This window comes from Anopheles bellator, chromosome 2, assembly GCF_943735745.2.
Source record: "Anopheles bellator chromosome 2, idAnoBellAS_SP24_06.2, whole genome shotgun sequence".
Classification (NCBI taxonomy): Eukaryota; Metazoa; Arthropoda; class Insecta; order Diptera; family Culicidae; genus Anopheles; species Anopheles bellator.
Window position 1 is genome coordinate 53,239,806 of NC_071286.1, and position 69,585 is coordinate 53,309,390.

The following is a 69,585-nucleotide window of genomic DNA, read 5'->3' on the forward strand; positions in this document are numbered from 1 at the left end:
CTTCCCGGGAACCCGGGAACCGGTTGTCATTGGCACCGCGACGGCTCCCAATGCTAGCCCTCCGGGTCGTCGGGAAGGCCGGAACCGGAACTTTGATCCGGAAAACACGGGCCGGGAGCGGGCGATGAAACTGTGACCGAGCCGGCGTGGCATTTGGCTGGGCCTTTTTTTCGCGCCATCAGCTCGTGCGTTCTGTGTGCACTCCAATTTCAGTTCGCTTTGAAATGTGAACCGTGAAATTTCACCAACAACGGTTTCGGGTTCTCCGTGCTCCGTGTGCGCCGTCGTCGGTGGGCAAGATGTGGTACCGACGGGGAATGGGCCGAGTCTAGTTCCGAGAGCACATATTGAACCGCTCGGACCAGAAGAGGAGGATGCACCGAAGAGGATGGCCGGAATGCGGAATGGTTATCTTAGCAATGGTCGGTATCGATCAAAAAGCCGGTCGGCTCTCCCGAGGACTTCCTCCCGGCTCCCGGGGAGGGATTTTGGTTCGAAAAGATTTAAAGGATTAAAGGCAGGTAGCTACCGTCCGAGCTCCGAGAAGGGAACGGATTACGGGCAGTGATTCATAAAATCAGATTTAGTAAACATGGCTCCGAAGAGCCGCGTTTGTGCAACGGTTTGGCCCTGACAAAAATGATTCTCCATCGGGCGAATGAAGATGCTTCAACCGTAACCCGGGTCGGGATAGATTATACGCTAGAGTTGCCTGCCTTTCGGTACAATGTTGGTAAACAGCAGGTTTTTGTCCGAAGGTGCCTTCCGAAGTTGATCGTAGCCCAAAGCTCTAACTCGGGTTGTGAGCCTTTGCAACGGTTCGTTACCCGTCGGTTGATGAGCAAGGCGCCACACTACTTTGCAATGCAAAATAAAAATCAGCAAATCTGTTCCTAAGCATCAGCAAAACAACTTTAACCAATAGAAATAACGTTTCATTTGATGCACAAGCACAACAAGCCGCAGTCGTTGTCAGACCCGGCGTTTGCCAGAAAGGGGCGTACAGCATGCCTTTGAATGTGGCCGATAAAAGCATATGCTGCCCTCTCACAGTGCTGCCCAAAGACAACGCTTATGGTTTTGGGAAAAATATAATAAACAACTCTGTGCGTCTGTTTACTACTTTCGCGTGATAGTAAAAGCGCCTTTACCGCGTCCAGGCCATGGCAGGCAAACATACAAATTAGAAACATGCAACAAACATGCACCCGATTGTTGAAGAAACAGCGGCCTGTTTTTGCATCATTGTGCAACTCGCAGCACTAGGTCAACGTAAGGGCGTAACGCAGCTCAACAAGGCAAACAAGACCTAAAAAGTCACAAACCAAAACATGGGCGCCGAATTGTGGGTGGATGCGCACGCCCCACGACACGTTTGGCAAAACATAACCCATTTTTTTCCACCAAACGAAACGTCGAACGAATTTATCGTATGGTCATGGCACTAAACGGGTGCTTATCCAATCGGAGCGGTCGTACGGAGAAAACGGATGTTTCGATCGGTTGGTAGCACGTAACACGGGGCAGATAACGCTGATAATGCTCACACTTGGCGCAAACGAGGGGGTCGCTCGGAGGAAGAAGCCTTTCTTGCGGCGCACAAAGGCACCGCGCCGGCACCGAAAGGCTTCCCGCGTGTGGGGCTCAGTGACGATTCATGCGACAAATCAGCCAAATCCGTTTACGTGCCCGATGTTTGTGGCCTAGTAATCGCCCCCGATTTTTCACACCTTCTGCGCGAGTTGCACAATGAGATTTGGAGAAACATTTTCATTACCCTTCGGTGTCAAGTGAAAACGGTCAGAACAGCGGCTTTGCAGAAATTATGATACAGAGGTCCAAATTCTGAGAGAGAGAGTATTTTTCACACCTTCGATTATTCGTTCATTTTCGCCAATTCGCTTTCTGTACACCTGAATGCGCCATCTGGACAGTCACTGGACTCGCCTCTTCACTCAGCATAATTAGCACACTGATACCGGATCGGAAGAGTAAAATAAAGTGAGGCCAAAATAAATCACCTTTTATCACCGGGCAAAGTAGTTAAACTTTTGTACACTGATTCGCGACTTGTTCCCGGCTGCCTTCGAGTGCGTTCTTCGCTAGGACACTAGACTTCGCGGCCTCATCACACACTACCGGAACATCCGGGTTGGTTCTAGGAACGGTTTGCACAGCCACAGCCACGCGTTCAGTGGATCCTTCCAGCCGACATTCGCCCATAAATCACTCATAACACGATCCGCCAAAACCAAAAGTCCGCCGAGACACACTCGCAACGCGCAACCCAGAAAGGGGCCAGTCAGACGGAACAGAGCGACGACGACGATCCTCTCGGGCGGAGAGTTAAGTTTCAACTATTTCTGGTTACGATCCGGTTTTTACGACTTGCCCCGGGTCTGGCCATCGTCATCGTGTTCGTGTTCGTCACAGCCCGACGACGAAAGGGTCGCGCTGTGTTCGTGAACGCAGCTGTGGTTCGCTCGGCCCGGAAAAAGGAAAAATGCACGCACCGCCGAAGTGTGGCCTATGCTCTTTTATGCTCGCGTCCGATGCTCACTTTTTCGCGCACGGAGACCGCTTGGCTGGCCGTGTATTGTGCTTTTTGTTTGCAAGCCGTTTTGTTGCACGCTGTGCGATCGGTCTTGAACCGTCGTTGAGTCCGGGGCTGATGGCCGATGCTGCGGATGCTGTATTCCCCTTCTAGCATTACGCTCAATCACGGCCCACCTTCTCGGCGTTCGATGTTGAGTTCGTTCAAAAGCGCATTTAAATTCAATTCGGTGCATTCGTCCCACGGTGGGCACAAACGGAACGGATGTATTATCCTTGCGGTGGATAGCGGGAATTGAGATAAATTAGAGTTCGGTAAGAGGCTGGTGTCGGGACGATGCTGGGGAGAGTGTTGTACATTTTATGATCTAATTTGGGACATTCGTAAGATGGGACAGTCACTTTAAGTTCCATCTAAATATTAACTTCATTCGACACTCCGAACGTTATCGTGTAGTGTTTGTTGATTCCTGTCTTTCCCAAACAACGCTTCCATTCCTTGGAACGGATTGAAGCAATCGGAACACACACCGAATGCAAACAGTCCTCAATACTTTTACTCGCATCAAGCAAAGTATGGTTCCCGTCACGTTCTTTCATCACGCTGCGTGTTTTCTCAATGAACGGTTGGCCAGAAGCGAGACACTCTGTCTCGGGCACCCAAGATTTACAACTTAATTGAACTTTTCCGAACTCCTTTTGCACATCGGCCTCACGGCCTTATTAACTGGGGGGCAGCAATGGATGCCAAGAATAACAAAAACCGCACAAAGTTGCTCGCCAAAGTGGAGTTTGTTGTCAGCAATCGCCACGATCCTCGGCCAACTGTTGCACTTTCCGGGCCAAGTGCTCCTGCTGCTCCTGCTCTTTTCAATTACTGCAAATACGTAAACAAAGACCGTCGATCACGTACTTCCACTCACTGGCCTGGCCGCCATTGACTCAATCGTATCGACCGCGAGAATTGCGTGAATGGATCCCGCCACAGACCAGAAGAACTCCTCCACCCAGTGATTCTCGCTTTTTTTTGAGAAAATGTTTTGATTACATATTTTTTCTCGGTCGCTATTTCGCGAAGGCATTGCAGCTGCATGCACTTCAACGGCAAACTATCGAGCATAGAATGGAGATTGATTTTTCTCGGGAATTGAATTTGCAAAACAAACAAACAAACAAACCCGATGCTCATGTCATCCGTTGCCACCGTTACGAGAAAGCATAATTCCAAACAAATCGTAAAATCATACAGAAGCAATCTGCGTTTAAAATGCATGCCAACATACGCCAGAAACAACATCGGAAAGGAATTTAATGGAAGGGAATTATTTAAGTTGAAAAATATTTGAACGGCCACGCCAAATCGGCATGATTGGTTTTTATATTACGTTGTTCTTCCCGGAAGTCAACCAAGAATAATGATTCAAGAGTTAAAATGCACAAAAAAGAGAGCTATTTTAATTTAGCTCTTCCAAGCAACCTTCTCTGGCAACGTTTGAGATGGCCCCTCGGAGCAATGTGCCTTGTAATGTGTTTTATTTGTTGAAGATGTTTTATCTTTTTTTTTCGGCCTTTCCGCAATTCCGGCGCCATTTACGATCTGCTGAAAACAGAGTTTTCCGTTTCGTCCGTTTTCCACATCCGTTTTCCACATGGACGGACGGACCCAATGGAGCGAGGATTATCCGCTCGCCGACTTTCCAATCACGTACATTACTGGGTCATCCAGCAAATTACTGGGTCAGAGGTCTATCAGCACCCTAGCGCCCTCTATCAGTGAGTGTGCATATCATTTATTATCGCTATAATTATTGTTTTTCGAAATGGCGAATTTGATTTTCTTTTTAAGTTTACAGTTCCGGAGAACAGTAAATTTAAAAATAACACCAAATTATACTAAATACAACACTTTTTAACATACTTTGCTCCATACTAAAAGCACTCTTCGATCCGGAGCAATCGATAGCAAGTTCGAGCAGTTAAAATGTCATAGGCTAATGTGAACAATGCAATGACATATTGACATATTGCATACGCCGCTAAAACTTTACCAAATCGTAGGTCGTACGTATCTGTTGTACAGTCTTATTTGTTTTGTGGTCCATTCTAATCATGGTTTAACTTCACGCCACCTATTAGGTTCCGAGCAAGCCCTGTTTCGTGCTCCGAAGACCAAGAAGGATGCACTGATCGGGCGAAGCTTAAAACACGGTTGCGCATGCTGGAGGAGGAAGGCAAAGCTGCAAAAGTTCCATGAAGCCGAAAATGGAACAAGTAGCTTGGATTATCCTAGGGATGGTCTAAGATCCGCTGCAACAAACAGAGCCGTTTGTTTGTTACCTACACAGGACAGAAGCGGTCCGAAAGGAGCTGAGAATCCAGAATCCATCCAGTAGCTTAAGTCGATATATTCTAGTCGGCATATTCTACTACGGGTTACTAGGAACCCCAAGCATATTTTAGTATCAGGAGCTTGAATTGAAACTTACGATTTTTTGACCCAACAAAAACGATGGATTTTGTTTAACAAAGTTTGTTAATATTGGCTACTACTAGCCACTACTTTCTGCCATCTTTCAGGTTTTTACTCGATTCCGTGTCAATAGAACTTCTTATTTTATTTTCATTTCAATCAATTTGATATCTTAGAAATATTAAATAGCTTCAATCCCAACATGGAATATCTCTGTACCTTCATGTAAAAAGCATTTTTGTATAGCAAAGATAAAAAAAATCGTTGAAAAAAAAATCCGTGAGGCTGCGAAGTTCTTGTGGTAGTGGTAGTGTAATGCGTTCGGCCGGCTGGCCACGCCTACTTTTTATCGTGGCGTCGAATCTGCTCCTTTCACGCACACACGTGCAGCCGTATGCTGCTTTATAATCAATTATTTTGTTATTATTATTATTATTATTATTATTATATTATTTTGTCCTGATGCCGTTTTTTTATTTTGCCGTTTTGCATTCTCCTCTATGCACTTTGTACTGAATCGCTTAAGGATGCTCTATTTAGTCTCTTTGTCTTGAGAGTACAACAATTTGATTTGCATTTTAAATTGAGCAATTATTTTCTTATTGTTTGCCATCTCACCAAATTGTGAAGAATTTTCCGGTTTGATGTTTAAGAGATACCACATTTAAAAAGTGGCTGCTATAGAAAACTGTTGGCCAACAACTGTCCCTGTAGAGCATCGTTAAACTGGTTGTTGCAATTGGCCCATCGTTGAAGCACGTAATAATATTGATAGTAAATTTTTAACTGTCGAACGAAAGTTTAACTAGATGTAGATTGTGGCTCGTAAGGGTAACAGGCAAGTAGAGAAGAAATAATGTGTTTTATGCGAAGATTATTTCACTACGTCCCATTACGTGCAATAAACAAGTCGTTTATTCGGAGCTTGACAGCCCTTAATGGGAACAAATGAAAAATGCAGCAGTTAATAGAACTTTGGCAAACATTCTAAGGATGGCATGTGAAATCGGCACAGACATATTTTGCCGCCTGATGTAGTTTGTAATCAGAAATGTAAAGTTTGCAAAAATGGTTACTACATCGCAAAAGGCAAAATATAAAATCAAATAAAGTGAGGCTCACATCAATCACTAGCGACAACGATTCTCAATATGCCACTTTTCGAAACATTTACTTTATTTAAGTAAGACATTATATGGTATTCAGTATAAATAAATAAAAACATCAAAAACAAAAACACGCTGTAAGCAAATTCGTCTTAGGAATCCTTCCCGTTCTGTTTGTCCTTTCCCTTTTTTACTGCGTCGCTCAAACTCAACCCGTCCGTCCAAGAGGCATAGGGATCAAAGATGAAATGTACGCTTGGCATGACGTCGGCACATCAAAAAAGTGAGCCCACGGTGTGCGGAGATCTTTAGAAAAAACAGAAGCACATGTACTTGCCGGTTTGAGGTTTTCAATTTTTTACTGACGGTTTTCTGTTTTAATTTAACGACGAGGATCGCGGACGGTGGACCCACACAAAAAACCGGCCTGGAGATGCTGCTGTTTGTCTAACGGTACTTTTCCGTATTGTTTTTATGCTAAATTTGAAGGTTGGTTGTATTTATTGCATTTATGAAGCAGTGAAAGGCTTCGAAGCAGCTACAACCAAGCATACAGCTTTGAAAAGAACTTGTGAAACCTCTGGGTTAACAGCATTGCACAACTGGCAGGTTTTCAGACAGTCTTTATAAAGATCTTCATACTGTTACGGCAATATACGTTGAGATGGCACGCGAAGAGAACAGGGCGACTTGGTGCCGTATTCCGTGAAGAAGGAATGAAGATGGAGAAAGGTCGATGGAAACGAAGCCACTAGTCGTTAGAAAATTATCAACTGTCAAAAGTGACAGACGAGAATAAGATACATGGAGCGTTTCTTCATAATTATGACAAGCGCTGGCTTCCATACTTACCGTCGTTTACGTGGTGCTACCGCCCTTGCCGAGCAATCACAGCATGCCACAAGCATAAACGAGCTGCTCTCGGAAGTAACGAAGCATCGGATCTGCCACTGCTGCTTGTCTGCTGTCTGCAGAGTCCCGATACGGACGAAAGGGTAGCAAGACTTTAAACAGTAGCTGATGGAAGCGACTGCCGACTGGCAGTAGTCAGCACGAAGCTATGGCTCTCCGTTGGCGCCTCAATCAGATCGAACGGAACGCGATCATATCTTGGGCTGTCCGATATGTAGTCGGCGCTCAGAGCAACGAACAGAGGTCTTATTCGTTCGGCATCAGGTACTGAATGAACATTCCGTGCGTGCATACCTCGAGTCTGTCTCGATTTCTTCGAACCGTCTAGGATCGGAGGACAGGATGTATTGCTTCGGTTGAGGCGTTACATTAGGCGATCAACTAGGTGTCAGCAACACGCATGCCGGAGAACGATAGGCTACCAAAGGGAGAGGTTTTACCGATCACTTTGACGCTTAACCTGATACTGGAATTTGGAGCTTTTACGATGATTTATTTGTCCGAAATGTCTTTCTAAAATACAAATATGCCCAAATGACCATTCTTTTGAATGGCCTCGATGGTCAATGAATCGGATAAAACATATATTATACAAGCAGGACACTGCAGCGAACGTGAAACGTGATAGAGGAGGCAAAAGAGCACAACACAATCATTCCGGGTTTCGTGGAAAAAAATCAATCAACCAAAAACGCGGTACGGTCCCTCGTGCACCACCGTGGTATCGATCTCGGTTTTGGGCGCATAAATAATAATTGTTTTCCTGAGAAAAAAAAAAACGGAACCCTGCACCACGCGATCATCGATCTTACACTCAAATGAACAATGAGGCAGGACGATGCTCGACCGCAGGCGGCAGTGTAAACGGATATTTTATTTCAAATTCGAACGTTTCGCGCTCCTGACCCCTATCCAAGGGCTCCTGACGGGAGAGGTTTCGTACACAAAAAATAGTAAAAGGTCGTCCGTTTGGATGATGGCAAAATTAGAGGATTACGGGGCAAAAAAAAACAAGCTATCCCAAAATAGTACGAACCGAGAAATGATAAGCGGTGGCAACATATGGCAAGCAAACGGTGTTGGGCGGCCACAAACTGGCATTCGAGCGAATCCTTCCGTTACCCGTAACCGGTAGCTCCGAACCCATCGAAACTGGATCGCAACCTAATCAATACTAGCAATCATGTTCATCCTTTGCGCCGTCCGAAACTATCCGTTAGCTGTCGAAAGGTTCCCAAATTCGACCAGCCACTGCGTAAGACCTGCGGTTTAATAGAATTATCGATCTGACGGACCACCGTTGATTTCGGTTTTTTATTTAACGCTTCGCATGCACTGCATTACGTCACAGACTGGCCGATACCCTTTTCCCCCGGAAAGAAACCCCAGTTCTTGGCGATTGGTCGAAAAAATGATCCCTTTCGGGTGAGGACTAAGTTTTAATCAATATAAAAAAAACTAGGAAAATATGTATCAAATAACCAATTTCATTAATGGCTTTGAACTTCGGGGATGAAGGGTTTCGATAATTGTAAGGTCAATCGAAACAAACAACGCTCGGAGCGCGGATCCGTCGCGTATTTGGGGTGTGGTTCGAAAAACGATGCTCGGTACTCAGGTACAGGCGCAGGTTCCGTGTGTTTGGAAGCATCTTGGGAAAATATCGTAAATTTGTCTTCACTAATTACGGACCTATGTTTCGGAAGGGCGAACGGGGATCAAATGTGTGCGAAGAAATTGGGCCCAAAAAATTAATGAAGGGTGAACTTGGTAGTGAACGGTTTTTGAGAAACAATTTTTCCGAAAAAAGTTCACCCTTTTCTTAAGGTGTTACGTCTTGTTAAAAAAATTCCATCTGATGTTCGGGGTAAAAGGTCACACCTTGAAGATGCCAAATGAACACACCTTTTGAAGTGACCCTTACACACGCTCGATATTAATCACGGTTCAAGGGTCTCGACCTTATGATCCCACATTTTGAGAAAAAAACGTGAGGATTCAGTTTTTCCAAAATCGTGAGAAATTTTGCACATAGACTGCAGAAAGTGTGAATTTTATTCTTGTTAACTTTGAAGAGCGAACATAAATCAATATTAATGAAACCATAGAACGAGCTATTTTTGAAACTTATCTTAAAAGAAAATTAATGAACTGCTCAGCCATCCGACCCCTGGCAATTGCAAGTCAACTTAAGCGCAATCCTTCGTGTTCGTGTTCGTGTGACTAATAATAATAAATTGTGAATCACTTTGTTCTGCAAATTTTATACTGCTTTTATACAACGCCGAAAGCGGTTATCTCATGGAGCATCGGTTTGACTCGTTAAAACAAATAAACTGAAGCTAACAAGCGTACTGTAAGCTACTTCTGTTAATAAAAATAAAAATTTATATAAAAAACACTTGAAGCAGAGTAGGGAATGAATTGGGAACTTCAACAGCCAACCCTTTCGTTGCAGTTACACTTTCCATCCGCCGGCCCAATTAAGGTACGCCGCTAGGCTGCATAAAAATTTGGCTCGATTCCAAAAAAATCAGCCCAAAAAGGGTTATGAATGGGTGCAGTGCTATTATTTAATCAACAGTAAGCTTTACGATATTTATCGCCATTTTTTGTGTTTTTCTCGTGGAAATTTTGGAAAGTTTCCGTGAGAAAGTGACTCGGTGTGAACGGAAAGATCTTGGAAAACTATTGTCATTTCATTTTGGAGACGGAGATTTAAAGGTGCCACGAGAATCCGTTAACACTTAAAAAAGTTGTGGAAAGCCCTTATTTTGCACAGGGCATGTAGGAATAGCACCGCGGAATTAGGATCAGTTTGAATAAAAGGAATTGAACTCGTTGGGTCACCAGCTAAACCAATGATGTAATTCATTTAGCACAATAAACCGTAAGTCCATTGAATCCGGTTGTGGAAAAACGGCGAAGGGTCCGGAAAACATATGTTTTTACAGACAAACTAAAGCCCTCCAGTCGTTCGGTGTGTGATAAGATATTAAAGGCCGGGTGCCGCGTGCTGCTGTCGGGACATGAGAGGCACTTTCGCCGCGGCTCTTTACACCGTTGGCCGGGAGCGTCGCACGGGATATTAACATCATCCGACAGGCACGCAGAAGTTAAGTTGTTATAGCAACACCCCCTTAAATCATGCTGGCAGCTACCACCGAAGCCGTGATGCCATCGCAACGAAATTATGCTCACGTGCGGGTGGTGGCCGGGATTTTTCCGAATCCCCTCAAGATGCGCCCCTCAATCCGCGGTGCTGGTCCTCGATCCCTTCTCGCTACGCAGCATCTGAAGCCGCGCTCGCCAATTTGACACTGGCCCCCGAGCATCAACCCTACTCGGGCGGGCGTCGGAGTGGCAGAACCCACATCATAAAACAGATAACGATGGGAAAAGTCGCGCAGCCACGTGCCCAACCCTCCGCCCCAGGCTTCGGCCAGGCAGGCTTCTCGCGCGGGTCTGTAGGAAAATCCTGTTAAGCTTGTTGTTATTGTATATAATTAAGTTTGCCTATTTTTTGTGTGCGCCGGCCTCGATCGCAAAGCAGAGCAACTTGGGATTCTCCCCGATCTTCTGAGCAGGTTCGCGGCCCGGCGGGCGGTGCGGAGCCGGTACCATCGACCACGACCACGGTGTACGGTAATTGCACACAGAAATAGTAAATTATGTTGCCGTGCGGGAGTCATGTTCCCTGGGCTGAAATTACGGGTGTATTTTCGTGACGTGCTGCTGGCTGCGCAATGTGTGTGGTATGATTATATTTTCATGCAAAGTTATTATCCCGCCAAGATGAGGTTTAATCAAAAACTTTGCATTTGTTTAGAATTTAACATTTATATTTACTGTTTATAAATAGAAGTGCTTGTGCTAAGTGTTCTTATCTTAGAATGATCAGACGAGTACTGCCGATTTTATGAATTGAATTAAACTATCACTTTCATTACCAGTTTTTTGCCTAATGAACATTTTCTGTTAAATTACTGGAAAGGATAAGAAAAACTAATTACATACATTTCTCACTGCCGCTGCACACGCTGTGGTCAGTCGGTCATTATCGTGCGCACGTCGTGGAAGGACTTTCGGAGTAATTTCTGCACAAAACGTACCGAGCACACCCTACTGGCCACTGATAGTCCTTTGCTCTCTCCCTGTCCCTAAGGCCGTAGCAACTCGGTAAAGTGGCCAAATAATTTAATCATATCATTTGTGGATTTTGATACGTGGCTTCCTGATCTTATAAATCATCAGCTTGCCGGCGTGGCGTGGCGTGTGCGTAGCGCGGGTGCCCGTTTGCCGTTACCCTTCCCGTAGGCCCGTAACAATCATTCATGTCGTCCTGACGGGCACGGAAAAAAAGGAGGGTCCAGTGTCCTCGCGTAGACCGCCGGCACCGTGCGGAGGGTTGCACTTCCAGGAGCGAGGGGTTTTTACGAGGACCCCCCCGATAACGATGGTGCCGACTGATAATTCCCTGTGGGCCAAATTAACACCGAAAATTGAATGAATATTTCATACATCCGATACGGTGTCATGTTGCTGGCCGACGAAACGATCCATCCGGGGCCAGGGGGTCCGATTACTTCGACAAGTGTTTTATTATCCTTTTTTTTGTCGTTCAATTCTTCCGGGCCCGGGGTTTCTTCCACCGTAACGAAATGTCTTGTTAGATTTTTATCCCCTCGCGGTTTTCTCACTTATTATTATCCAATTTGGCGGCAACAGGCCACTGTTATTGACTGGTTTCATTAGGGCACACACTCAGAGAAAACAGTTTTACGGACTTACATTTAAATTTAATGAATGTCAAAAATGGGTATGTTCTTCGACGGAAATGCATGCAAGAAAGAGAAAAGGCCACCAACAATTTACATCTTTTGCGTTAATTTACAAGTAGACTGATAGAATGGGCAGTAGAGTTTTGAAGTTCCAGATCCTCGTTTGTTGCCTTCCTCACGAAAGTTCCGCACCTGACGAATCCTTCTAAGTTGAGCGTTTCTCACGTTGCTTTCACCGAGGAGGCTCCCACACGAATCTGGTGCCTGAAGTCGAGTGGCGAGCCGTGTTTACGTAACGGCTCAGAAAAGCCACCCGAGATAAGAAGAATCGATACCAATTTCTCCAGGCGCTTCTCTGGTCCCATCAAACGCCGGCCCACCGGCTAAGACGATCTAAGCCGGTGTCCAGAAAAGATTGAGCCGTAAGAGGTGAAGGCACGATGAGACAAACCAGAACCGGAGTTGCAGCGGAGCGGGTCCTGGATTCTCCCGCCCCCGGCTAACGGATGTTAATGAAATTTCCTAGAATGTGGACCGAAAAAATAATCGATTTCAACGATGCATGACAGAATCTGGCTTCCGAATTCGGTCGGACCCAAGGGCCCAAGTAAGGTGATCTTAAAGAAAACCGAGCTCAGCCACCGGCGGGCCAGCGAGCCAGCGTGGTGGCCAGCTTGCCTCCACAGAGCTCGGTTGCATCAAACGGTTCAAAGGGACCCGGGAACGGGAAGCCAAACTGAAAGGAAACCGTCGAAAGGAATCAACGCTGACGGGTGGCTCCCATCCATCCGGTGGTGAAGCCCATTTTTGGTAGGCTCTGTTTTGCGGTCAAGCTGTCGGGCCTCGGGCCCTGGCCCTGAATCGTCGGGTGGCCCTAGATCGTGACGATGTGGTCTAACCAAGCGCAAGGATATGCGGCAATGTGTCGGTGGCCATAGACGCACGGTGGTTCGGGGCCTTTTTCTTCTTTAGCTTGATTGACGTGAACATTGTGACGAGTCTTGGTTCGGGTTTTGGTGCTACATCTTCACCTCCGGGGCAGCAGCGAGAAACTTTCTAGACGTACTTGACGCTTATGCAGAGTCTAATCTCGAGGAGCTCGAGGTAGTCAAAATACTTTTGAATAATGTACCAGTGAAAAGTTTGGATTATTTTGTATTATTTTCCGCTGTCATAAATTTTATAGTTTTTCGATTTTTTTTCATAATGAGCATAACATTATACAAGGTGCGTTTCACGGAAAACAGGACTTTTTAAAAATGAAGTTAAAAACAAATGTTTTTGGGCTAATTCTTTTTTATTTATTCAAAATAATCTCCCTCGGATACAATACACTTTTTTGCGCGGTCTAAAAGCATTTCAAATGAGTGTTTTATGTCCTTCAGAGGGATCTCTTTGAGGACGTCGGTACACGCCTTTTGGATGGCATTTACGTCCGTATATCGCTGGCCTTTCATGGGCAAATGCATTTTTCCGAAGAGGTAGAAGTCGCAAGGTGCCAAATCCGGCGAATACGGGGAGTGATTGATATTTAAAATGTGATTTTTAGTCAAAAATTCGTCAAAAAGAGTCAAAAGAATTCGGAGCAATTTTTGGTCGTCAGTCAACTTGTGCGGAACAAACCTTGCACACACCTTCCGGAAGCTCAGTTTTTCCGTCAAAATGCGATAAATTGATGGTTTGGAGATGCCCAATTCCATTTCCATAAATGAGAGTAAGTGAAAGTGAAGATTTTGGCTGATATTTGACAAAGTCACGCACAATTTCGTTGGATTCTGGCGTGATCACGGTAAATTCCGGGCCTGGATGATCGTCGTCATTTAAGTCCTCCCGACCGTTTTTGAATCGGTTAAACCAGGCATGCACTCTGCTACGGGATAAACAATCAGCACCATACACTTGGTTCATCAATTGAAACGTTTCGGTAAAAGTTTTACCAAGTTTAAAGCAACACTTAATATTGGCTCTTTGTTCGATGCTCATTTTTGTACCGATGACACAAAGATACTGTCACTTAAAACGCAATAACTCGACTTCCAATGGATGAAATGTCATCAAATTTTTACTGGAAGTTGGGAAAGGATGTGCTTACCAACACACATTCTCACCAAGAGATAGCGCTGCCCGAAATGTCCCGATTGAAAAAGTCCTGTTTTCCGTGAAACGCACCTTGTATTCTAGAGCTTAAGTTTTATTTGGAGGCTGACATTTTCCTTTTGCCCAACAAAATGCACGGCTCTGCTTGTCCACGGTGGTTCGCCTCCACGTAAGAAGCCCTCGGTAGAGGGTCCAAAAAATCACCGCAAACCACAGCCACAAACACACGGTTCCGCGTTAAGCGAAGGATGTCGCACGCGGTGGAAGGACTCAGCATAAGCATAATAAACAATAAGCGCATTGTTTTTTAATACTTTTCCGCCCTGAACGGGCGGCCAAACACGTTGGCCAGCGCGCTCGCAGCCGGCATAATCCGAAACATATTTGGATGCCGTACTTTTCGCATCATTCCGGTATTTCGGGTGCCGATGAGGCACCTTACCGGAGGGACGGCCAGCACGCCGGCCAGGAGCGGTACATGTGGCCGGGGCCAGAAGGGACCAGCATAAGCCGGCAGGCGAATAATTGGAAAGCCACAAAAACGAAAACAAAAATCAAAGCCCTCCCGGTCCGGGCTCCACGCTTCGGTTAAGACTCGCCCGGCTTCTGCTGCTGCTGTGTTTTGGCTTTTAAAGTCCCTCGTGAATGGTAATGGTACGTAAACATTGCGAGACACCATTATCAAACTACTGCTGCCCCCTAATGCGCCCACGGACTGAGCGCGATCCTTCCGAGACCCGGCCGTCCGAAGCACACTCCTGCCACAGAATCGGCCTACGCCTCTAAGTATCTTCATTTGCGGGCATTTGAAAGGTTTCATTGTCGATCGCGCGCCCCTCTCAGACTGTTTCGGTTTTCGGTGCAACCTTGAAAGTGTTCTATCGCACACATATGCTGCGCTGCGTTTGGCTGGCTGCCTCCCAGATCCCTGGTAAGTTGGTACTTATGAAAAGTTGTTCTATTGCTTATAATGGGTGCACCGTTGTGTTGCTTCTTAAATTTCAACGCCACATGGTACGCGCGGCGTAGAGTGGCCCGGGACCGTGCACATTTGCATTGACCGGGCGGCAATGGGCTGAGCAGGACTGAGAACAGCCAGACCCAACGCCATTAGAAGCTCAGCAAGCTCAACCCCCCAAGCATGCTCGATTCGGTTCGAAAAAATAAAAGTAGCAACAGCACATAGCCAGGACGAAGCCATCGCTGGTACAAACCTTTAGGCGATTTCCGGAGGAATTATTGGAATTTAAAGATTTAAAGACAGAAACTAAGCTGGCATTACGAACTGCCGGTTGACTGTTTCTTGGGGCAGTTTTCACAGCAGCTCAGGAGATCCAATTAAGAAACTGTAACAAACAAGTCAAACTTTTTAAATGCTGTGCTAAAAGTTTGCCAGCATGGTTTCCAGTTTCCAGATCAATTAGGATGTTGGACTAAGTTTTCAATATACAGCGTGTCCAATTTAAGGTTTTTTCCATTTGGTTACAAAAAAACGCCGAATATTTTTCGATCCCTAAATATTTATTTCAAAGATTAATCGAATCTGTGTATAAAATGAAGTTTAGATTGCAGAAAATTGGGAAATATGAAAAACGTATTTCCAAAATGGTAGGTCTTCAACTCAAACAGTTCGATATCTGAAAACCTCATTTCATTGAAGCTCATTTCCTTGCAATTTGCTCTGCGGTGAAAGATAAATTGACGACCTCAAGATCCAAATTCAAATTGCTATTGTCGAGCTAGGATCAGAGAAATGGAAAATGTGCTTAAAAATAGGTCGACCGAACGAGCCAAGCCAGCCGTTTTGGACCTTTGACCAAAATGCTTTTCTTAAAAAAAATTAAAGAAATAAACCTTTCAAATAAATGTTTAAGCATCCAAAAATATTTAGCACTTTTTCGTAACCAAATGGAAAAAAACCTTACACCTTATGATTGTTGCAAAGCACGTTGACCAGCAAAAGGGGAAGCCAATCGTGCGTTTTGTCGTGCCCTTTCGATGCAAATATGTTTTTACTAATTAATTATCGCTCCAACGGACGATGAAGCAGTACGAAAACGTACCGAGTCCGTTACGTCATAATTCACTTCCACAAACGGCTCTCGTCTCAAATCTCCGTCGTCTCCGGCATTCCTTCGGCCCGATGTGCCCGAGAGAGGGCTTCATTATCGGTGTGATTCGATCGAATATCTCATAAACAATTTGATCGCCCTCTGCCCAGGGACGCCCATCCAGTGGGAACATAAAAACACACCACGGGAGGTGCCCAACCGGGAGGTGTGCCATGGGCCACCACCGACTAAATAGATGTTTGGTCCAAAATTTGCGTTAAGTTATTTTCTAATGCGCGCCACGAATTCCGGCGAACGAAAAACGGGGCTCCGCGGTGCGGGTCGTCCGGAGTGTGTACCATAAAAATTTGTCACGAAAGCCTTAATCGCGCTGGTCAGCTGCTTTGTCTTTCGGGGGCCGTTCCCGAGGGGTTCTGCGTTCCGAGAGCCTTTTTGGGGTGTTGAAGACAGAAACCGAACGTCTTCTCCCGGTGCCCCCGAGGGGGAAGCTATCTGTGGCTAGTAACTATGTAAATTATCAGTTCCTCGCGCCACTATCTGTGTGCATTCATCTGATCTATAAATTAAACATCTCCCCGGTGGGTTCTGGTCAACCGTTTCGGTTCACCATTCGCTTCCACATCGATCGCTCATGTCGCGGGCCCCGTGCAGGACTTCGTTTGATGCGTCGAGCGAGATAAGGAAATCGAAATTCGTACGGCTTCGAACGGCCCGGGGCGAGGAAACAACCCGAAAACGAAGCAAGAACGGGACCCACTTTGTACGACGGGGACTGCAGCGCTTCGGCAGAACCCTCTTCGGTGGTCCCATCGGCCCAAGAAGTTCGCAGAAGTTTGTACCTTACTTTCGGGGGGACCACGAGATAAAGCCACGCAGCAACGTACTACGCACAACAGGTTGTAGCAGCTTCTTAGGACCTCAGCCCGGGCGACCAGTTGGGCGAATGTGAATTTCGGAAAACAGGTTCCAAACGGCGCGGACGGCAGAGTTGTAACCGTGTGTATCACTTGACGCCAAGCAAATAAGAAAGGGCGATTGAACAGTGGGAGGATGCAGTTTAATGGACGGCAACAAAAGTTACAATTTGTTGAACTGTAGAACTAGTACGACCAATCAGATGCCAACCGTTCCCTTTTCGAGTTATGATTTTATTTTCCAAAATATGCCCGTTTATTGCCCGGTTCAACCGGTCGAGCCTATTGTGCCATCGGAAAGTGCTCCTTGAGCTCGCTCCACGACAGGATGAGTTGCGCCGTGTGTGCACTTTATGGAAGGTGAAAATGTTTAGCCAACGCTAATTGGAACTGACAGCAGCCCAATCATGTGTAAATTAATTGGCTTGGCGCATATCTGATTGGAGTGATTTTTTTTTCTGTTCGGTTTTTGCTGTTTTTTTTTGGGTTTGGGTCCACACAAAACACGACAATCTGACGTTGGCCGGCCGTTCGGACGTTAGTCCTGTTCTAGTCTGCCTGCGCGGCCAGGACGAAGCCCTGTCAATTGAGTTCGCAAAGGGGTTCACAAATTCATCGGAACCCAGCATCGGCCGGGCGGGCAGACGTTGCCACACATCTTTGCCGACAGAGCGCCAACGGTACGGTGCGGTAATATGTCAACCCTCGGAACAGTCTGATGGCTCGCGAGCGCTTCTCAGAACACTTCAAACGGCCCGTGCACTGACACTGACCATACTTATTTGGCTAACATTTGACGATCCAGTTGATAGTTCGCAGATCCTGCACTAAGCAATGAGGTCCACAAAAAAACAACGACCCGATCCGTAACGATTCTAAGAACCATCCGCGGTTCCACTCATGCCGATGTCTTGGGTAACTTTTATTTTACGCTCCAGACGCGGCCATAATGTCGATGGCTCCGTCCACGTCCACCTACCGGCCGTTTCGGATCGTAAAACAAATCATAGGCGGTTTTTTGGCGATCCGCAGAAATGATCCCGATTGGTGAAGGTGGCGCGAATCGAAAGGGTGAGAAACTTTCTCACCGTCACGGTGACATTTTCACGCGATCGAAAACGACCGAAACGCGATCTAAGGCCACGGAGAGATCGCTGCTGCTGCTACTCACAGACACGCCTTCGCCTTCGCCTTCATGAGTCATCAATCTAATTCAATAATGAGACATCCCATAAAATAAATTTAATAATAAATTTAAATATTTTACCAATTTCATTTCGTTTTGTTTATGTTTCGTCGCGGCCGTGCAGCCTCCGTGGACATGGCGGGGCAACCGGATTCCGTGTGTGGGGCGTTCGCGGTTCACACCCGTGATCGTTGATCGTCACCTCGTTGATACATCGGTTGACCGTGCCTTCCACAGAATTCCGTGGCACCGGTTCTAAACATGGTTGTTTTATACGATCGAGGGCTAATCAAAATCAACGGAATGAGTGTCGAAAATACAGAAACCCCCTCCTAGCCCGACCGAACTCTAATAAACTCCAGCGTCCGGCCGGAGGCCGGAGACCGGATCGATCGAAGTGGAAGTGGAAAGGTGTCGATGGTTAATTTCTCGATCGGTATCATCCGGCCCCAGGCAGGCCGCTCCGGGCATGGAAATGGCAGCATAAAATGGGAGGAGAAAAAAGTGATGATTTTATACCCCAAGTCCCCAAGACCACCAGAAGAGCAAGGCCATCATCGGCGAGGGCACCGCCGTGTGTCGCGCGGACTGCGTTCGTATGTTTCGTTTCTCGGTCGTCGAGAAAAGGCTCAAGAGGAACGCAAGAGGACCAAAAAATGTGCTGTGTTTTATTTTATAACTATTAACGGTGGGGCTTCCCTTGCGACGACGAATGGGGCAGATCTTGACGATGATATTCCGTGTTTTATTGTGCTGTGTGCCGTGTCGTGATTTAAAACAGAAGTTCTTCGGTCGGCTTTACAAATAATAGGACGATCAGATCGAATTAGCTGGAGGCGAAGTTTCCAACTTAGCAGCACTTTACACAAAATGGGTTCTGCCCATTTGTTCGCCACAAAACAAAGCCACTTAGTGAATATGATGGGTGGACTTTAATAAAAAGTGATACTCAAGAGGAGAGCTAATTAAAATCACATAAAATGCCTGGGCCATAAATAAAGCATTGACATAACGTTAAACTTCATAGGCGATAGTTGCAGAATGCACATTTTCGATCATATATTAACCAACCAAAAAGCTGTCAAATTTTATTCTTGGCATGAATTTAACAATTCTTCTCCAGTTAAAAGGAACATAAAGCAATAATAAATTATAAGTGTAATGTTCGCGATCGAATAAAAAATAAACAAACCTAGAAAACTTCATAGAGTTCTACTACTGTAAGGATTCATTTTGAAATGTTGAAAACTATACAATAAGTTCAACAACCATCATCAACGTTGTCTGTAGATGATCTATTTCCTTTTGATATAAAATGCGCAATCATTGCAGCTCGTGGCTAGAAAAGGACGCTGACGCCGCGTATGCAGCATTGTTATAGAAAGCTCAAGTGTACTCCTTCAAAATAATGTTCAACACCTTGTCCCAGGATCTGCCGAACTCATCGTCAACAACAGGGGCTGCATTCTGCGTCCGTGTTATTCCTGCTAAACGGTAAACTTGATACCTTTGAAGCAAAACAATGTAAAGCGACGGAGAGAAGTTCAATTAAAGTATGCTGTGCACGCGTCTCCTGCTGATTGTGCTCCTGCCAGAGGATAGAATGGATGAGAGGTCGTTACCATGGCGTCGCCCCACTGATACCCTTGCACGAACCGTGCACCGTTGATGGGTAGCAAAAATCAATGCCACACTGGCGGCCATCTTTGTTTGCCGTCGTCCTGACGCAGGGACGAACGGGCTCGAGAGATGACAGTTTCACGGCGCAACATGCCGTTTGTTGTTTTATCATTTAGTCCAGCAGACACACGGTCCGCATTTACTTTCACAGAACGGGGCACCCGATTGGCAGGAATCACATGCGGTCCGATAAACAGATGGATACCATATAGTTCGTCCTATCGATCATTCGGTATCCCGGAGCGACCCGGTCCCGATGGAAACTGGCACTGGAGAAGTCCGTTTTCCCGCAAGGGGATGATGCACCACTCAAGCCACAAATCGATGTGGCCCATTATTGTGGCTTTTGTTTGCTCACATGTCCTCTGCGCGTGCTCTGCATCCCCCGAACGAACTCGAAACTTGGCCAGTAATAAGCAGTGTCAGGACTCCTTCGTGCTGCTAACTGCGGGGATTTCACGCATTTCAAATCTCACAAAGGGTTGGCTCTGGGATGGGATGATTTCGCTTAGATTGAACCTGAGAGGCCTTCCGACATCCAGAGGGCTTGTGTAAAATATATTCCAACGCTACATAATTTCCTATCAACTCCTGTTCATTATTGTATCATCAGTTTTAATGTTTAATTTTTGCGCTACTGCGAAACAAGTTACACAATTTTCGTATATGCTTTTCAATTGATATTATATGCAGTTCATAGAGTAGGTACCACAAGGCAGAATATTCACATTCGAGCTGTTTGAAATTCCGACTAATCATGCGATTCTTGATTCTGTTTTTTGTGGAATGACTTAAACCAACTCCGAAATTATTTTAAAACTTCGGAGACAGAAATTGTACGAACATATACAAATATACAATAGACAAATTAAACAATAAAGAATAGACGCTAATTTGCCATCGATTGCTTCATTTTATCAAAACATTAAACGGGCCACGTTTGCTCAGCTTTCTCGTTTCCATTGATGACGAATTCCATTGCTAAGTGCCAAGAGTTCCCACAAAAAATCCTACAGATCTCTCTCCATTTTGTAGGATCGAAGTTTCTGGAATCGTCAACCTTTCGGGACCAATGCCAAAGATGTCCCTGTTCGCGCTACCTGTTCGTGCCGTTTTGTTGCCGGAAACGGTTGTCACCTGGAATTTCGGTGCAACGTTCCATTATGCATTTCTCTCCGCTCTGCCTGCCGGCTTTGGAGGATACCCGAGGACGGCCCATTTGGCAGCGATTCTCCGGGCACAGATTAGGTGCGGATTAGCAAACTGGAGCAAGGACATGCCGTCCGTCCGTTCTGTTGTGCACTTTTTGTGCACCATTTTCCCACCGTTCAAAAATGGGATGCGGCACAACGCGCAAGATGGTCCAAAGGATCGTCCCATCAACTATCGATCGGAACAATCTTCAGCGAAGCAGATCTCTTCCTAGAATCTCGGTGTGCTCGAGGGAAAGAATGGGAGCAAAATCGGCTGCCGGAACAAAGCCTCTTCAAGTCCTGGCTTCAATCACAGACACACAACAGGAAACGGACATCTGCCTGCGGCTGTACCTTCAACTCCGGACACGAACGTGTGGGGCGCTTGGTGTGTTTTAAAATGGCGAGAAGCCAAGGCAACAAGAGCGAAAACCGGCCGCCACTTTTCAAGTCCAATATTTGTTTAGGGCGACCCAAGTCAGGAAGGTGGCCCCGAGTGTAGTGAAGAGCCACTTCACTGTCAAGCCACTCCACAGGCTGAAAGAATCAATTAGAATTGAGTGTGCCCTAACAAGATATTAGCTCGTGTCGTGAGGCGCATAAAAGTTATACACTTACTAGGGGTGTCAAAATCCTTATCACCACAGTAAGTATCCATCAAGCTTCAAACGAGACGGGACCCGTTTTGGAGTGCCTTCTTCGTAATTTTTAAATTATATTATTAGGAAAGTCATTATTTTTTAAAGCAGCCTATTGTTTTTTTTTTAAATTTTTAAAGCAGCCTATAGCAAACGACTTATTGAATATTTCACCGTGGAATCATTATTTTCACATTCATTTGACAACATTATATTAATTATATGTATGTCGTTTTAACACTTATTTAGATTGTTTACTCGCATATTTTAATGCTAAAGCACAGTCCATTTGTTAGCAAATGCAAAACAAAAATTAGAAATGTTGTTAAAACATTTAATCAAAATATACTATTCTGTGAAATTAACAAAATAGTATGTGAAGTGAGCAGAGAGACATTTATCATTTTAAAAATAAACTCGAATGAAGTAGATTAGCGAGCATCCGGTCGTGGACACCATTTCACGGACACTGTGTTCGCATAAGGTGAAAGCAGAAAAAATTCCCACCATAAACGGAGCCTCCATGCTTCAGTTCAGCGGTGACGGCCTGTCTCGTCTTGACGTTTAGCTTTTATGCTGCTTCACCGGCGTCCCCAACTGCATCACGATGCACGCGGTGTGGGGGCCACGGTACATCCTGTTGGCGCCCTAACCCGGAGGACCCGGAAAGCTCGACCGCACACCGCTTGGAAATGGCTACGATCGAGAGCATCCCCGTGAGTGGGAAAGAGCAATAGAGATTTGTGAAACAATAACATCGATCGAACCCATGGTTCTCGGCAGGGACCTCGGGAGGGGCAATGAAAAAACTTCACTCAACCGTAGCATCGACGTTGTACGGATTCGTTTGTTTGCGGTGCCCGGCACAACATGAGCATCGGTTCTATTAACAATGGCCGGCAGCAGGCAGGCAGTGGGCGAACATAAAAAAGCAAAATAAAAAGCAGTCCGAATAGCATAAAACTCCGGGACAGGAAATCCACTGCCCCTGGCCGAAACATGTCCCTGTCTTCCCGTACGAGTCGAGTGGTTCAATATGTGTGACATGGCACACATCATGAATCCGGCCGGGTTCAGGTCTCAGGCGCTGATCTCGGTGTGGCTTCAGGGGCCGATGTTTGACTACCGACGGGCCCCGTTCAGGGCCGAGGCCAAGACCGAGGAATGGGGCCACACGAATCCAATCATAAAAAAATGACGGGGTTTCTTCGCCGGGATCAACCGGGAGCCTTGGCTCGGCCTGTGAAATGCAGCCAGCATAAGGTCTGCGCTAGGGAGGCTTCATTCATTCATTCACGCACTACGGTAGCGAAGGACTGCATCAAAATGCATCTCCGACACGGGGCCTATCGGGGCCACATGGCCCCTGCACGCACCCATCTATGAGAAATTTTAATTTCTATGACTTCTCAATGAAATTTCTGCTTCGGCGATGCGGTTGTGGTCGATGTGGACATCCCTTTGCTTCTATATTTCATTGAAACGTTTGTCGGCTATGAAAATTAGTAATAAAGTGACGTTAGAAAATAGGTTATTAATTTAAATTTTCGTCACTGTTTGTTGGATTAACAGCTTTCTGTAGAAGTTTCTTAGCTGTTGAATCTTTCGATCGTAATGGCCGCTAATTATGATGGGCAACAATCAAGAACGAGTGTTATAGGATGGAAAAATAATAAGAACTGACCACAAGCTTCTTTTATTGTTCGAACGTTCGGTACCCTCGAATGAAGGAGACAACCTTAAATGATCAACAAAACGTTGGCAGGCGATCGGTGCTCATATCGCGTTACAGTATAAATTTCGATTGACGAAAATATGATCGTCAGGATCATATCAAATCATCCAATCGGGCGAGGTCGCGAGCGCCGCACCAGACACTAGGTGCGTAATCATAGGTGGAACTCCAACTCCACCGACAGAAAAAATAAACTAGTTTGTTGCGAAATTTGGACTGGATGCTGAGGAATGATCAACGACAGCACCAAACGCTGAAACGACTCTTGTACCACTGAAAACAACGGCTAATTTATTGTGTCCATCGGCGGTATGAAATGAAATGGAGCACCATAAAAACGAGGTCCAAAGTGAGACAAAAAGCGCAAAAACACATCCAAACCAACTCCGACCCACGGCGAACGAGGTGACTACAAAACGAGACCAAATCACTTGTCACAAGTGTGTTGGCACGAGTTTCGGGGAATTTATCGGTTGTGTAATGGAAGGAAAAGGTGTTTTAAATTTTGTCACGTTCCTCCCGCAACGCCCAAACTGCCCCCCCCGCACAGGCAACATGCGTTATGCTTTATGTTATGGTCACACCGCGAGGGTCACCCAATTCCACCGGCGCGAGCACACGAGCCGACCGAGTACCGGACCGGAGTGTAAACTGATTTAAATTTAATAGTTTAATTAGTAACACGATAAGGAGATGATCTTTCCGAGATTCCGTTCCGTTTCGGTTCGGTTTCGGTGGGGCCACGGGCCACGGCTGAGCCCTTTCCAGATCAAGATCGACACCACGGCACACCGGCCGACGGCGATGGTGACGGCGTGCGCTCATGTCTCTGTCACGACGACGCGGCACGCCGGCCGCCGCGGTTTCGTGGCCAAATCCGAAGAAATCGAAACCCAAACCAGGATCAGCTTTCACTTCGCACGCCGCCCCCTCCACGCCGGCCGGTTGTTACCGCACACGTTGTCGCCGGCAATCATTTTTGGCCCCGTTTGTTGGGCGAGTGTTTCGCTTGATCGCTACAATTGTCCGACCGACACCGGTGTCCGCGGCCGCGGATGGGAGTACATTTCTGTGGAAAAAGCTTTCCTCGGGTATGTCGGGATTCCATGGAATTCCATGAATTCGATCGATCGGTGCGTAATGCGTATTATTCGGGAGCCTAAAGGTTTGTGGCACTCCCGAACTGTGTGGTTTGCATGTGATTAGAAAGGTCAAACGATGACGAAAGCCGGCAGGGTAAGACCGTGTAAGGGTGCTTAACTTGAATTACTTGAGGTATGTGAGTGTTCGTAAAAAAATGATTTGATAGATTAAATCGTCTTTAGCGAACCTATCCTAACAAACGCAGTTTCGGAACGTTAGGCTTATTGCGCTCGGAAATATATTTTAAGAACTTGAAATGGTTCATTTAATGAAGAATATGGACATGACATGACAAATCATGCTTGAAAAGTGTTTTTCATTAAATGATTACGTCATATCAGTTGTGGAAGCGTATTTTGAAGACCTTCCAGATTATCACTCGAGGGATGGAATTCTTAAATTGGAGTATCGTTGGATCAAGGGCATTGATGTCCAGGGAGACCATACTGAATAATAAAGTGTATTTCAAAGCAGGAAAAATTGTTTTTCGTATCGACCATAAAAACTTAGTGAACAGTGTATTCTAACTTAACCTTTAACTGTAAACTTAGTGTATTCTACATAAAGGGTCACTCTGTTTGATGCCTCAATGGATATTTTGTTTTTTATTTCTGTTTTTAGAAATCCGTATGATAACTCTGCAATATGTTTGTTACAATGTAATACTCCACCAACGTCTCTCTAATTCTCTTTGCTGGTTATCAAAGTAAAGCCCACGACTAACATGCACAGTTACGCAACAACGTCTACGCGCCCTATTTAGAACCCCCATATCAGTCCTTCACTTAAGAAGTAAAAATGTAATGGAGGAAAATAATTACGTGAGAATGATTACAGCAATTACAACGGCGGACGTCGCGGCGACGCCGAGATCTCCACCAGCTAGACTTATGATGTGCCCTCGTCATCCGCACTCTACAAACGAGCCGGTCGTCGCCGTCGAAGGGCCAAGCGCTTCTTGCATCGCGCCTCGCTGCGGAGTCCAGGACCCAAGAAGTGTTTACAGTACGCAAGATAAACAAATCCGATAAATGTGATAATTAATTACAGTCACCCACCGGCAGCGACGGGTTTGCATAAATGCTCCGCATCGGCCGGACTTTTCGCATCATCAACTTGGCCCGCGCCGCTCGTTGCATGATCTCACGTTTTCGTCTCGGACGAGTTGAGATCCTCCAGCCGATGGTCACCGGGCGATAAGGAACCGTAGAAAGCCACCAAAGCCTGGCAGAAACTTTTCCTCCCTGAGATATGCACCCCACCCGGATCCTGGAACGCCACAGAGTCAGTTCCGAGCTTAACCACCGGCGCTCCGGCAAAGCGCGCGTCCGGCTGGGGTGTCGAGTTACCGGTGTCCAGGTTTTCCACGATGCACTCCTCCTGCTGGCGGGCGGCATTTTTCTATTTGAACTGTCTCTTTTTGTCCGCTCTCTGTATCCTTCTTTCGTCTTGACTTACCGAATCGCGGCCGTGGCGTGCGGAAAACCGAATTTAGTGACAGCGGCGGGCGCTTCTGAAGGTTGGCGGCGCACGGAAATGCGGTCCGGACGCTCGGGTCCATCTTTAATCGCGATGGTGAAGCCACGCCAACAAATGCGCCCCACGCGAGGGGCGAAGTGGCAGGACGAAGTGGAGCGCAGATGATTAATGGCACTAATTTAAGCAATTCTTCGCACAATTACTGCACCGAGCGCCTATTAGTTTGGGTAGCGCTGGCGCGGCGGCGGGTGATCCACACGTTCTCTCGACCATTGCGGCTTTGCGTGGACACTGTTTTACACCAGCGAACAGTTGCCTTCGGTGTTGGTGGCTGGTGATTGCATTTTAAATTGTAATTAAAACGCTCCTATGGAAAAACCGGTCAACCCTTTCTGGTGACTCAAGTGCTAGAGAGGACCGGCCAAGCTAATAGGAGCGCTGCGGACCAATCGGTAGCGCTGAAACAGTGTCCGGAATTAATTAAATGGCTACTCCAACAATTGGAGGTTTCAGGTTTTTCGCCTCAAATGTGCAAATGTACGATCAAACGATGCGGTCGGTAGTGTACAATTGGCTATTATTACTTTTACCGTGTTTAATTGACTCCTAGGAAGTGGGAATCCGTACGTAGAACGGGGCTTTTCAAGTATTCATGATTAAATTAATTTATGCTTTCGGGTTTTAATGACCCGACACTAGAAGCTCCCCTACGTTAGGGACCGGAAGGACTGCCTAGCAAACAGTACTTTGTCGCCCGCGTTCAAGGACATACTGTGATGAAAATGGTCTGAAAAAGAAGACCACAGCTCTTGATCGTCATTTCAATTTGGGCAACTAACGAAGAACTCGGCCCTGCAGACTGAATCAAGATTAAGCGATTCGGCAAGATCACCTGTAGCGAGTCGCATTGTAAATTAAATGTTGGCAATTATTCTTGTGGTCACTGAAGAGAATAGGCCAAGTGGAAAGCTCAAGTACCTAGATTTGTTTTTCAATCTTGAAGAACTGGGTCGTATTTATTAGTTCAACTTGTTAATTCTATCGACGCGACAAATTTAAATCTTAAGTGGAACTAAACCAGGATCAGTGGCATTTCCTGTACCCGGGCGAACACCTTATCACGGGCTTGCTCGGTTGTTGGATGTTGATGCCGTCGTTTGTTGCTAATGGTTTTATGTTAATGTTGCTATTTTTGAGTTGTGTGATAGTGTTCCTCTGTTCTGTTGTTGGTTTATCAATGATCGATTCTTTATGATCCAATGTGGAACTAGTCACTTAAATACTTAACCTATCCCATTAAATAGTTTCGTTTACACAGCCTCAATCAGATAGGCCTATGTTCAGAGAAATGGTCTAGGTAGCGTGAACGCTAGGTATTAATAATATATTTGTAAGAGATTGAAGACGATTTAAACGTATTATTTGGACCTAGTTCAGTGGTATGATAGAAGAAATGTATTATTAATGGAACTATCTGCAACCATCGTTGGGTAGTTATGTTCATGAAGGTCTATAAAAGAAGCAGAGCCAATCTTACTTTTACGTTACTTACGCTGAACTCCTTTATTTTTATTGGTCTGCTTATGTCGCTTGTCATATTAATCGATACCATTTTCAACGAGAAAGTCAAATAAAAACATCCCCGAATTAAAAGTCAAATTAAGAAGGCTATCAATAACGTATCGCCCGCGGAGTTCGGGAAGGGCATCATACACCGTTTGGCTCGACCGAAATTAGCGAAGTGCATGTAGCAGCATCCGTTTTGCATGTGCATATCACCATCATCGTAGTCATCATCACCGGAGTGGTATCCGATTGCATCCCGGCTGTCGGCGTGTGTGCGGGAAGGGGGGTTTAATTTTGAATAAATTACGAAACGCATGACCGGGAGCGCCACGATGACATCATTTAATGAAAATTCCCCAAACATACTTACATATCCCCAGCCAGGGAGCAACGGGGAATGGAACGCGTAAAGCTTACAATTTGACACCATAATCCATCGTGGACGTGTGAAAAGCGTAGCGGTAGCGGTATTATCCATCCTGGCCGTCCTGCTGCTCTGGGGAGCATTTCCTTCCCGGAGGACAGAACAGAAGCGGGAAGCACACTTTAAATCCCGCTCCTCTCGATGACCTGACGCTCTGCCGTTAATTATCTTGTGTGTCTCCTGGCGCATCCTGGCCATGGCCGGTCCGCTTATACAAACACCACCAGATCGGCAGAGGGTTCCGGCTTCATAAATCGTCCTGCGAGCACCAACACCAACGAATGCTGCGGCGGAAGCTGCGCCGAAACCAGTCCGCCGATTGGCCTGGATGCGTTCGAATCGGGATCTCGTCTGTTTCGCTCTTTCCGGTTTTTCCGGTCCGGGAGAGCAGTACAAGCTATAAGCTCCTCCTCCTGCGGCCAGCGATGATCCGGGACTCCGTTCGGCAGCGAAGATGCTGCGAAGATGTCATTCGCGCGCCCCGAAGTCCTGAAGTTGGCCGGAGATGAATCCTCTGATCCGCTGGAATCAGCGACACAGGACCAAAACCGGCACGGCAGACCATTCACTGTGCCACGATAGACGGAGAAAGTCCGACACCACAATTCCTGCCGATCAACCAGTCGGAACAACGGCCGCACAGTGCGCCAGTATCTCGTTTCTCCGCCGGGACGGATGTCTTTCGGAGCCGAGGTGCACCGAAGCGGCAAGAATCTACGGTGGCCAACGCATTCGCAAGGGAAGCCACTGAAGTGCCTCCTAACCTCATATACTTAGGTTGCTTAGCCCGGTGCACGCAAGTAACGGCGATTAATGGCCAACGCCAGGCTTAGAAAGGGCCGTCAGACGGGGTTGCAACAGCGCAGCAATAGGCCATTCAGCAAAATCGCCCATTCGACCACCGTGGGTGAGGCTGTGAGGGGTCGTGGGCTTGAGGAAAAGTGCACGCAAAGTCGCAATGAATGGACGAAAAGCACTTGATCTTGGCTGTGAGGTGCCACGGGTGCAACCGAGCATGTCATTTGTGGGTCTTAGCTTTCTGATGGGCATAGTAATGTTTGAGTTTTTAAAGGAGTTTGGAATTGTTTGAAGTTCATATAAATTGGAATTGTTTGAAGTTCATATAACTTGCAAAAATCACTAGGCTAAAGATTTCATAGATTTAATTTATTTTTACCGTAGTAATGTCAGAGCTGAAATGAAAATCATTAAAAGTTCTTAATCATTAGCATTAAATTTCATAGTCTTGGTAAGGAGGAAATTTCATAGTAAGGAGTCCAAACTAGTTCAATATGGTACGTTTATTCTGATTCGATTATTCTGTTGATCATTTAGGAAGAAATATGTTATTTTTTTGATCAACTTCACAATTTCATTATTGGTGACTGAGACCTGAGACCGGTGAAAGTTTCTAATTTAACGAATAATCAAAGATGTTGAAGAAACATAAAAAAATAATTTCATAGTTTCAGCAAAACGGTTATAATGAGTATAATTTCACAATTACATTTATTGGTGCATTAGATTTCAAACGGATCTGAAAGCTACGGAACCACGGTATGGAAATTAACCATGTTACATGTTAAAGTAAAAAAAACCGTGCAAATATCTATCGACGTGGAAAGATAAATGAACAGTACGTGACGGCAACACGAGAAGCCATTCATTCTATTTCAACACCAGCCACAATGAGGTTTTGGGATGCGAAGCGTCAACCGAGGACGTTCCACAGAATAGGTTCCGCCGCTAGGTGAAAATGCGCACTCGGCTCCTGGGTAGGGGTGTGCCACCGTTTTCCCCCGGTTGGAAACTTCACACCGTGCACTCGCTCGTGACCCACGTCGTCTAGTGCACGGATCCGGCATTTGGTTGGAGGTTTGGAAAATGTCATACCTTTCAACAGGGCCTGACGAGTCGGCCGTCGCACAGTCGACGGCAACCGCAGGCGACAAGATATGTTCCGAGCTGCTCCGCTTCAGGATCTCCCTCAGCCCAGGGCCATCCGCCGTAGATCCGCCGGTCTCCGCAGTGAACCGACCGCATCCGTCAGCGGTTTCCAAGTTTCCGGACGCTCGACCAACCGAGGCCATCAAACATGTTTCTCGCATCAGCCTCCGAAGGGGTTGTCGGTCGCGTTTTGCGATGATGATGAGAATATGCGCCAGCCGCCGACCGTCGCCGGAGCACGGCCCGGCGAGGGCATGGAAATGATTGAAAGACGAACGCATCGATCGATGTTGACGTTACAGTGTCAATAGTGAACTGCCTCTATTTGTTGGGAGCATCGGCGACACCTGATCGGCTGGCCGTGGCTCCACCGAAAGTGGACTGTGGCAGTCCCCGAGCACTGTCGAGCATTCAGAATTTATCTGTATCAACGCTGGCGTCAGTTCGAATCCGGACAGTGCATCAACTTGAGTGCAAAACTTTAATACGGCTCTATCCGGTTTAATAAATATAAAATAAAACACTGCAAATAAAGGCATCCACACATTTCTCAGGATATTTTATCTAATGCTATCGATAGCAGAGCCACTGGCACTGGTCTCGGTCACGGTCTGTGTCCGACACTACGCAAATCCTCCCATTAGCAAAGTTATGTGTGGAACTGTATCCCCCACCCGGCGGGGCCAGGGGAGGTTCCCGTTGCCAACATATGTTTATGATGACCGGGTCGCGAGCATAAAATGCCGGCCGCAGATCGGGGAGCGATAAGCCACGCGAGCGCGTCCGTGTTCCCGAACGGCTGAATCGACAAGTTTAATCGAGTAGCGAGACGGACCTCCGTCCGTGGCATAACTTAAATTCTATTGAGTATAATTAGTTTGTTTTGGATCCGGTTACAGTCAAACAACACTTTCATGCCTCGCCGAAGACAATGGACGGTGGCGGCGGGCACCCAGGGATCGGCTTCGTTCCTTATTTTGCTGATGCACATTTAATACGTGCACCTCTCCACGAGAGCCCGTTCCGTGGCATGGACACTTTGCCCGGGGGATGTTTAAGAAACCGAGTGCATCTCGCGTACTGCTGCGTGTGTAGGATTAGATTACTGGCGTATGTTTGGCTATTTCGCTGTTCCTACTGCTTCCAGTTCCAGGAAAATTTTGTAGACTGGGAAGAATGCGTTACACTTGCTGAATGCTGGAATAGCCTTTGCCGTCACAAATTCCCTAACCAGTATTCCGATCAAACTGTGAGTATAATTGATATAATTCTGATTTTATAAAGACAATTGTTGCTATTGGAAGGAAATATTTTGATTACAGAAAATAGACGAACACAAAATGTATAGCCGTATTATTTTCAATCCAAAAACAATTAATTATCATCGAGTTTCCATCATTCAACTTTTGTTTAACCCTCGTACAATCAAATGCTTCATTATGTTGCAATTGTTTTGAAGTTCATATTTTGGAGAAATCTTTCATATCATGTACATTTTCTTTAGATTTTCTAAATAGAGGTAAGTATTAAACTAGGCCAAACAACGTATGTGCTTTTGAATGAAATATAGAACGAAATATAGTGGTTTCTCTTTACTCTTCATCGTAAACTTAATCATTTGAGCTGAAAGAATTTCATTGTTGATTTTCTTTTACTCTTCATAAAATCACGTGCGATCCGTAAGTGTTTATGTTTTCTTCTAATCGTAACGATTCAACCTTTTAAACACATTATAAATCCTATGTCCTGCTGATCTCTTCGCTATACTAAAACACTATATACTATAGTATAAACACAGTGGTGTTTGTCACAGAGTACGACATTTCTTCCTCGTTGCAGACATCTTCGATGGAACGTCTCGTGTTCCGCTTTCGATTTTAAGTTATTCGTTCGCTTACCATCACATTCTAGCAACCGCAACTGTTTTCGAATTTTTTAAATGTTGATCACATTTGTTCCTAAAAAGTGAAGCCCTGCCAATTGCATACTAATTGGACGACTTAACAGTACAAAAAGATAAGCCACCGAACCACGATGGGTAGGGTCCGCGAACAGGACGACGAACAACCGGAGCAGATCGAAAAACCAACAAAACAAACGATAACAATCAAATCAGATCATATAGCCATAATTCACATCGCCACTTTCCCACATGGTGGGCCCGTCTCGGCCCGACTCCTGGCGCGGAAGAACAGCAGCGGATCGTCGCGTTCCCCGGACGCAGTATAGGTTCTAACGAAAATTTATGTCACAACATGAGCAGCATAATTGTGGTGAATAAATAACCGAGCGCTTCGAAAACGGCTCCCCAAGGAGAATGGGCTGATGTTCCCTCGGTTGCCGGCGCTATCCGGCCTCTCCCATTCCTGTTCTGCCCGGGTTTGCCGGGAAGCTCTCGTTCTTACGCTCCCACCACCGCCTTCGGAGGCCTGCACCTCTGAATCACCCCCAGCGCAACACTAGAATAGAGCTAGAATTTTAGATTCGTCGTACGCGAGAAATGGATAATTTTCTTCGACGCGTCCGATCGATTCCGAATAGCTGTGTGGTCAGCGAGGAATTTAGTCGAGGGAACCAGATCACTCGTCCACAGCAGACTCGGCGAACCGGGGCATCCCCCCGTGTCGCTTATCCGCTCAGCATGTGCCACCGACGACGGAATATTTATGTAGGTCTCGCGCACGACGCAGATCAACCGGCGAAGAAGCTCGTAATGTTGCGTTCCTCATTTTGTTTCAAATGGCTCTTCGCGGCTGGGAAACGACAGAGAGCTGCAATTGGCCGTGGGGCGACCGAAACCCGTCTCTGCGCATTCGGAAACAAATCGAAGCGTGTACGCGTCCGTTGTAAACTGTCAAATTCGCTGTAGAAACAATTGCACGATCGGGAACAACACTTCACGGCGCGCTGGACCGCTGGACGGTTACTTCCATGTACTTTCTCACCGTGGCCGCCGTGGCACTGCTATGTAATTTGTACTTTTGCGTGCACTTTAACGCGTGTGTAAGGATAGCTATCAACGGCCAAATCTGCTAGGGGAGGGCGATGCTTACCGTGGACGGAGAGCATAAATAAGTCCAAGTCCAGATCGTTTGGCCCTGAGACACTTGAACTCAACTGTAACCCTTATGCAGCTATCGAAGAGCAGCTAACGAGCTTATTAATTTATATTTAGCAATTTGTTAAAGCAAAAAGTTAAACAAATTGAAAAATTAATGTATGATTTGAAGAAGTTCTGACAGAGTGCTGGAATAATTTTATTGCCACCTCGTTGCAGGACTTACGAAGATCTGTTTTTGGGAAAAGTTTTTAATTTCTATTCATTTAATTTTATATCCAACAGATCTACTGGACCTTTATATAAAATTTACTTACTTTTCTGTCAACTACAACCACCGATCCTGCAGCAGGGACTCACTCTTGTGAAGCTATCGATGAAAGCGCACCATCTCAAACATCTCATGACATGAGCTGCCCACCGGAGCCTGGCAAGTCATGTACGTTGCTCTACATTGAGATCGTAAAAAAGGCGTACAGTTCGCTGTTGCAGCGTATCCTCCATTTCTAGCATCGATTAAAGAAGATTAAATAATAATCAGAATAATATTGAAACATCCTCTCATTTTTACTTAAAAGTACCACCACTAAGTTTTTTAAAGCAAATCTACTCATCATCAGCACCAGAAGGGTTCACTCGTCGTTCGCGTGGAACAGCCGACATTTACAGTTCACTCGCGTACATGAACCATGGCTCGAACAAATCGCGAAAAGTGGTGCGTTTAATTCTCCTGCAGGCCGCCGCCGGTAATCGCACCGCGCTGGACCACGCTGGATTTAGTCCACACAAACACTCTCTGTCAGCCGTCGATACCGGGTGCCATAAATCGGCGATAAGCCCGGCGCGATAAGGAACGGAAAATAAAATAAAATTCACACCAGCCGATGCGCTGGAACTGCTTTCCCTGGCTGTTGATGCTGCTGTTATGCTCTCTTTTAACGACACCTTTAACGGTTTCGAATTTCGGGTGACCCGTGAGAAGTGCGAAGCGAAGTGCGGAACCGAATGTTGACGGATTTTTAAACCCCACCCCCAATTAGTACTATCGGAATTGTTTCGCGAATCAAGATTAAGGGTTTAGCATTCGTTATCGATTCTTGCGGCGCTGCGCTCTGGCGCTCGGTATCGGTCGGTATCATGCGCGAAAAAACCTGCCACCATCGCACGGGAAGGGGACCCCTCGAAGACGACGGAGGGACGGGTGAATAAACATAATGGAAAAGTATGAGCGTCTCGGTGCGTCCGTTGCGCGTCGGTAATACAAGATGTAAACATGATTTTATCGTACCCAGCTGCCAAACGGTCTCTCCGGTCCTCCTCGCGGGGAGACCACCTTCACGCCAGCAGTCAGTGGTCAGCGAGCGCGAGAGCCAAAACGGCTGCCCTTTTCAATCCGATCCACTCGGACCCGCTCGGACCCGATGGGCGCATCTGTATTTACTTTTGGCGAACGGCGATGTGTAAGCGATCCACCAGGCGGAGATAAATGAATCGTAACCGAACTGACAGAGTCGTAAATTGCTTAACACTTTCATTTAATACCCACTGACTCGTCCTTTTACGGTCGCAGACGGCTGCGACGGAGCAGCAATAACAATAAAAAATGGCAACCCCACCAACTAGGAGTCGTCGATCGTTTTTTAAATAACGCCACTAACGCAGAAATACGCGTCTAAGGCGTGCGTGATATACGGGCACGTTGCCGCGCATCCTGCCAGCTGTTTGCGCCGTTCATCGTTAATCGATAATGGCTCCCCAAAGGATACCACCGTGACGCCGATCAGGGGGAACGGTGAGGAGTTGTTTTTTTCGTAACAGCTTCCCCCAAAAAAACGCAGACATTCGGTTCGGACCAGAATACCGCTCGCAGGCCTAGCACGTGGCACACGGTGTAACATAACGCCTCACAAGGAACCGGCGCCCGTATCGCCATAGTAACGGCGCCTACCAAACAATGTCCCAAAGTCGCTGGTGACGTTAGTTGTTGTGAGTTTGCTTGGTGGCCCTGGAGCCCTTCCGATTAAAGTGCTTCTGAGCGAACCGAATACTGGCGAGATGAGTAACGCTTCGATCCTGTTTAATCTCTCCAAAAACGAGCTCTTCAAGCTGACGGACAACTACAAGACGCTGCACCGAAAGCTGAAAGTGAATCATCGCGTCGAAAGGTAGGAAACCCGATAGTAGTGGGCGACCTGTGTGTGGTTGGCGGGCCTGGGTCTCTGAACGTGCGCATTTGTTTTCGCTTCCACAGCAACAAGGCCGAGATCACGCCGGAGGTCCTGAAAACGGCCAACGTGTTCGTGCTCGCCGGGCCACAGGAAAAGTTCACCGAATCGGAATTCCAGCATCTGAAGGTAAGGGGGCAGTTCGGTTTGTGACCAGTGTCCGAGTTCCGGTTTTAATTATTCACCTCCCCGCCCCGAGCAGGACTACATCACTGACGGTGGCCGACTGGTGCTACTTCTCGGCGAAGGCGGCGAGGTACAGTTCAACACCAATGTAAACTTCTTGCTGGAAGACTACGGAATGACGATAAATAATGGTAGTGTGGCCTGCAGATACTTACCTCGGAAGAGACTTTAATTGCCCACTTCCTTTGCGCCAGATGTCGTCGTTCGTCCACAGTATTACAAGTATTTTCACCCCAAGGAAGCGCTCATCAGCGGCGGGATTGGGTGCGACTCCATGAACAGTCTGCTGCTGGAGGCCAGCAAAAGCATCCTTTCGTCTTTCGATTTCATGGACGATAAGTACAAAGTTGAGGTACGCCACGCCGTGTTGTCGTACGATGGTGGGTAATTAATCAACGCATCGTGGTTTATGCTTTGACCACTTCCAGTTCGTGTATCCGTTCGGCGCCACGATGAACATTATCAGCCCGTCGAGTGTGTTGCTCACTACTGGGCCGGTAGTGTATCCGTTTAACCGCCCGCTGGCTGGGTACTTTCAGAACGAAAACAACGGAAAGCTGATCGCCATCGGGTCCGGGCACATGTTTCAGGATAAGTATATATCCAACGAGGTGAACACTAGCCTGTGGGACACTCTGCTCGCCATGATCCTGCAGGATGAGTTCAAATTCAAGGCGTCCGACTTCAACGATTTGGAGGTAAGAGGCGCTGAGTGAAAGGATGCGCGAGGACACTGCAATTATTTGTCGTGATCGTTGATAAGCGATGCATCCTTTATTTCTCTTTCACTCTTCGCGGTGCTACTAGATAAATGACTACGCCGTCATACCCGATACGATCTATCTGGCCGAGCAGCCGAAGATTTGCTTAATGGATTCGCTCGATTACGACATCCCGGCGGACTTTAAGAAGCTATTCGATATGTCGCTTTACTCGATCAGCAACGATCTGCTGCGTGATGTTATCAGCACGTACGAGAAGCTGGATGTGCAATATGAACCGTTGAAGATAATCAAACCGCAGTTTGAGATTCCATTACCACCGCTGCAGCTTGCGGTTAGTCCATCGGATGTCACTTTCAAGATTGTGCGATAAATAATGCCAGTGTCTGCGCGTGCTCATTTATCTGCAGGTTTTCCAGCCGATTTTCAGCGACCTTCCGGCCCCACCGCTGGAGCTTTTCGATCTCGATGAGGCCTTCAGCTCGGAGAAGGTCCAAATCGCGCAGCTGACGAACAAGTGTCTCTCGCCGGCACTGGAAGGCCAGTCCCCGATCGACGAGAAGGAACTGGGATACTTCATTCAGGAGTGTGGCCGCATTCTCAAAGTGTGCCAGGAAGAGCAGAAGATGTCGGCGAAGGAAATCTTGAACTCGATCAGTGTGAAAATAGCACATTACAAAAAGTTGGACAAGGACTGAAAAGATTGATGGGGCAATAAAGGTGCATTAAAACGATCAGAATTCCGGAATTTGAAACAATTTTCCTGTTGCCCCCAAAAGTATGCAATCGGGTATGCACTAAGCCTAGACACGAACCATCGGTGATGAGCCCGGTGAAATTTGTACGTCTTATTCCAACGTATTTCCATTTCACAATTTTAATTTCTCTTTGAATCGGTTTATGATTTTTCTAATCTATTCGATAGTATTTCAATTGCTAATTACTTGTTCCTAAATTGCCACGAAAAAAAATACTATTAATAAGTTAAATTTTTCGTTAAAGATTAGACTTCCTACCCCACATTCACTGCTTCCTACCCCTCGCAAATCAGTGCGCGAGAAACGTCATCGGCATTCGTTCTCTTCACGTCAAACTTGCCATCGATCAGTTCGAGTTTTCGTGTGTGAGAAGTGCAATCCGAAAGGGGTGAAAACGCGAAATTACTCTCCATTTTCGTCCGGTACCTAGCGACCACATCAATGGCATCGTTGTGCGGAAGAATGGTCCTGGCCGCGGCCAAGCGAAATGTGACCTACACATCGGTGCGATTCTGCAAAAGTAAGTTTAAGGCCTCTTGTTGCACAACACCTTTTCGCGTGCGTCTGGCCGCTGCTCGCAGAACGACAGAGACGGAGCGATCCTTTCCTGCAGCGTGCGAGCGAGATACGAGCGGCTGTCGGAATCATCTGAGATACTGCGCGCTTACGTAATTTTGACCGACAAAAATCCGCATCCTAGCGGTCAGGATGCACCGAAATGGCTTTCTAGAGGATGCTTCACGTCGGTACACGCCCATCGAGGACGGCTGACGGAGAAAGTGGTGCCGAATTCGGTGCCCTAGGCCGCAAAAGTCCACCTTTCAACGCGACACCCCGGATTCTGGAACGGAGGGTGTTTTCGTTTCGGGCTCCGGCACTTATCATCTGACATTTGTTTGTTTTCGACGGTTCTTTGCAGTGATGAACGATCCGCTAGAACATGCCACCGGTATCGAGAAGCGTGAGCTGTTGGCCAAGGCGGCCGGCAACCCGGATCCTTTCGACATGCGTGTGTTCAAGCGTGGCCCGGGCACCAAGGATACTCCCAACCTGATTCCGTCAGCTTTCGATGCACGTTTAGTCGGTTGTGTTTGTAAGTATCTCGCGGATCAAGCCAATGACCGTAAAGTAACACATTTTCCCATGCCCCTTCCAGGCGAGGAAGACCAAACCTATGTTCAGTGGATGTGGCTGTACCAGGTAAAGCTTTAAAATCGGCTTTAATGCAAGCTAAACATGCCCTCCTTAACTTCTTTTGCATTCTTTTAGGGACAACCGAAGCGCTGTGAGTGCGGACATTGGTTCAAACTGGTAGAGAAGGCTCCCGTCTAAAGCAGAGGAACGCACCCTTTGCCACCGCTGTAGAAATGAAAAGCAAAACCGATTAATATTTAAAAACTGGAAACGCATTAACAAATAAAGATCCAGGTCGTTGAAATACACACCCAACGAGCGAAGGGTATTTGCAATGGTGAATGAAATAGACAAACACAAAAAAAGTGACCATATCTTCGGAAAATCGTTAAACGAATCATGCACCCTGCCCACCCGGAGCGTGATCCTTGCCCCTTGCTCACATGGCGTTGATAGGTTTTTTTTAACCAAAAATCATCTTTTCTTCCTTCGTTTCTCGGCAGCCGCAAACGGAGCCACTTGCTTTGCTGCACGATCCTCTGCGGCAAATTTAAGTTAGCAAAAACGAATTAGAGTTAGCGAATAAAATCTAATTTTACCCAAATGATCATCCTGTTACTTCCATTTCATATGTTTACGGTGATGGTAACAACTGTTGGGACATCACAACGCGCACAACTGAACTTTCGCAACCCGTGATTCGTGATCATAGTTTCATTACAAACCAACGCAATGGAAACAATCGTAGATCAACGAAGCAGAGTCCGTTTAGTTTAGTAACCCTTTATTCCAAAGGAAACCGCAAAATCAAACAAATGTCGTTGGCCCTCGAAATGTTTTTAAAGATATCTGAATTGAAATGTTTTTTCTTAGCCGTACGGTTGGGCAAGGATATGCGTTCCATCGCAGACCAGCTCTCGAATGTCGATCGGTTAGTATAAACCGGTTGGCACTTCTAGTTATCGTTTGTTTCCGAAGGGAGTCACAACAGTGTTTACCTTTTTCCACCGTCGATGAGCTAGCTCTTGGGGCTTGGGAGGTTTTCTCAATTATAAAGTGCAAATCCCCACATTGGTGATTAAACGAGCTTGTTGGAAAAGTGTCCTCGGAAAGGAATGCACCCGTTCTTGGTGTAGAAAGGGGAAAGTCGAAACGGCGATCGATTACGTCGCTGTTTGGACACGCTCTGATTAGTAAGGGGCTATTGGCTTCAATCGAATGGCGGACGGCCCCCCTCAGTTGGGAAGGGGTGTGTTGTAAGGCCCACCCATTTCTAATTAGCGTCCCTTCGACGTCGTTTCAGTTTCGCTCACCATGGACTCCGCGCCGGACCGGAGCTTCGTGACGGAGTACTTTGCCAATCTGAACGAAATTTCCAAAAAGATTGCCATCGACATCGAGGAAATCCGCAGCGCCTACGAACACATTTGGGACGACCTGAGCCGCGAGGAGCAGATGGAGATTGTGAACGAGACGATCATCAAGCCCGAGCTGGCGCTCAAGTATTTCGACAGCTTCTCCACGTCGTCCGATTCCCTGCAGCGAATCTTGGGCACGGTCGACGATGCCGACGACGATCGTAATGCCAACCTGTACGATGGGAAGGAGCTGCAGACGTTTCAGTACGTGCGCACCGGACGCAAAGCGGTGACCGACGACAGCATTGGCATGTTCCGGGACGAACATTCGGCGCCCTTTTCGCACAAGACCAAAAGTCAAATTAATCTGACGATTTTCCCACCGGAAAAGGACTCGAAAACGGGCGCGGGCGTCAAGGGAGTCATGATGGCGAAGAAGCTACTGCTGAAGTCACCGAAACTGGACGATGCCAACTGCAACGGAGTGAAGGGCAAGGAGGGAGTGCATGTGGTAGCTAAGGGGCACAAAAGTGAGACAGCGGCCGGTGGCGGGCCGCTGTTCGATAGTGAGCGGAACCTTCTGTCTTCCGATGAGACTGGCACGAAAGTCGGGTCGGCGGGATTTTTGACCAAATTCAACAATCTCATCTTTAACCAAACACCCATCGAGATGACGACGGCGGAGTCGGCCGCTTCCATGGACGGTAGCGACGAAGTCGATGGCACGATCGATCAGGATGAATTCGACACCGACAACGACAAGGTGAATCTGTTCAGCAAGAGCTCCAAAAACGAGTGCCTTCACCGTGCGCAGTCGTCCTCGGTAGAGGAGGATGACAAAAACTACGACGAGCTAAACAGTTTGCTTGGCAACAGCAAAGGCTTCGACTTCCTGAACAATTGGTAAGCGGTCCGCAAAGGTCAGCGTGGCGCGTAACCTCTTGCCTCGGCCAGCTCTTTCCTCTAGTCGCTATAGTTTGCAATGAACATTTGCACCTCTTATTAAGTACCTACGTTCGTCGGGTACATCTTCAATGTACGGTAACAACTGGTAGAGTCCCAAAGCGATTGCACGAATAGTTATGCTACGTTCGACATGTTCGATTGCTCTCTTAGTTCTTTGGACCCTTTGGTCTCTTTATGTTTGGACAAACTTTGTCTCTACGTTCCTTTTTGCCCTGCACTCTCTAGCTTCAGTTGAGCGATTATAAATTATTCCAAAGGGAATCATTCTCTTTGTAAAATACTCAAACGGAAACAAATTGAACAATATCAAATTATCCTAATAGACTGAGAACTACATGCACTGTGGCAGAAAGTAGGTAAAGGGTTGATTCGCGTTCGAGCGGACTTGTCTTTGGGTCCACCGTGCAATGAACACCTTTTCCTGAAAACCATTTCCAACGTGCTCATTACAAGGACGAATGATGCAGGTATCACTGTAAGCCATTGCTCTCCCACTAGAGATTAGATTTAAGATCACCAATGAACCGCGTAGCTCAACGAGTCCTTACGATCGAATCGTTCGTGATCACTCGTTTATTCATTCGCAGTACTTTACCTTAGGCACACGTGTACGGAACCGGGAGCTTCCCGAGCTTGGAGTAAGATCCAGTATTTATTCATGATACCCATTCATCAAATTTGTGCACACGCAGATATATCGGTAAACTGTAATACCTCATCTTCACCACTTAGAGCCTAACGAATATATACCGAAAGACGATGGTACACTCACATTTTGTATACAGCTTATACTTACGGCTCTTGTAGGGAGAGCCAATAAAGTGTAGAAGAATAAATTTACCATCAAACTATGCTGGCGAGCCGCCTGTTTATTCTCCAACTTTAGGTAGATCCCCACTCCGCATCAGCTTTCTTCGGTCGGCATCAGTAAGTTGAGGCTTGCACTGGCCCCGGCCAAGCTGCCCAGATACTTTTCCTCGTCGCCCCGGATTGATAGCACGTCTCCAATTTGTATTCCCCGTTTGTCTCGCATCATTGCGCACCGCTCCCAGCGGGAACCGCTACAGGACTTGCAGCTGTTTTTCGGTATACGAAACAAGCTTACGGTGCGATTGCCACAGTCGGCACACCGGAAGAACCGCTTCTCAGCATCGCGCACCCGCAGCGGATGGCCTTCCGTTTTGCAGCGCTCGGCAGCCGAAAACGCAACGTACTTGCACTGACTGCAGATGACGGCTTTGCAGTCCATCTTGTACGTGTTCAGCATCTTCTCTTCCATCGCCTCTTTGCGCTCGAGCGTCTTAAAGTACTCTTCCTGCTGCGCGTTCTCACTTGCCTCGATAAGGTCCACGTGGGACGAGGTCGCTTTCATGATCCGTTGGATGTGATCCTTGCGAGCTCGTACTGCTTCGCTTTCCGTATCGTCTACTTTCGGCCGCTTGGCCGCATTTTCCTCAACGGCGGGATTCTTTGTGATCTCCTCCAGCACCCGCTTCTTGCCTTGTTCCGTCCCGCGATATTTGATAAAGTTTGGGTTCGACTTTTCGATCGGTTTTTGTTTCACGATCGCCTTCGCACGCTCGCGTGATTGTAACGCCTTGGCGGCCAACGGGGTTCGCTGCGTGAGCTCAATATCGAACGCTTCCCGGCTTAGGCGAGGTTTGCTTTCGAGGCTGAACTTGCGACCCTCGAACGCATTCGGTTGTGTCGCTGTGCTCGAACTTGCTGCTGGCACGGGCGAGGCTTTGGATGATTCCATGTTTGCCTTTAGCGACTCCAGCGATACTCCGAGACTCTGCAAACGTTTCACATCTTTCAATCGCTGCTCTACGTTATGTTCAATGCGGGCTGCCGAAGCCTTCGGTGGGCCGGAAGAGTTGGCCGCTTGGCGATACGAAGGAACAGTGGGACTTGCCGAAGCACTTCCCGCAGCGCTACCTTCCGCCGGGGATCGATAATAATCCGACAGCGTCAGCATTCGCTGACGATCCTTCGCGACCTGCTTCGGGTGTTTTACCGCTTTGATCGCGCTGAAACTTTGCCCTGCGTAGAAAACCTCGTTCTTGCCCAGCACCTTATTGCGCAGCTCGTTCAACCCACGACCACCGGTGGACGTTAGCAGGCCGCCCCGATTGCACGCTTTGCCGTACTCCTGCTTGATGTGATACACACAGTATTCACAGTTCCCCAGATTCACGATCGCCGAGCAACGGTCACCGTTCTTCTTTCGGCTGCGACAAGTGCCCATGTCACGCGATTGGCCGAGTATCATCAACTTCGTCGATCGGTCGATCGAGAGGGTCGCTTCCGAGTTGCGATCGTTGTTTTTGTTCAACACGTTCGGATTCAGCACGGCGACCACGGTTCCATCGGGGGTTTTCCACAGATCTTTGTACGCTTGGGCGAACATAAATAGGCTGATCATCTTAATTTCCCCGTGTAGATCGCTGAGCTTCCAGATCGCAAACTGCTTGCCCTTCGAGGTGGTTTTGGTCGGACTTTTGCTTAGCAGCACCCCTCCGATGACCCAGTCCTGCTGAAGATCGCCCGTTTCGATAAAGTTCCGCAACCGAGCAAACGGCACCGCCTTTTTGCCCTCCATGCGTTCCTGCAGTGTTTGGCTGGACACCAGCGGATGGACGATGCGCATGCCGAAAACAGGATCCGTGTGAACGGTCGCTTGGAAAACGGCCGGTATGGTTTGCTTTGGGGACTGTTCCACGGGCTTGGAGCGTGCGTCGCGTGACTTCCCCGCAGCGGGAGGCGAAGTTTCGGGCGCCGGAGCCTGCGCGGTGCTCCGTTGGATTTGCCTCAACTTTTGATCGACCCATTTCGAGAGCACTTGATCACTCTTTTCCTCTTCCTTCGATTTCAAAAGATCATTTATCTGCCGACCGTACTGGTTGTACTTACGCTCGAGAAAGTTCCTCGTATCTTCGTCTTCCGATGAGTCGACATCCGCCCTGTTCACCGCACTTTCCGATGGGCCGGCGTCAGCATCCGGCGGATCCGCCGTATCCTGAAGCAAGAAGTTCGATCCTTCCACCGTCAGCTTCGGTTGCGGCCTGGCGGTAGAGTTTTCCGTGTGGTTCGCGTTTTCGGCGGCCCGTTCTGCTTCGTTTTCATTTTCGGCTTCAAGCAACAATTGTTCTAGTTCGTCCACATCCAAATCCTCCACTGATTCTGCCATATCCACTCCCGTGTCCAAAGTGGCCAAAGCAGGGTAAATTCCGCACCAACAAACGAGCGTGATGATTGTTTACGAATTTTCGCGCCTTTGCGCCTGACGTTTCGTGAGCGCCTCGGAGGGAACTCAAATCGTTTCGCGCGGGAGAATTCCCATCATACGTGGTTCGAAAAGTATCGGGAATGTTATGTTTTATGTTATTTATTCATGAACATCTATTTTGTCCCTGTCAAAGCCACCCCATCACATATTACACACTTGTACCAACGTTTTTTCCAATTCTCGAAGCACTCGAACACATTTTTTTGGTGATCATGTTCAGCACATCCGTTGCCGTCTTAAATTTACGCTGGAGAACACCAACAAATGTCGTCCTAAGCCTCGCTGGCACGCAAAGACTATCGTTTGAAATGAACAAATTAAAAGAAGGCCTAATCAATAGATGCAATAATTCTATCCACCCTACAATATAAGACCTAATTATTTGAAGTTTTTAAAGTTAACTAGTTGTAAGATGTTTTGATACCTTAAAATTATTAAATAGCTGCAATCCCAATGTGGAATATCTCTGTACTCTTATGTAACCAATCATTTATGTATAGTAAAGATCTAAAAAATCCTTTAAAAAAAATCCGTTGCCGCCTTTTCCATCGTTTCATAGGGCTCTTCAGTTTTGGGAACAAGAAAAAGTCACAGGGGCAAGATCTGGGAAATACGGTGGCTGTGGCATCATTTGGTTTGTTGGTTTTGGCTTAAATTTCGCGCACAAACAACAACGAGGGGATCGTTTTTATCTTTTCATCAATACAATTTTTGTTTTTCCACAAATCCGGGCGTTTCTGGCGGACGTTTTTTGAAATTTTGAGATATCGGCAAACTCAATCACAGAACCAATTCACAGACCGACCAAAACTCGCACTTGCAAAAATTGAAGCGAGGTTAAGTTCTTTCGCCAAAACTTCCGCACACACTTGGAGATAAGGCTCCCTAATTTCCAAACTGGATTCCTCGTTTCTCGAAGCTTAGTTGTGGACCAGCTTGTGTTCAACATAATTTTCATCAAAGGGCAATATCTTGAACCTTCATATTGTAGATAAAACAAAGTTTATAAAGTTAGGGTATGCAATAAGCAATTGCTAGAAAAATGCGAGTAACAAGCGATGATCTGGGCTGACCGGAAGGGCCAGGTACTTAACTTCTCTCTTGCGTATAAACATTTTCCATCATTCATTGACTGTAAGATCTTAATCTGTGCCGTAATGTTTTAGCTTTCATGTCTTCACTATTATTTTAAAATAAAACAATAAAATAATTAAATAAATAATTAGTAAGATTCCCGACTTTCTTAGTATAGTGCAAAACTCAGTCATATTTTTTCATATTTAACTCTGGAGCCGTGCCTTGCCACAATGTTTTTGATTGTGATTAAAGAGTGGACCGTATTTATGATGGCGATGAACAGATGTAAAATTTTCCATTCATTTTCTGCTCACCATCGTTCGGGCGTCATCTCACACCATTTGCGGATGCTTTTTTGAAAATGGTCTTTAGGCTTAGGTTCGAGACACACGGCACGGGGCATCAATGTGAGATCGGCACACAAAAAACCAGAAACAAATAGACGCTAGACAAATAAATAGATTCGTCACCTGACCATATAACCGCAAACAACACTTGCTTCAATTCCGCCCAATGCGGGTTTTTATCAATTGAACCCATTTCAAGAACGGTCTAGATTGATTAGAAGGAGTTGTGCCATGAGCATCAACTGTGGGCCTGAGCCTTAGTAACAAACTAATTAGAGAAATGAAGAAAATGCGCACAGATAATTTGAAATAAAAAGAAAATATGTTCAGTTGAAATTGATCACCTCCGAATCGATGATCATTTCATTGATTCATGTAAAAGTTCGGTTCTAAGCCTTAGCTCGAGAGGTCCAAGGTAGAACTAGGCGAACTCGTATGATGGTCGAGAGGTTTATCAACTGTGTCCTACTGTGCACACTAGTAGTCCGAAAAATATGCAAATGTGGGTATTATCAGTCACTGTAACAGTGGCATTAACCTTAAACCGCTTCACCCTGCACATCGTACAAGACGGGCGCTCGCTGGCTCAGGCGGAGATCGCGAGCCATACGGAGCATCAGTCTCGTTGGGAAGATCGTCGCGAATAGTCGCACAGCCAGGAGTTTCGCAGAGTGTGCCGATTGGGAGTAGTGCGATTACGATAAAGATTGGAACCGGTTAATCTGGCCCCGAAGCGGTGACTATCGAGGCTAGTTTCACTGGAACCAGTCCGAATATTAAAGTTTCCTGGGCCAGCGAATTACGAGCAGAAATCTGGTGAGTGTGTCACTGAACCGATAAACATTTTTGAAAAATCGATTGTAATAAGGCTAAGGAGATCGAGGTAAAAGAGCTCAAGGATCACGAGTTTTTTTGAAGACTAAGGCAAACCTGTACTATATTGGTGTATTGGAGGACAATTTACGAAAGCTGTATACTCTTCATAAAATTGGGGAAAAACCGGTGTAGTAAAAAATCGTTGCCCTTGGGCAAAAGAAGGTTATTGTCACACGGACCAGCCGGCCCATCTGTGCAATCAATTCGCTCAAGATCATCCTTTCCAACCGGAATCGACTATTGTTTGTTCATGCGTTTTCCCTGCTTGTGACGCCTTCAGACCGTGGCGCTTACGTTCACGATGCCGTATGCCGTGGGCTTCCTTCGAAAGGTCAAATATTTGCCTTCCGGCGAGAAACTGTGCCACGGCCGGAGAAAAGTGCAGTTAGCTACAGGCAGGAAGTAGAAAGCAGTCTCGAGACACAAATCCCTGTGATAATCGGTGTGATAGCAACATTTATCTTTTCCGTGTTATTTTTAAAACCCCAAGCTAAGGGGCCGGTTGGGAACAAAAACACTGGGTGGACTAATAAATTTCCTCGGGCGAACCTTCTGGCACGCGTACCTGAGGCAATGTTTGCCGAAGCCTTGCGCTGTGTATCAAGTAATACACAAATAATCGTCTCGTCAGCTACGCGTTTCTCCCTGTGACGTGCGGAGGTTTGTCACGTCCATTGAAACCAGATATTACGGCAAAACGGTACGCAAATATCGGGCAACCTTACCGACTCTGTCATGTTGACTCATCTGGTCCTCTACGGACTAGAATCAGATGATCCTTTCCGCCAGTGCGTGACCTCAACGGCACCTTCCCGACCTGTGAATGACCGTAGTGAATTAGTTTCGCATGCTGCTTGGTCAACGTCCCGAACCATGACCAGACGATAATCTCCCAGCGGGGTGCATCTGATAGCGGCATAGAAGTGGAAGCTTCGTTTGGGCAAACACGCCGGTAAGCCGGTAACGTGTTCTGCAGATAAATCTCATCGTGCAGTGCAAATCTTCCTCAACCGGTTTTTGTGTTGCACTTTTCTTTTACCAATCAGATGTAATGTTAACCGATTGGGCAAAAAAACTTGGTTTTTTTCGCGAAAGTAAGGCGTTGAACATTTTTGAAGAGCAACGTATGGTAATGAGGGGCACGTCTATTGATACAACTTTATAATCGAAGTGTTGATCGAAGAATCGAACTCGTTTTTTGAGTCAATGCGCTAAAGCCCAAATTCATCACCTAAACAATTCAGTACAACAATTAAGATTACAAATTTGAATTTTAAAATATTGTCTTTAAATATATTTCGGTTTCACCGACAGCGATGGACAAAGAACAGGAAGCTTCCAGCACCACTACTTCCAATGTAGAATCGCCTGAGCCGCAGCATGGGGCAACTGTGGCCGTAGCAAAGCTGACGAAAAAGGCCGCCATCACCCAAATCATCACGGCGATAGTGGCAAACATAACGATCATCTCTTCCGGGATGGGCATCGGTTTTCCTTCGATTGCCTTGATGGAGTTGACGAACTCCACTAGCTCGGTGGTCCTCTCGGAAAGTCAGGCCAGTTGGTTCGGTAAGCGTGAACTTTGAAGGCCGTGAACGAGTTTTTTGAGTGGTTATGCTTGACAATTTCATAAACCATCCCCAGCATCGATCACGGCCATTCTCTGCCCGGTTGGAGGTCTGCTGTCAGGATATCTGTTGGACAAGATCGGACGGAAGAAAACGCTCTACTGCATAAACGGCATTTCGATCGTGTCCTGGGTGATCATGTCGGTGGCTAGCCGAACGGATGCATCGACTTTGTTTATCGAGCTAATAGTGGCTCGAGTTATAATAGGTAGGATGTGTTGATTTACCGAATTTCTGTGCAATGAGAAACTAACGATGCCGATTTCGTGACCTTGCCAGGTGTTGCGATCGGTCTCTCTAGCACTCCCGCGTCCGTTTATGCTGCCGAAGTTGCGCATCCCAGTCTGAGGGGTCGATTGACCTTGCTGACGGCTTGCTTCACCGGTATCGGGATGCTTATGGTGTACTCTCTTGGCTACGTCTACAAGGTAACTAGAAAGTGTGCCTTTCATTCGCACGCATCCTCTCAGCAAATGTTTTGAATCACAGGACGACTGGCGATATGTGTGTACTATTTGCGGTGTCTTCACGGGTGTCTCGCTGCTGACCGTGATTCCTTTACCGGAGTCACCCAGCTGGCTGGTGGGCAAAAAGCGAATGCTGGAAGCGGAACGTCATCTGAAGGTTGTGCGCGCCATCAAGGAAGACAAGAATCCAGAGATACGGGCCGAGCTGAACGCGCTGGAGGAAAGCGTGGCCCGTTTCCGTGCTTCGGAGACGTCCAAAAAGCCATCCAAGCTGGTGCAGCTCAAGAAGCCCGAAGTCTACAAGCCGTTGACGATTATGTGCACCTTCTTTATGTTCCAACAATTTTCCGGCATTTTCGTGATAATCGTCTACGCGGCGAGCTTCTCGGTCGAGGCCGGTGTAGCCATCGATCCGTTCCTGGCGGCGGTTTTGGTTGGACTAACGCGAGTCGTAACCACCGTTCTAATGGCGTTCATATCCGATCGCTTCGGCCGTCGGCCACCGGCACTGTTCTCCGGATTCGGGATGGCCTGCTGTATGTTTGGGCTCTCGCTGTGCACCATCTACCCGGTAGCGGATACGGATCTGAATTGGATTCCGACAGCCCTGCTCGTGGCATTCATATTTACCGCGACACTTGGCTTCCTCACGCTACCGTTTTCGATGAATGCCGAAGTGTACCCATCGAAAGTGCGAGGCTTTGCGTCTGGACTGACCATCTTTTTCGGTTACACAATGTCCTTCATTATGCTCAAGATTTACCCAACGATGGTGAACGCGATCGGTAACGAAAATGTGTTTCTCTTCTTCGGAACCGTTTCGCTGAGTGGTATTGCGTTCGTGTACTTCTTTTTGCCCGAAACCAAGGGCCGTACGCTGCTGGACATCGAAGAGTACTTCCGCGGGAAGAGCGAACCCTCGGACACCACTAAACAGGAAACGAGGGCGTGATCCTGAACTCTTCCGCTGTAAATCGACTCGTTCGGGTAGACTGTGATAGAGCGAGAAGGGTGAAGTATTGCATTAAATATTTCTGATCGCACACTGTTGCTGTTTTGTGGTTGTAAAAGTTATTTAAAAAAACAATTTGTCAGGACCTCTTCATGAAATAGTGTCACAAAAACAAATAAACTACAAATTCTATTAAATAGACCGTAACAGCCATTTTATACTCATGAGTGATCAATGTCAGTAATTTTTAATAAAAGAAATGTTGCTTTACTTTCATAAAAGTTGGGAAAGAAATTGGCCCCTTAGGGCTATGACTAAGACCTTCAAAGAAGGCAATCGTGCGTCTGTGCCCATTAAGTGCCCATGAACAGGCGTTAAATAGAAACGTTATTGATTCAACAAGTGACTGATGACTGATTTGGATACAAAAGGTGTGTTTTCTAATTATCGCGCAATCAACAACATTCAGCGGAGCTTGTCAAGCTCCGACCGGTGGCCTATGAAATGAAAGCGTCACACACGCTAATTACTTAAATCTATCACGGAGGAGGTCAAGGTGGTTTCAGCGTTGTTGAGCAAGAAACTGATTTGCTGTTTCCTGTTAACTTAAGCAACTGAATTGGAATGATTTTTTAGAAAGAATTTTGATTTTTTTAAATCGTTTTGGCGCGCACGTGCATGTCGACAGTAATGTCGACATAAAAGTCGACATCGCACAGTTTGAGCTTTCAGCGTTCGCAAGCTTTAAAGCTCCTTATCTCACACGCACTCTCGCATGTACACGGTACGGTTCGCAAAACGGGTTCGCAATTAAAACCCGCCAATCGAATTGATTACTAATTGGGCGTATCGAGGCCGGTGATTAATCTGCGTTGTTTTGGAAACATAGCCTTTACAGTCGGTGTAACTTGAAGCAGAATGTTAATTACATCGTTTAGTTACGATTACCTTTCTTTGGGAAGAGCGTTGCAAAAGCACGTAATGGGATTGATATCCTTGAGCTGATTCCTACCAGGTGCTTTTGATTAAGACTTTTGTGTCGCTTCGCTGGTAGCAAGCATTTTCGTTCTCTAACTATGGCCGAAACTTCCACCAGGTGTTAAGGCAAACCATTACTCACGAGCTGTCCAATTTTATCACGGGCAAACTGTTGCTCGATGCTTGATGAGGTAATATTAGGGTGTCCTTTCCGGCGAGTACTCTAACGCTACAGGTGAAGGAAGGACAGAGGAAACAATTAGCTCAAAATTGTTGAACGATGTTTTCTAGCACCTAAGGTCGCTAATGCTAAGGCCCCCCCGGCTAACAAGGACATCAGGCTAGCGGCAAGTTCCGAAAGTCTTGAGCACCGCACCGCAGGGCGATGGGGCGTTAGCTCCTTGAGTCAGTTTTCTGTTAGAACAGCAATTTTGTTCGTAAATGCTCTTACGGTAATTTGGTGACATCCGGGTTTGTGCTCCCGTCGCCGTCCGCAGACGACGGCAGCGAGCGGCCGTCCTGACCACATATGGTCCAAATGGGCTGTAATTCAATGTGGTTAACCTTCAGCACTTACTGCGTGGCTGACGCTGCATAAAGTGTGCTGGATCTGGGACGCCGGCTCTCGTCGGGTCATAACTACGTTAGCAAAGGCTTTTCCGGCTTTTCGGACAAGGATTTTCGGGCCCCGACCGTGAAACAGTGGTAGCAGTAAGGACATCCCAAGGTCTTTCAATAGAACCTAATTGCCGCAGAGAGCCGCCGTATATCAAAAAGGCTTATGCAATTAAAAACCACAAATCAAAGGGACTGCCTGACCTGAACGGATTGTAGCGGTTGACCCATCTTATCGAGAAGTTGTATTTTATGTGTTTACCAGAAGTAAACGAAACTGGGTTCTTGTTGCAAGACTCTCGACAACAAATAAAGCAACTGATTAATTACTAAAATTACTAGAATTATTGATAGTAAGAATGGCGAGTTTGGCACCAAATAACCACGTCGCTTTCACGAACGCTTTATCAGATCCGAGGGGATAATCGCAAAGGCTTGGTCGACTTGCCGTTCGGAGCGGATCTTGTCGATTCGGCCGGGCTGCTGTCGACCGCAGGCACTGTGGTTTTATTTAAAATTTCCACACAACTGCCCAAGATATCGGGGCCGTTGGTAAACACTTTTCATGAAACGCCCGAAAAGTGCAAAGAGAGTAGACAAACAGATCCGATGAAAGCAGCCTTTTCAGTCCATTGACATCGGCGGTGGTGTTTAAACATTGTCCCCAGGGCTTTCCGAAAGGATTTTGCAGAAGGGCGCCATTTGTGGGCTGGTCAGTCAGGGGGTGTGAAAGATTTTCAATGGGTTTGGGGCCGAAATAGGACTCCGCCTAAGAAGCCGCCGAGGAGAATTGATTTGATGTATAAGGTTTGGTTACGAGATGGCATGTAAAAAGACGGCAGTTACTGTTTAATGGATGCACTGGATCGGGTTGAAACACGTTGAAGGAGCTGTCAGTGGAATGCCGACGGTTCAGCCGAGCACAATAATTAGGACAATAGGCAGAAGAAACCGCAAATCCTAGTTATTAATTAAAACCAGCAATGTTAATGGCCTTTTGAGAATAAAAAGACGATAAACAAGGCACAAGTTGGCATTAACGATGCATTCCACGTTGTCCATTGTCGAACCATTAAACATCTTCCATCCGTTTCGGTGGAACTGCACCGCACATGCTTGTGGCTTTGGGAATTCCTTTCCACTCCATAAATCCTTTTAATACACATTATTTCAGACGCAGCGCTGAGTTCTCTCGTCAGGCGAGAAAGATTAAATTTGAAGGACCTCGCGAAGCATACAGCATCTTCGCGTGTCGCCACTTTCGTGGCAAAGAGTCTGGAGTCCTGAAGTCCTTTGTCATTCGCCGTGCAAGAGCGTGTCACGATCAGTTGCATGATGCAGTTGCATTGTCGGGTTCTCCCGACGATGTTGGCCCCTTGAGCGGGCCGCCATGATAACCGCCGCTATGTAAACGTCACAGTGTCGCAGCAGGAACGCAGGAACACCACCGTGGGTCCTTCTGGGTGCCGGGCCGTGGACCGTGGATCCGGCGGTCCTTGACGCACCCAACAGGATGCACCGGGCGGGGAAGACACATTTGTAGCGCTAAACGGTTTGCCGGCCTCACAATGGAGGCTGCCGATTACACGCCACGAGCCGGAAGCCGGCACTATTATCGCGTTGACGATCTCTTGCGTGTCGCAAGACGAAGGCAAGTGCGCTGTAATTGAAATTTGAAACCGATACCCGTTTAATGTGAGCCCGCCCGGGCATATGTCGGGCGCGTGTTCCGTTGAATAGGATCCTGTTTTTCTCAACACTTCACTTTTGACTGCCGCGAAAGGAGAAGGGGTCCTTCGCAAGCCGTCGGTGCAGCGTCGCTCGCAGGAGACACCGTCGAGGGCCTCATCCGGTTTACTTTCGTGCCCTTGTCTGTGCGGGTTGCACAGCAAAAGTGGAAATAATGAGCCAGAATGAGGGTTCAGATTGTCGGCGGTCGGATAATCGCAGACGGTTTCGAATCCTCGCCCGGGATCAGCCGCCAGGGTTACGTAGAGGTTGCGCGGTGAAGGATACTTCACTCGATGGCCCGATAAGTGTTGAAACGTTCGGAGAGGTCGAGAAATCGGTCTCGATAACGTCTAGATAAACACTTACCATCCTCACTTGGGATGAGTTGCAAACGGTTACAAACGGGTGTTGAATCCTTTTTCTCGTTACTTTAGCAAGGAATAATAATCTTAGATGATGTGGTCGAGACTGTGCGTTAGGCGCGTTAGTCTCGAGATGCTCAACCTCGCTTCCACTTCCGGTTGCAGTCGGAAAAGTGGATGTGCACGCGTCGACAGCCTTATCTAACTTCGGTTCTTCGATCTTGCGATGGTCCTGGAGAAAATGTTATCCGTGTATCTTCAGACACCCCTTGTGGTAGATCTGGACGCTGATGTTCTCTGAAATGAATAAATGTAAATTGTGTTATTAAATGATCATTGATATTATAGAAGGCTGTGGAAAAAGTAATCGACGTTTTACACGATAGATGCTTTTAGTGATCGATGTCTCGTGATCGTACAGTTACAAGTTTTGGTCCCTTTTTCAAAAGCAGAGACTTTACACTTTAAAAAACTTTCATTGTTTTTTGTTTGTTCCATTCGTTTTTGAGTTAAAGGGTGTTAACATGGGAGGTCAATGAAGAGAAAATTCGGTACAATTTACAGTTTTTCTTTGATGAAGCGAAAATTCAAACTAGGCCGCTTATATTGTTCATGGTCTCTATGGTGCCGATAGCCTAAAAGCTGGTAACGTGTAATTTTGGTTTAGTTCACCCGTTTCGGTTATTTTTGATGTTAAAGATTCACTTAGCACAGACAGATCCGCCATCGATAAATCACAGCAATAATCCAAGATGGTCGACGTATTAGAAGTTAGAGCTCACGAAGAAGCTCGGTGTTCAGGTGCCACATGAGTTGACCCCGAAAAAAATTATGGATCGAATTGTCATCTGCGAAGTTTTTTGCCAAACGGAACGAAACCAACCCACTTTTTAAACGGATCGGTACTGGGAATGAGAAATGGGATATATACGACAATACTGTATGAAAGAAATCGTTGCTATAGCTTGATTAAGCAACTCAAACGGCGGTCAAACCAGGAATAATGGCCAGGATGGTTCTACTGGGTTTATGGTGGGACTTGAAAGGAACCGTTTATTATGAGTCGCTTCCATGTAGTTAAACACTAAATTCACTGTTCGAAAGTAGCAATTGACCAGTATCGACCAGAATCGCAAAACTGAAGAGGTGAAAAATTTAGATCAAGAAAGGATTGTGATAAAAGATTGCTCGAGTTTTTCACCCCCCAAGACCACGAGTTCTACAATGGAAAATTATAATCCTGAAAAGATAACAAATTATCGAATAAAATGGTGCATATTTGACGCAAATCGAACAGTTGGAAGCATCTTTAATAAAGTTTTGAATTTCTCCCAAAAATAATGGATTACTCTTCATCCAGCCTTATGTTTACACGTTAACTAATCCTGGTTAAACTAACTTCTCTACAACCTATAATAAATAACGGTTTTTTCGACAATCTTGCAAAGCCCTGCCCGGCGGCAGCTTCCGGTTAGATTCCCGCCAGCAGCTGCTCGTCCACGCTCGGTGCGTAGTTATTGCACTTCGGGAACCCACTCGGAGGTCGCACCATTTGGTCCGTTTCGCCAACCTGCAGCACCAGCGCCATTCCGACGGCCGTGTGCCACTCGTAGTGACAGTGCATCAACCAGAACCCGGGGTTGTCCGCCCGGAACCGTACCCGAGCGTACCCGCGGCTCGGTATCGACACGGTGTCCTTACGCGGCGGCAGGACACCCGCGATCCGCTGCTCCGTTAACCGTCGCGCAGCGATGTCCCGTGCGATGTCGATCGTGATCGGTACCCGTCGGTCCTGGCCCAGCTCCATCACGAACATCTGGTAGCCGTGCAGATGGAACGGATGGTTCAGATCGTCGACTGCGGGTGTCAGATCGAGAATGTACAGTTCCACCAGATCGCCGAGCTTGATCTTGATCCGATGCGTACAGGTGCAGAGTTGCCGATCGGCACAGCGCGCCGGACGACTTTCGTTCGTACAGAACATAGACTCTTCGATTTGATCGGGTTGCGTGAGCAGTGGAAAGGGAGGATACGCCAGGCTGATGTTGTTGATGGCGCCCTGCAGCATCAGATCGTCATGGATGTCTGGAAGCGAACCACCGATTAGAGGGAAACGGTCTGTGGAGAATTAAGGATCCGGGCGACTTACTCATGAAGTGCTCATGGGTGTGCGTTTCGAACATGTGGTGGAATGAAACGGGATAGTTGTAGAAGCCCAGCTCGAACTGATGATCCGGAACGCCGTTGATGACCGACTCGTCCGTATCGTACGCCTGGAAGTCCGTGATGCAGTAATCTCCAAACTCCGGCCGACCACAGGTGGCGTTCGGGTGGTTGGCGGTGTGCACGTTGACGAAAGGCTTATCGTACGGCGGCGGATCCTGGCCCGGGAAGGCAGCCTGCTGTCTGGGTGTGTTCGTGTAGCTGAGCACCGCAAACTGTTCCAGTTCGCGGGCCTCACAGGGTCCTAGCGCTCGCAGTCGAATCCAGTAGGTGTCTGTAATAAATAGGGGTGTGTTAAAAAAGGAGAGCTCCGCTTACCTCCAGGACCTCTTACCTTTGGTGCCTTGTGCATCCACCACGAAGTCGTACCGCTCGCCGGACGTAGTGACGAATGTGTCCACCTTTCGCGGTTGCAAATGAAACGAATCACTGGCGATGATCTCCATCGTGTGGTCCTCGATCTGGAGCTGCAACGGACACACGTGGCTGGCGGCGTTGATGAACCGGAACCGGAAGCGAGCTCCCCGGCGTACGTAGAACACTTCCAATGGGACATCCGTCCGGGCGTGGCCATCTCTGCCGCCGAAAGTCCCGCGCCCGTTAATCAGTAGGTTGACCGGTAGTATCCCACCGGCCAAGGGTAGCCCCGGCATAAACATTTCCCCATCGACGTGCATCCAATCCGAACCCACCAACACGTGGGCCGGAGTGTCGTAGTGATAGAGCTGGGAGTTTGGGTCTGCCGAACGAGGTTCCCGGACCACCAGCGCTCCGTAGTGGCCGTTCACTTTGTGATGTCCCGAGTGGGAGTGATAGAACTGAGTGCCGGCTTCGGTCGCCAGGAATGCGTACCGGAAAGTGTTGCCGAATGCGATTGGACACTGCGTCACGAACGGAACGCCGTCCATGTGTGGTGTGGCCCGCTGATGTAGGCCGTGCCAGTGAAGGCTAGTGGCCGTTCCGGCCATCGCATTCGTCACGTCGATCACGATGAGATCGTTTTTGCACACGCTGATCGCTGGTCCCGGGATCTTACGGTTGATGCTCATGACACCGCGTTCTACGCCGTCGGCGGTGAGGCAGGCCGGATGGAAGCAGTCCTCCCGTTGACCTCGGCTGCATGCTCGGCAGGCTCTACGGGGAAAAAGAAATGCGCAACATACACACTGTTAATGAGTCCATCCGACTAATCCGAGGCTGGCCGATATACCCCCCTATTATGAAACTCGAACTCGAAACTCGAACGTTCATTTGAGTTCATTTTTCTGTAGCTTTCTCTTTCTGCCTTCTCTCTTGTTGTATTCTGCTTTCTCTCTTACTGTGTTCACTCGAACGATCGAGTTCTCGATTCGAGTTTCATAATAGGGGGGTTTTTGCGTGAATTTCAAAACTTAATTTAAAATACTTTCAATTGTCCGATTTGCGGCAGATATGCACCATTTTGGTGTTATTTTTAAAAATACCTTCATAATGCCTGTCTTGTCAGAGGGCTTAGTCATTATTGGCTAAAACGTGATCAATTCATTTTCAGAATCCTTTCTTGATCTAAATTTTTCATCATTCAGGAAATTTTGTATTGACACCTCTTCCATTGGCCGATTCTGGCCGTTTCTGGCCAACTGCAATTTCGAATTTTCTCTTTGGTGACTTCCATTGTACACACCCTGTAACTGACAAACGAATGAAATAAACAATAAACAATGGAAGCATTTTTTTAAGTGTAAAGTATCAGCTAAACTTGAAGCTGTACGATCGATACTTCGGAAGACATCGATCACTAAAAGAATCTACCGTAAAAAACGTAGATCGCTTTTTAACCAGCCTTATATTAATTCCATTACTCTCAACAGATGTCGAGTGTGGCAAATTTCTTGAAGGGAAGTATTGCAACCGGTTCCTTTGTAATCTATAAGTTGCCTTCAAGTCATATAATGATCGGACTAAGGAACGGTTCAACGGAAATCCTGTGGGTGCTTCCGTTTGATAAAGTTATATTGCTCACTTACAGCCATCGCCGAGTTCCCTTCGAATCGCTTCAGCATTGCAAAAAGGTCCCCATACAGGAAAATCGAACTATTTATAGCTTTCGCTCAAGTATTTACAATAAACTTCAGGTCGATTGTTTGTTCATCGAAACCACTCGTAGTAATGATTTGAAGCGTTTGTTTGCATGTCTAAGGCTCATTTGAACGGTTCCCATCCGAACGGCACATGCAAATTTTTGTTTACAGCGCGATTGCTCCACAAAGCGTATCGTAGTCGTGGTGTCCCAATGAGCCACATCACTAAGTAAATGGTCGGCCACAATAACATCACTGGCGTCAACTAGCCTCTACGTCATCGCTTTCTAAGTCGACCTTCTCGAGCGCCGGCACTTGGCTCAAAGGCCGTAAAGCACTGGGCAAACGGTTAATCCTTTCTACAAACAACAAACTTACGGTCCCATCGCGTGATAGTGTTCCAGCGTCCAGGAGAAGTGGCAGATCCGCGGCTGCGTGCTGTCGCACTCCCGCAAACACTGTTCGCCGGGGAACGCGTGCACGTCGATCGTACCATTTGAATTGTCGATCAACGTACGCAGCCATGTCTGAGCGGTCACTGCACTAGCGCCCAGGCACAGTATCACTAGTAAACTGTAGCGCATCCTTACGAGAGATTACTAGCTAGATGAGGAGGCTCCGTTCGATCTTCCGCTGTTCGAATGTAAGAAATGTGTCTGCTGGTAAGATCCGTGCCCGACTGGCCGACAAGGTGCTCGGGTGTAATTATTTATAGTGGAATGTTGTTCGCATGCTCGTCCACTCGAGAGGTAGTAAGCTGGAGATTAGAAGGGGCTTTGGCGCATTCAAGATAGGCCGTCTGCTTCCCCTTTCCGTGCTGAGACGCGATGATATCAACCACTGCGTTCTGCGTGAAACGTGCTGGCGTATGGATCTGGCCCAACAACACGTGCAACGGTTTGTAGGTAAGGTTTGGTTTGCGATTGGGTTGTTCCAAAAATTCCGAAAAGGGTTTCGATCTTCGGGGCCCTAGCAACTGACTTTATCGTGCGATACGGATTCACGAGATCCAGTTTCGAGGAATCCACTTGTTTGGACAATAGTGAACCGCTGCAGGAGCAGTAAATTGAGATTGTCCGGGAACTGTTTGCGTGACCACACCAAGTTCCCGGAAGATTCTCAGCCAGGGCAAATAAAACGCCGCCAGTAGTAGGTGTGATGCAGTTTTATTGCCGCACGGTGCAGATGCAGAAGAAATGAACCCGTGGGATTGATGTGGTCTGTTTCCAAGCTCCCCGGTGACGTGGGTACCGGTATCAGTATCGCTCCGGGGTTGCAACAACGATGTAAACCACAATTTTATCACCCCGATAATATTACGTCAATTCGGATATGTTTATTTTCAGGGCAATAGTTTTTATGAGAGCTTTCAATAGAAGGGATTCACCCTCTATTAGTTATGACTGCGGGGGTTTTCCATAATTTCCTTCTTGTAAATTTCAAACATACAGAGACATGTGATGTGTGAGAGACATGAGCTTTTAACATGTGCAGAGAAGATTCGCTTTAGCTAGAACGGGTTGGAACTATTTCAATAATCTTCCTATTTATAATTTTCTGCCACACATGAGTTGGATGTCATCTCTCGTCATTCCTCCTTTAGGATTGACCCGCTTAACAACATCGCTGGAGCTTACAACCGTGCTTCACCAATAATGAACTTTAACATGTCCGTAAGCCAGTGCAAAAGTAGTATTTATTTCTTTTCCTTTTGACGCGCACTTTTTTGTTATTCATTACATAATGCCAGATTGCTTGCACTATTTGTCTCTCTGATCGTGTTTTGTTATGTCAAACCTATTCTTAACTTTTAAGTCTTAAGTTGTAAATAAATCTTTAATCTTAAGTTAAATCTTTAATTTTTTTAAGTTTATACGTATGTGTCAACTAGGCCTTGTTAGCCCGTTGACTGTAAGAATGAATAAAGACTAATAAAGAATCATCATTAAAACAACTTTATTTTTATCAAGCAGAGTACATCGGCTAGACTTATTTCTACAGGCAACAGAACATGTTTTTTGGCCCCCGCCTCAACCTTTATAATTTTATTTAATTTTTTAAATTAATTTTTGGGTGATATATGGTATGTAATTAAATTGTGCACCAGATTAGATTATCAATTTCTACACTTTCCATTGCTTAATTTCAGGTGGACCTCCTGCAAGCGTTAGAAACGGCAACGGATTCGTTCGTTCGCATATTGAATTGTTTCTGAAATTCTTTAAAAATAAATTCTTTCAATATTCCTGAACAACGCAATGTGATATGGATTTGAAAATATTATTTTCTAATTGGCTATCATGCTAAATTTACATCATACAACGGTGGTAGTTATTCAGCTAGGCATGTAATTTTTCTAGACCACCGGACTATTTGGTGAACTAGCCAAATGGCTCTAGTCACAGGCAACGCCTGAACTGAAACGGCAAACGACACGATTAACGATTAAAAGTCGAACTGTTGTAAAGCTGACATCCGGGACCGTCACTGGCGAGGATGAGCGCCTATCACAGCGCAGAGTGTCCGTAGGCAAGTACGTCCGGTTTGTAGCTTCCGCAGCGCGGGAAATCCGCCGGGGCCCTTTTCATCTGCTCGATCTCACCGACCTGCAACACGAAGCTCATCCCGATGCCGAGGTGCCATTCGAAGTGACAGTGCACCAGCCAAAAGCCTGCGCAACTCAATTACAGTCAAGCGTTGTTGGAGCGCGAAAAGCAAACAACGGAACGGGTGGAAAAACGGGCATAATTAAAACAAGTTGAACACAAATTTCGAAAACACACGCCTACCCGGATTGTCCGCCCGGAAGCGGATCTTGGTGTAGCCGCGGGACGGCACCGACACGGTGTCCTTGTACGGGGGGTTGTGATCGGAGGGCATCCGTCCGCGCGGGCGCTGGTCGCGTCGATTGACAAAGTCGACTTTTTCACCGGCCGTCCGGAACAGCGGCAACTGGCCCATGCCGGTAACGATGAAGCGGTGCCCGTGCAAGTGGAACGGATGGTACAGGTCTCGGATGACTAAAATTGAGGACGAACGCGGAATGAGTGGTGGATTGGGGCGGGCAGGGGGCTGCCAGGGGCTGCCAGTGGCTGCAGCACCTTTCGAGTCGTCGATCAGCGACATCTCCACCACATCGTTGAGATCCACCTTCAGGCGGTGCAGGCAGAAGCAGGCTCGGTTCGGCCGGCAGCGGTCCGGCGGCTTGTAGGTGTCATTGCAGAACAGCTTGTCGCCGGCAATCAGCTCCGGTTGCGTGAGCAGAGGAAAATCGGGGAACACCATGCTGATGTTGTTCGTGACACCGATGTTGTTGAGCGTGAGCACCACCGCTGATGGTGCGTGCGGTCGGAAGAGAGTCAAGGACACGGTTTGGGAACTATTATTGAATTGGACAGGATGGCTGGTTCACACACGTACTCATGTATCGGACGTAGCCCTGGTCCGAGAACAGGATGCCCGGGTCGGCGGTGAACGTATTGAAGAGCACCTGGAACCGCTTGTCGGGCTCGGCATCGATGAGTCGGTCGTCCCGCTGCGCTTCGTACGCCTCCAAGTCCGCCACGCACCGATCGGCATCGCCCGCCAGATAGCACGTGGCGTTCGGATTGTTGAGAACCTGTCCAGCATGGGAACTTGCGTGAGTTTGGCGTAAGAAAAGTGTAGCACGAACCGATCGAGCCGGCCTCGATATGGCTAGGTTTTAATTGTTAAACAATGAACCGTTATCTCAGCAGGGATGTCCTCGTTCGCGCCCACCACTTCCGGTGGCACTTGTGAGACACCCGCTTAAGGCTTTCGGTTGAAGCTCTACCGGAACACCACTTGATCGGGTGATGAATAAGTGGCGAAGGTCGCTATTACGTCAGCCTTAACGACGGGGACTTTCGAGCGATTTGTGCCGTGACGAAATTGGCAATGGTATGACGCGGTCTTTGAAGGGTGCGATAAGCCTGACACATGTTTCTATTTCTGGTTTATGGTTTTTAGATTACCTTAATCACAAGTAGTGGCATCATAATCGCGCATCTGTTTGTTTGTGGTTTTCAATTAAAGCCACAAAAGAACGTCAAATAAATTGAAATTCAACAGCTTGTTGTTTTTTTTGTTAGAAAAACATTGAACCATCCATTTAATTAATGTTGGAACGCATTCAAAGAATGTGTTAAATTCCATTGTATGCCTTTCGGTATTATGTGACCAATCGCATATCAGTAATTTTTTTATCGATTTAAACGGATTAGGGAATGTTAATTTATCCAACGCTGATTATTAATCGGTTTGCAGCTCTGTACTGAGATCCTACTCAGAGAAGTACGAGAGATACTTAATGAGAAGTAATTAATTCTTATTTGCCATTTTCGCCAAACTAACTTGTTTTAAATTTTTAAAGTGAGTGCAATTATCATTATAAAATTTGGTAAATCGTGTGGAAAATGATTTTTTAAATATTTTAATATTGTAATTTAAATTAAATATGTACGAAACGAAAACAAAGCATGATGGTCTTTCTAGTTCTTTTGAAGTGCATAATAAACTCCTTAAATAGGCAATATTTACTTCTCAACTAATATGTGCTGATTTCAAACTTTTCAAAGTTGATTTAAGGAAATCCACAGTCGAAAATTCGTTTCCCTTCAATTGGGTGCTTCATTTTACAAATTTAAACGACGCTAAACAAGAACCAACAATTAAAAAAAATCATCAACGAAAGATGGAGTTTTATTCTCCATTCTACAGGGTGTTTCATCACAATCCAACTCTTTAAATGTTGAATGACTCCGCTATTTGTTCAGATTTGACTCCGCTTCAGTCTATGCTTTTTAGTCATAGATTAATTTACGATAAAACGATAAAATTGTAGCGCTCTACATTGAAAATAATCGTTCAACTGTGAAAACTGTGCGTGCTTATTAATGCCGAATTTTTTTTGATTTCTTTCTGTGGAGCTATTGCAAGAGTGAGGTGTAAGTCACCCAACCGAACACCATTGAAAAACTAAAAGCTAATATCAGAGTGAAAATTGCTGCTATTACGTTGTCTATTACCGAAATGTTGTCAAATACAACGAAAAGTTGCCAAAAAGGGCCACTTTTCATTCGTTTAATGGATGCTGTCATTTGATCGATATTGTATTTTGGGTGAATTGTTAATGAACGGCATTCTATACCCAAAATAAATCTAGTTCAGTTGTCAAAGTCCACTAATCGTTGAATCGCGATGGAACACTCTGTATATTGAGCAAAGAGCATCATTGGTCACTTTTTATGTAAAGCGGAAATTACTTCCGTAAACATGATTTTGCTAAACACCTACGGACACCAACAAATGAACGACATCTGAGCGAATGCAAAATTTACTGCCGGAACTGTAACGAATCGCACCGTAGCATATGGCGCACTTAGGTCACACGAAAAAAGCGAAGAGTGACCCTAGAACCCCCACGTGTAGCGTGAAGTAAACGGAAAAGTTCTAACTGGCCGATCGGGGCCATCGGGCAGATAAGTGGGCGATAGTGATTAAGTGCGGCCGGCCGGCACATGGAACTGGCAGCCGTGCCTAATGAGTGCCGTTTGCTTTTTGGCATTGTCCGGGTCCGGGTGCGATACTGCCAGTGGGAAGTGATAGGCCAACATAAGTCCCGGTCGTCGGGGTCGGGGTTCTATCAAGTCCGCAAGGTTACGTGTCGCAACATGGCGGACGCGGTTAGTTGACTGTGGCCGTGTCTTGGGAGAATTTCCTTTCCCGAAATCGACTGTAGAGATGCTTACCATTCCCGACGGGAAACGCTCGTCCCACGTAGGCGGTTTGCTGTCCGGGAATGCCAGTTCCTCATCCGACACACTCTCGGCGTCCGCGTACGACAGAATGGCGAACTCTTCCCGCCGCTCGACGTTGCAGAAACCGATGGCTCGAACACGCACCCAATAGTTGCCTTCGGACGAGAGAAACACCGGGTTTGCACCGTTAGGAGTTCTGGAGGAAGAAGTGGAGTGGACCAAACCTGGTTTCTGGTCGGCGCTGAGCACAAAGTCGTACCGCTCGCCGGACGTCGAGATCAGCGTGTCCACCGTCAGCGGTTGAATAGCGCCCCCATCGGTCGAAATAAGAACCATTCGGTGACCTTCAATCTTCGAGGGCAGAAAATTAAATGAAACCGATGCCAGCGGGTCACTTTAACCTACCTGCAGCTGGAAGGGACAGAACTGGCTGCCGCTGCTAACTATCCGGAACCGATACCGGAACCCCTTCGTGACCCTGTAAACCGTCAGCGGGGCCTGCACCTGCAGTTCCTGCTCCTCTTCCTGTGGGTGTGGCACGCGTTTTACTTCATCAGCGTAAATTCCATCCGCCACTACGCGACAGATTGTGGTCTTACATCGAAATGCCGGCCGCGGCCGTTGATGAGAATCGAGTCCATGCGCACCGTGCTGCTCTGCAGTCCCGGGACAAACTTTTCCGCCAGATCCAGTGTCCAGTCGGAGATTATCATGCGGTGCTGGCTCAGATCGAAGTCGTACAACCGTCGGTTGAGGTCTACAGGAGAGCGCACCACGAGCAGCCCGTACAGTCCGTTGGCTTTCTGGTGGCCGGAGTGCGAGTGATAGAACTGGGTGCCGACGTTGGACGCATTGAAGACGTATCGGAAAGTGGTGCCGTGCGGAATTGGACACTGTGTAATCATCGGCACCCCGTCCATCCAGGGGCTCTCGGATTGATGCAGCCCGTGCCAGTGGATCGTCGTGTCGAACCCGTCCATGTGGTTGACCAAATCCACCACCACGATATCGTGCAGACACACGTGGACCGTTGGTCCCGGAATGCGACGATTCAGTGACACCACTCCACGCTCCATTCCGTCGGCCGTGATGCACTGCGGGTGAAAGCAGTGGCTCCGGTTGCCCCACCGGCAATCGCCACAAGCCCTGCGAATGGAGAGTTTCTGGTGAGGTTTCCTTCGCGGACACGCCACTCTGGCTGGCCGGGCCACTCACGATCCCATCGCGGCGTACTGCTCCGCAATCCACCGGAAGTAACAAACTCGAGGAGCATCGTTCACGGTGCACGGCCGATCACAGTCCGCACCGTCCGGCAGTGTCCGAAGAGTCGACCCATTGGCCCGCTGGTCACAGGATGCAATTGCTTCCAGCAGGTAAGCACCGTCCAGAAACCTGGTCACAAAAGAATGTCCTTTGTGGATCGGACAAAGAAAACAGAAAACCGACACCGATGAAAACCGATGGACACCACGCTCCGGCGACAATTGGCACCTGGGGGTCCTGGGGCCCCCGGCCTGGTTCAAGCTCACTTGCGTTTGGGTAGGTCGAAAATCGAACCATGAACGCGACGCACAAGAGTAGCGCTAGGCACACCACGGCACAGTAACTACGGCCTGCGACGAGACCCATCCTGCCGACGAGAGCCGTTTTTGATAACTGAGTTAGGCGGTCCGCGAGTTTGGGACGCCCGCCTCGTTGGGGCCGGACCCTTCTTCGGGCATCCTTATCTCGCACCCGGACCCGGACTGGGCCAACATGGGTTATGGACGATTGGTCAAGCTTTTCGGTTCGCACGAGTGGCCGCTTATATAATTACCATCAGGACATCACGCACGCGTCGGGGCCCCGGGTGACCCCTCGGTGCGGCTTGTCAGTTGCGCCTTTTTGAGTCAACGTTCATTCATTAAGAGGCGGTGCGGCGATAAGCGGTGCTGAAACTGACCATTCGAGTCAATTTGGTTGCTTTTCATGTGGGCGCTTTTTTGGCAGAGGGCTTCTTAAATGATCTTCTAGTACGATCTGCTGGGACTATCAGGAATGTATAGAATCTCAGGAACGAATGTAAAATTGTCACTATCAGGGTTAGAGGAATGTGTAATGTATTATTGTGCTTTCGGGCGCTTTGGACGAGGTTTACCAGTTGCTGTCCACTTCAGATGACGATCGCGTTCTGATTCCAGAGTGAACTGATAGATCCATGTTTCATCGGTTTGTTACGTTTAAACATGGCTAAACACTGCTCAGAATTAGCAAAACGTTGAGCGAAAGCGGAACAGAGTTCATAGTCAAATGCTCAGAAAGCCAACACGTTCTTTTGATAACTTTACACTGCCAGCTAACTGATGCAACCTCACTTTTCAATCATTCAAAACGATTTGGAGGATTTTTTCCAAATGTTTTCTAGTGTTACTCTACGACCACGTTTGAAGTCAGGAAACCAACGTTTTATTATTGTTTCCGATAGAGCGGAGTCCTTAAAGGGTGTGACTGTCCAAAATTGGTTAACTTCAACTTGACGCATTATTTTTCATAGTACATCAAAAAATCGTGTACACCTCTCATTTTAAAGATGTTTTTGTGTAGTATCATACATATCAAAACAATAGGAGCAACGTATCAAGATTTTTCACGGTCAAAGCGAAATTCCGAATAATTCGCACGCCAAGTTAGCGAAATCAAATCAACTGTTACTGGCTTAATCAATCAAAAGTGTTCGGAGAACGTTTGACAGTCAGTCAGAAAGATCGCATCAGATGTAAGTCGGAACCACGAGTCCGCTAAACGACTAAAAAACGTACCTACAAGGAACTAGTGACTCAAAATCGTGACGACAAAGAAAACATGTCGGCCAGAAAACGATCGCGGAATCTGTGCATAGAGTTGTTAACGAAATATTCTGCGTAGTGCAGGATGATGAAACCTACGGCAATGCAGACTTTAAATAGCTTCTTTAACAGAAGTAGTATACGGCAACTGGAAGAAGAAAGGTGGCAGAGATTTGCAACAACAAAAAGCTGTCGAAATTCGCTAAGAAATAAATATTTAATAGAAATATTTGGCCGGATTTAGCATCTTGTAGTTATGGAAAAAGGGCCAAGGGCCAGGGAGTGGTATGTCGCAAACAACGTCCAGGTGGAGCCCAAAGACATGAATCAATAAATAATAACCCCCGAACACGTCCAATCAATAAATATTGGGCCATCGTCGAGTGGAACCTGAAAAAGATTCTTAAAAAAGTTGCGAGTGAGGTGGATTTAAAGAAAAACTGGAGTTCTGCAGCGAAGAAAGCGACCAAGAGAATGGCGCAAGAGTTGATGAAAAGAGTAAACTGAAAGCTCTGGCAATTCGCATTCCCTAAGGAGAAGGATTAAATGATATTTTTTACATATTTTGTGTACAATGAGCTTTCAAAAGAAACATTACTTGATTTTTCAATAAAATGTTTGACTGATTTGCTTTGGTTTTGTTTGGACAATTTTAGACAGAGACACCCTTTATAACACTTTTCAAGCCATTGCTTCGCTTGAACAGTATTTTTCCCCACTAAAAAGCAATGCAACATTAAAACACAAAATTATTGTTGATCCATTGTTTTGAAAATAACGAAAGGAGCCCAGTGATTATGTCAGTTTTCGGATGGTCCTTATGGGTTTCCGTTCCTAATGATTATACGAATACGCTTCTTTCTCAGGGCAGCGTTCGCGCTGATTGAGTTCCGGTTCCAAAACCGACCAAGAAGGTGTTAGCATCACTTTTTGGGATGCGAATGGAAGTTTGTCAGCGGATTACTTGCAAACTGGCAAAACAATTAATTTCGATTATTGTTGTAACTGTTAAGACCTACTGGAAGAGAAAAACCGTAAAAGATCCAGTCTGCTGAAGAAAAACAACCTCTATCATCAGGGCTGTGGAAGCGTATTTGGAAGAGCTTCCAGAATTCCAGCTTCGGGGATGGAATTCATAAATTGGAGCCTGGTTGGTACAAGTATGCTGGTGTTCAGGGAGACCATACTGAATAACAAAGAGTGTTTCAAACCATAAAAATGTTTTTTATCTCGTTGACCCGCAAGACTTAATGAACAGCCTGGGCTGCGTCCACCACAATACATCTAGAAGAATTCGATTTATTTTGTGTCCACATCGTATCACATCGGATCTCAAGTTGGGCAAATTGGTAAAGTAGAATGTATAAAGCAAACAATATGGCATGTGTACAAATGTGTAATTCAATAGTGGCCTATAGGAACCTTCGGATTACTCAATACATGATTGTCGGATTGACCCTCTGTGTAGCCGCACCATCAGGCATGCGATTAGCAAGGAGCGAGTTGGCCTCCCGGAAGGGTTGCAGCATAATCTCATCGAACCGAAGCAAAAAACAAGAAAAATAAAATACGAAGAAGCAAACCATTGACGCCATCGGAACTCAATTGGTACTGACATGCGGCATTACCACCGTGGCGCGTATGCTGCTGCAGGCTCCACAAACAGGACTGGTCCACGCACATCAGCACGGCGACTCAACAAACATGGATTTTAATTAATTTCTACACCGCTTGGCCGCGTGTGGGAATGCTAAACAATACGACATCAGACACCGTGACAGTCCTAATTCCGCGGAGGGCTATGAATTGAAATTGAATAGGACGTACCCAGGGTCGTGGTGGCGAGCGCGCTGTGCTAGAAAGCGTTTAAAAAGTTGCAATTTCTTTTCGAAAAATTCTGTAAGGACATCATAATTACCAGACCTGGCCCTCGCACGGCCCACCCTCGGTTGAGGTGCGTCCTGAGAGCCCACCGCTACATTCCCACTGCTGGCACGGCTTTCTCTTCGCAAGAAGCTCGCACCGAGATTTTTTTCCTTTTTTTTGAAAAAACCTAACGCCGTTTCAACAACAGTGGCCTACGTCAGCCTGTGTATGTGTGCATGAATGTGGGAGACTAAATGACATTTGTGTGTTGGCGTATCGCGTGCTTGCCCAAGCGCCGATTGGGGGGGCAGATGGGCTCCCGGGGATCCGGGTCGGCAAGATGGCATAAGCCAATGAATGGGGTGCCGAGGCTTAGCGTGAAAGCGAATGCCTCCCACTCACCCGGCCAACCCGACCAGCCCGAAACGGGACACGCAAATAATAGTCTCTCTCTCTCTCTCTTTCTCTCGGTCGGGCGCTGCGAAGGATAATCATCAAACGGGAGGCATGTTTACCGAATGCATTACCATTTATGCTAAATTGAAGCCGCACGGCAAATATTCCGACAAAGAGACACACACAGAGGCATTCAGGCATTCAGGGGCCGTCTAAGGCGCAACATGCGTAAGCCGTTCGCATACACAATTAACACATGTTTTCCGCAGAACCGCCGAGCCGAGCAGCACTTGGGCATCTTTTCTTTGCGCCTGCAGCTTCCATTTGTGGTCCGCGGGCCCATGGCCGGGCCCTGAAGGGAACGGTACGAAAGGTCGGCAAAAATCACTCACCCTTCGCACCCTTCGCACCCTCGGGTTGGTGGTGTCACCCTTCGCGAGGTATAATGTTGGTAACGCGAAGCCCGCGTTATGTTGGTTGATTAAGTGCGTCCTGGAACTCGGAACGGTCGGCTTGGTTTTTTTTTTCTCCGGTCTGACTTCTTTGGCCCCGACGGAGACGAAGACGCGACGTTCCAACCGAATCAGAAGCGTCCCGATGGATTTCTAGTTCACTCCGACGACGGTGCTGTCTTTTATCTGGTTTTACAAGATTATGCAACGCGGTGGTAGCGCGGCGCGGTTTGCGGTGACTTGCACGCCGAGTTTTGAGCAAATTAGTTCCACACTTGATTCGATTAAACTTTGCGGCGTACAAATACACGAGCGGAAAAACAGAAATGCTTCCACTGGGACTGGTCCTAGGAAATGCTGCCAGATGGAGAGATTCTTTCCAGTGTTTGCTGTTTTTTTTGGCGTCCGGTCCCCTTCGAAAGGGGACCGACACGCCAGTTATGACACGTGCACTCTGCTTATCGTAAATTGGATTGACACAGGGGCTAGCAATGGCGCTAATCAGCCTCGGGAGACATCAGGCCGCCCTCGAAGTCACTTTGGCTCGAAGAGCGCGTAGAGCACGCAAATAGTGCGCAGTTAAGAATGATTGCGCCCTCATTAGACACGCACATTAGTTGCATATGATAAGGTAGAAAAAACGACTCCCACTTTGGGTTTGGATTGAGGTATGAATTTAGAATGAAAAGTTACGGTACCGTAAGACGCTGTTCGATTGGACAGCGCCAGGTGGTAAAAATGTGCATTTATGATATTGAAAGCTCCAAGGATGTCGAACAAACAACTCGACCGTAATTACGAATCCTGTGAGGGGCCGTGCCGTGCACTGAGCCCAGCACAAACACATTCAGGGAGTGGTATCAGTAGCAGAAGTTAGCATAAGCGGTCTGTCCCGTAAGGGGTGACGTTTTTTGAATCTCGGCGCAGGATAACAGGTTTGTTTGGATTTCATTAAGGGGTGCTTCATGAATGGTAACTAAATTGATTGATTTTAACTCAAATTTTTTTCATAAAAGTGTGCAGTGTGTTTGTTGCAAAAGTTTAACATGGTTTTGGTTCTTCAGGTTCAAACCCACAGTAAACTGCATTGATAGCGTCCCCTATGGCGATATCGATCATCAGCAACATGCGTACTTCATGTTACAAAACCGGATACGGTTAAAAAATTAAATCCCTGTCAGCACCGCGACGGTAATCGCCATTTTGAGGGGTTCTTGGGATGAAAAATACTATCGCCAATTCGGAACAGGCACACGATTTGCATAGTTTTAGGCAACACAACATTGCAAGGTTCGTTCGATCCGTTGCTCAAGCTACAGGAATTACGGTGTGGTATTGTAATCTATGGATATAACGAT

The 69,585-nt window shown here is 46.9% G+C and overlaps 6 protein-coding genes across 6 annotated transcripts; 3 read left to right on the forward strand and 3 right to left on the reverse strand.

The window, feature by feature from the left end:
- The first annotated feature begins 35,009 nt into the window (after nt 1–35,009).
- Nucleotides 35,010–36,785, forward strand: LOC131210870 (intraflagellar transport protein 52 homolog). Its single transcript, XM_058204178.1, has 7 exons — nt 35,010–35,119; nt 35,206–35,308; nt 35,382–35,496; nt 35,560–35,717; nt 35,794–36,063; nt 36,173–36,421; nt 36,498–36,785. The coding sequence occupies exons 1-7, from the start codon at nt 35,010–35,012 to the stop codon at nt 36,783–36,785; spliced, it is 1,293 nt and encodes a 430-aa protein (XP_058060161.1).
- Nucleotides 36,786–37,171: 386 nt separating this feature from the next.
- On the forward strand, nt 37,172–38,473 carry LOC131210871 (cytochrome c oxidase subunit 5B, mitochondrial-like). The gene is made up of 4 exons (XM_058204179.1): nt 37,172–37,365; nt 37,765–37,938; nt 38,002–38,045; nt 38,115–38,473. The coding sequence occupies exons 1-4, from the start codon at nt 37,287–37,289 to the stop codon at nt 38,175–38,177; spliced, it is 360 nt and encodes a 119-aa protein (XP_058060162.1). The 5' UTR covers nt 37,172–37,286; the 3' UTR covers nt 38,178–38,473.
- A 520-nt stretch (nt 38,474–38,993) lies between these two features.
- On the forward strand, nt 38,994–48,939 carry LOC131207713 (facilitated trehalose transporter Tret1-like). Its single transcript, XM_058200340.1, has 7 exons — nt 38,994–39,172; nt 39,283–40,240; nt 46,524–46,552; nt 47,207–47,461; nt 47,537–47,728; nt 47,800–47,948; nt 48,010–48,939. Exons 2-7 carry the CDS (start codon nt 39,294–39,296, stop codon nt 48,937–48,939), a joined length of 2,502 nt encoding a protein of 833 aa, XP_058056323.1. The 5' UTR covers nt 38,994–39,172; nt 39,283–39,293.
- Nucleotides 41,150–43,493, reverse strand: LOC131210869 (protein MCM10 homolog). Its single transcript, XM_058204177.1, has one exon. The coding sequence runs from the start codon at nt 43,491–43,493 to the stop codon at nt 41,208–41,210; it is 2,286 nt and encodes a 761-aa protein (XP_058060160.1). The 3' UTR covers nt 41,150–41,207.
- A 5,051-nt stretch (nt 48,940–53,990) lies between the features above and the next one.
- Nucleotides 53,991–57,492, reverse strand: LOC131207715 (uncharacterized). The gene is made up of 4 exons (XM_058200341.1): nt 57,287–57,492; nt 55,183–55,982; nt 54,775–55,122; nt 53,991–54,710 (listed from the first exon to the last, which is right to left on the reverse strand). The coding sequence occupies exons 1-4, from the start codon at nt 57,490–57,492 to the stop codon at nt 54,097–54,099; spliced, it is 1,968 nt and encodes a 655-aa protein (XP_058056324.1). The 3' UTR covers nt 53,991–54,096.
- Nucleotides 57,493–59,415: 1,923 nt separating this feature from the next.
- On the reverse strand, nt 59,416–64,010 carry LOC131207716 (uncharacterized). The gene is made up of 9 exons (XM_058200342.1): nt 63,904–64,010; nt 63,288–63,834; nt 63,094–63,213; nt 62,913–63,039; nt 62,680–62,843; nt 60,329–60,527; nt 60,010–60,240; nt 59,698–59,928; nt 59,416–59,579 (listed from the first exon to the last, which is right to left on the reverse strand). The coding sequence occupies exons 1-9, from the start codon at nt 63,909–63,911 to the stop codon at nt 59,416–59,418; spliced, it is 1,791 nt and encodes a 596-aa protein (XP_058056325.1). The 5' UTR covers nt 63,912–64,010.
- Between the last annotated feature and the right edge of the window lie 5,575 nt (nt 64,011–69,585).

What these genes read in the sequence shown, in the direction of transcription:
- LOC131210869 (XM_058204177.1), bottom strand. Translation starts at nt 43,493, where the DNA reads ATGGCAGAATCAGTGGAGGATTTGGATGTGGACGAACTAGAACAATTG.
- LOC131207716 (XM_058200342.1), bottom strand. An exon ending in GGGCTACGTCCGATACATGA is followed by an intron (nt 60,241 to 60,328) that starts GTACGTGTGTGA and finishes ACGCACCATCAG; the next exon opens with CGGTGGTGCTCACGCTCAAC. An exon ending in GCTGATCGACGACTCGAAAG is followed by an intron (nt 59,929 to 60,009) that starts GTGCTGCAGCCA and finishes CCTCAATTTTAG; the next exon opens with TCATCCGAGACCTGTACCAT.
- LOC131210870 (XM_058204178.1), top strand. Translation starts at nt 35,010, where the DNA reads ATGAGTAACGCTTCGATCCTGTTTAATCTCTCCAAAAACGAGCTCTTC. An exon ending in GTGAATCATCGCGTCGAAAG is followed by an intron (nt 35,120 to 35,205) that starts GTAGGAAACCCG and finishes TCGCTTCCACAG; the next exon opens with CAACAAGGCCGAGATCACGC. An exon ending in CGGAATTCCAGCATCTGAAG is followed by an intron (nt 35,309 to 35,381) that starts GTAAGGGGGCAG and finishes CGCCCCGAGCAG; the next exon opens with GACTACATCACTGACGGTGG.
- LOC131210871 (XM_058204179.1), top strand. Translation starts at nt 37,287, where the DNA reads ATGGCATCGTTGTGCGGAAGAATGGTCCTGGCCGCGGCCAAGCGAAAT. An exon ending in ATCGGTGCGATTCTGCAAAA is followed by an intron (nt 37,366 to 37,764) that starts GTAAGTTTAAGG and finishes GGTTCTTTGCAG; the next exon opens with TGATGAACGATCCGCTAGAA. An exon ending in AGTGGATGTGGCTGTACCAG is followed by an intron (nt 38,046 to 38,114) that starts GTAAAGCTTTAA and finishes GCATTCTTTTAG; the next exon opens with GGACAACCGAAGCGCTGTGA.
- LOC131207713 (XM_058200340.1), top strand. Translation starts at nt 39,294, where the DNA reads ATGGACTCCGCGCCGGACCGGAGCTTCGTGACGGAGTACTTTGCCAAT. An exon ending in AAGTCAGGCCAGTTGGTTCG is followed by an intron (nt 47,462 to 47,536) that starts GTAAGCGTGAAC and finishes AACCATCCCCAG; the next exon opens with CATCGATCACGGCCATTCTC. An exon ending in AGTGGCTCGAGTTATAATAG is followed by an intron (nt 47,729 to 47,799) that starts GTAGGATGTGTT and finishes TGACCTTGCCAG; the next exon opens with GTGTTGCGATCGGTCTCTCT.
- LOC131207715 (XM_058200341.1), bottom strand. Translation starts at nt 57,492, where the DNA reads ATGCGCTACAGTTTACTAGTGATACTGTGCCTGGGCGCTAGTGCAGTG. An exon ending in CACTATCACGCGATGGGACC is followed by an intron (nt 55,983 to 57,286) that starts GTAAGTTTGTTG and finishes TTTTCCCCGTAG; the next exon opens with AGCCTGCCGAGCATGCAGCC. An exon ending in CACCCATGAGCACTTCATGA is followed by an intron (nt 54,711 to 54,774) that starts GTAAGTCGCCCG and finishes GTTCGCTTCCAG; the next exon opens with ACATCCATGACGATCTGATG.